At 37.9% G+C, this 72,089-nt stretch overlaps 1 protein-coding gene and 1 pseudogene across 1 annotated transcript; one reads left to right on the top strand and one right to left on the bottom strand.

The window, feature by feature from the left end:
• LOC134375053 (tripartite motif-containing protein 43-like) overlaps positions 1-17,802 on the top strand; it is a 22,484-nt pseudogene extending 4,682 nt beyond the window's left edge.
• Positions 17,803-28,975: 11,173 nt separating this feature from the next.
• LOC134375052 (tripartite motif-containing protein 77-like) lies at positions 28,976-67,976 on the bottom strand. Its single transcript, XM_063093189.1, has 7 exons — positions 67,867-67,976; positions 36,415-36,814; positions 35,800-35,895; positions 32,661-32,891; positions 31,912-31,934; positions 31,154-31,251; positions 28,976-29,469 (listed from the first exon to the last, which is right to left on the bottom strand). Exons 1-7 carry the CDS (start codon positions 67,974-67,976, stop codon positions 28,976-28,978), a joined length of 1,452 nt encoding a protein of 483 aa, XP_062949259.1.
• Between the last annotated feature and the right edge of the window lie 4,113 nt (positions 67,977-72,089).

Genomic DNA, 72,089 nt, shown 5'->3' with positions numbered 1-72,089 from the left:
TGTGAACTTGTGAAAAGAACCGAGCATTAAATCCCGGCTAAAAAGTTTGGACATAAAATTATTTTACAGGGGTCTACCTAAAAACTGAAATTTGGGAAAATAATCCCTTGGTGTTATTCAGGAAGAAATACAAGTGTTGGAAGGGAACAGAAGGGGGGGAAGGTGGGGAATGAATAATTGGAAGACTGGAAAATAAACAAACGAGCATACAAACAAAACTACAGATACCAAGACCAATTGATTTAGGTGTTTGGTATGGAGCAGAAATGGCCAGTAGAACCATAGTAAAGAGATACTTACAAAGTTGTGGTCTCTGAATTTATCAATGCCTTCCCTTGAGCCATGTGCTAATTAACAACCAATATTCCTAAATTGTTTCATCATTAAAATCCAATCTAATTCTAATCCAGGTAGTCACTGAAATAAATTCAATCACCTCTGAATTTTAAATGCATTTGTTGACCAACTAGTGAATGTTCATTATTCTAAACAAGAAAACTATTTGAGAGGGTGATTTGGTTGTATTTATAAACATTTAAGTGAGTAAATGTATATGTGTGTATACATATATATAATTCTGAGATGATTGCATACATATACCCTGTACCCTGTAATATTATTACTACAGAAATTTCTATAAGTGTAAACAATGTTTTCGTGCAAGGATGCATATTGCTGCACTATTTCCAATTGAAAAAGTGTGAAAAATAAATATTTTGGTATATGGGAATAGTTTAACAAACTAGAGTGCATTCTACTAAACACTATCAATACAAACTGCAGTCATATTTGGACAACCAGGGAGTGCATGTGGGACACTGGCTATACCATACATCCTGCGTGCAGAGTAGGTAGGCTATACCATCCAGGTTTGTGTAAGTACACTCTGATATTCCCAAAACAAAATTGACTAAGGACACATTTCTCAGAACTTATCCCTGTCGTTAAGCAGTGCTTAACATCTGTATATATTGATACTGAAGAATTTTCCTTCATACCCTATGCAATAAGAGTTCCTATTTTTTCCCTAGTATTTTTATTATAGACAGATAATGAAACACAAAGAAGCAAAAATAATTCTCCCTACATAGGGATTAATTTAAAAATATTTTAGTCACGCTCACAATGGGTAATCTGTGTGGACTCAATACCAATGTGTTAATTTACAATGATAGATACTGTTAAATTGAGCAATATATTGAATCATGAAATAAATTTCATATGCATTCTTGCTCTAAGCAGAACTATGTGATAAATCAATTAGAACTAGTCACGTTGACTTATTTTATGCTCATAAAATTTAATGGCATGTGATCTAATTTTTTTCATTTCTGGTATAAGGAAATAGTAAATCTAAAGTTCCATTGTATGTGACTACTTTTTTTCTCAGGTAATATTTGTGTGTCCATGCCCAAAATGCCACTCATTCTTTTAGCATTATTATAAAAAGCCACACACAAAAAAGTGTTGCAGTATACAAAAGCCTTTAGTATGTTACAATTTTGTATTGCGAATGATATTTTTCACAGGGGTCTATAATTACTAGAAGCTTTCTGTTATTCATATGCATTAAGAATATGATTTTATGTTACTTAAAATCAAAGCAACTACTCAACTTACATAAAAATATATAAACAAACAGTAATACATTAAAAAATATAATCAAGTTTTACAAGCATCCATAACAAAGAAGATTTTCTAGTTTAGAAAATCTAAACTAGATTTGTAGATTTTCTAGGAGTAGATTGTCTAGTTCAGAGAATAAAGATAAATATGTTAATAATGACAATAAATGGAATAGTTTCATCATACATTTCTTGACTGGAACAAACATTTTTATCAGCACCGCACTCTCCTGAGTGAGCCATGGGCCGGCCCATGGAACAAACATTTTTAAAGAAATATTAAGATTCACCAGTGTGAGATGGACAATATTTTGGTTGTTTATCAATAGCTTATATCTGAATTATTTTTTCACCATAGAAATGTATATTTATGCATTTTTAAGAATATGTGAAGAAAAAGTAATTTGATTTTTTTTTAACTGAGAATATACAATCCATTCTCACTGCTGAGGAACTTATTTTCTGAAATGTGTTTTTATAAATTAATCAGATTGATTTTTTTTCTAAATTTCATATATTTAATTTAATTATTTCAAATTTTGAGAATTTTTTATTATTCCATTTTCTTTTTAAAAGACACATTTTAAAAACTTTAAGCTAACGATGTAAATTTAAAAAAAAATTCTGAGGTCGAAAGATAACTTCTATTCCAGAGGTTCAAAGAGTTGAAGGGCAGGCAAATAGCTTACCCTGGCCCCTCTGTGGGAGGGCCTCGGTATCTAGTTCCCTCTCTTCTGCCAGCTAGAAACTGGGGCTCAGGGATTGAGCCCCTTGACTTTACAGAGCCCCAGGGTATGGAGTCTGCTATTTGGTAAGTTCTTGCCTCTGACTGAGAGAAGAGCCTCCCCTGCCCCAAAGTGAGAGTGATGGATGCTTGGCTTGTCTTTGGGTGAAAGTGAAGTTCATGGCTAACTTTCTAGCAGCACTAGAGCTGCCTCACAACAGCTGCCTGAATTAGTTCTCATCCGGCCTGCTTCATCCTAGGTCAGATCCCTTCCCAGAAACCATGGCCACACTGCATCTGCCAGAGGGACCTTCTTGCTGCCCTAGTCCAGCTCATCTTTTGTCTTTGGTAGAAGTGGGGCAAGTGTGAACAGCATTGTTTTTGTAGTCCTTGTAGAACAGGTGCTGCCCTCCTGTCTCACTCTACCGAACAGAGGAAGCCACAAGGCCATGGAGTCCTCTGGAAGATTTACATAGACCAGAAGGGATCAGAGCAGCTGTTTTTCCCAAATTTCCACCAACCTGCCACCAGCACAGGATACTTGAAGTAAGAATAAGAGGCTCGTGTTTCCACACTGTACAATCCAATTTGAAATATTTTTTTTTAAGTTCTATTTGTTTGCACATCCTAAAATCATCTTGGGCAACTACTGTGCAGCATCATCTCTCATATTCATCTGTTTAAAAGGGAAGTTTCTTAGAAAGGCTACCCAACTGTGAAGGAGCCTGTGCAGGCTGCAGAGAGTACCTTTTTCTCTGCCTCACAGGATGGGGATCAAGGGCTCGGTCTGGTCTACTCTTGAAAGATTGGTGCTGAAGATGGGAGTGCAGGCCCAAATTAGGGCCCTGGGGCTCCTGTGGAAAAGCATCAGCTGGAAGTAAGAAAAATGAAGTTTCTAAACCAGATTATTTGGGTGTTGTTCATTTTTGGCTTCCACGACCCAACCAGCCAGAACTTTTACCAAATCTTGGTTTTCGGCTCTTGAGTTCCCAGATTTACTGGAAAAGTTACCAGATCAAGGTTTGATGAAAACATTCCTGTCAAACAGTCCTACCTCATTTTTTGTTCAGGTTTTTTTGAGATGACTTTTTGTTGTTGTTGTTGTTATGAATATTCATGAGATACAAAGCTGATTGTCACTCTTCGTGCCCAAGATGTGAAGGCCAGATCCATACTGGCAGCATGCCCATTACCACAAATTGCGATTGTACCCCATGTCCCCCACCCAATTATCCCCAACCTCCCTCCCCCTCCTTCCCCCCCCCCCACTCCACTTTGTATCCCAAGGAATGTTCTCTCCTTCTGCAAGTCCAATGCACCACTGTGGTCTTTCTTTCCTTCCTTCTTTCTCTCTTAGCTCCTACTTTTAAGTGAGTACATGTGGTGTTCATCCTTCTGTGCTTTGCTTATTTCACTCACCATAAGTTTCTCCAAGCTCATCCCTGTTGCTGCAAATGGGAGAATTTAATTCTTTTTTATGGCAGAGTAGTATTCCATACCAGTTTCCTTATCCAGTCATCCATCAATGGACATTTAGGTTGGTTCCATATCTTGGCTATTGTAAACAGAGTTGTGATGAACATGGGAGTGCAGGTATCCCTTCAACATGATGATTTTTCAGCAGGATGATGGCAGTAGATACCAGTGAAAAGTTCAAAGAAATGTGACACTCAAAACTGAACCTTTCTGCTTACCTTGATAGCAATTTCTAGAGCCATTCTTGAAGGTTCTTGACTAGATTTTTCTCAGGAAAGGTAGAGGCCCTTATTCCTCTATGTAGGACAGGAATTTAGCACAAAAAGCTCTGAAAACTGAGAATATACCATCCCTTTTTCTCTCAAACAAATGAGACACACAACATCTATAGATTTTTTACTTTCTGATTATACAAGTATCACAGGATATTTATGAACAGTTTGAAAAATACAGAAAAACAAAAGAATAAGAAAATCATTTTAAACTCATTATCCCTAGAGAAAATGTATCAATATTTTGGAAAAAGGATATTACTTTACTAATATAATATAGATTTATATGCTTCACTGAGGAAAAGATGGTGCTAGAAAAATTGGTTAAGAATTGAAAAATAGATATCCTGGTTCATAAGCATCATGATTGTGCTTTCTCACATCATGATGTCAGCACATTACTCATCTGACATGAAAAAAAAAAAAAGGAATTGAAAAATAAAGCCCTTGGGATTGTTTATAAAAATGGTGAGTCTTCATGAGAGAGCAGTTATGCTTTTGGAATTCAAGATCATTTTTAAAAAGCACAACTGTAAAAACTTGCTAGATCATTCACTTAAAATGTATACATAAATATATTTTAAAGACTTAAAGATCAGGCAACAACTCTCACTCTTTCCAAAAACTGCATTCCCAGAGCTGAATCTCTTAGTGTGAAGTGCATCAGGAAAAGCAGGCACAAGATTTAATGATTAAGTTTTGACAGAATGGGAATATGAGTTCTTCCTTTTTATTTTTATTTTTATTGTTTTTTTTATTATTTTTTTTAATTTTATTTTATCGATATACATTGTGGCTGATTATTGCTCCCCATCACCAAAACCTCCCTCCCTCCTCCCTCCTCCCCTCCCCCCCAATAATGTCCTTTCTGTTTGCTTGTTGTATCAACTTCAGGTAGTTGTGGTTGTTATATCTTCTTCCCCACCCCCCGGTTTGTGTGTGTGTGTGTGTGTGTGTGTGTGTGAATTTATATATTAATTTTTAGCTCCCTCCAATAAGTGAGAACATGTGGTATTTCTCTTTCTGTGCCTGACTTGTTTCACTTAATATAATTCTCTCAAGGTCCATCCATGTTGTTGCAAATGGCACAACTTTACAAGAAGAAAACAAGCAACCCAATTAAAAAATGGGCAAAAGAGCTAAGCAGGCATTTCTCTAAGGAAGATATACAAATGGCCAACAGACATATGAAAAAATGCTCAACATCACTCAGCATCCGGGAAATGCAAATCAAAACCACACTGAGATACCATCTAACCCCAGTTAAGATGGCTAAAATCCAAAAGACTCTGAATGATAAATGCTGGCGAGGTTGCGGAGAAAAAGGAACTCTCATACATTGTTGGTGGGACTGCAAAATGGTGCAGCCTCTATGGAAAATGGTATGGAGTTTCCTCAAACAATTGCAGCTAGATCTACCATACGACCCAGCTACCCCACTGTTTGGAATATACCCAGAGGAATGGAAATCATCAAGTCGAAGGTATACCTGTTCCCCAATGTTCATCACAGCACTCTTTACAATAGCCAAGAGTTGGAACCAGCCCAAATGTCCATCATCAGATGAGTGGATACGGAAAATGTGGTACATCTACACAATGGAATACTACTCAGCTATAAAAACGAGTTCTTCCTTTTTAAAATATTCTTTCTCATTTTTTTGATTGTCATTTCTGTTTTGTTATAATGCAAGTTATAACTATTAAGTTGACCCAAGGGGGTCCCTGAGCTGCAGCTTTTTAGCCTTTCTCTCCTGTAAACCTGAGCTGGATTGGACAATGCCAGGCAAAGAATCCTATTTTCTGCCCTTGTTGGGAAGATATAGGAGGCTTGATCTGGAATGTGAGAGGCAAGAGAAATCTTCATTCTAGACTGGGGGTCAAAGGTGTTCTTACATTAAATTCTTATATTAAAATATGAAAATAAAGCCAACCTTATAAAACATTTTCAAATTTTCTAAGACATTTATAAAAATTATAAATTGATTGCATCATTTTTTCTACCATTTCATAAGAAAAAATTAAAGTGCTCCAACAAATTAGATACGAAGTCTTTTGGGGGTGTTCATTTGTTGTAAAATCAGAGGGTCTTGATGAAATCATGTTTACAGAGATTTGCTTATGGAGATTAGCCAAGGTTTTAAGTCAATCTTTTTCTCTACTTTAAATAAACAAAATCTTCCATATTAAAATCTAGCAGAAGTCCCAAGAAATGCAATCACTTTAAAGAAATGGGTGTGGTTTTCAGACTCAATATAAAGATACACAAGGAGCTAAGCTCATTCTTCGGAACAGAGTGCCTTTGGAAGTGGCCTCGGAGACTTCTGAAGGCTACCACTACCACACTGAGAGGCCTGATCGCCGAGCTCACTTTATATCATTACTTCTACGGCAAGCATTAGCGAGGCCACAGATAATCACTTAGGTTAGTACCCAAGTTACAGAAGAGAAATTCCTGCTACTTTCTCAAACCAAAACTAACAAAATTTCCTAATTTTAACTTATCAACAAACTGAGGTGGTTTCTATAAAATGATGTCATTTGCTCATTTAAAAAAATTATCCCATTCCTATTTGCCATCCTGTCTTAGTATGTACTTTGAAAATAAAGTTGTGGTTAATTTCATGTCTATCATTCATTATATTTTAGTTGTTTCCATACAAGGACTTTGGAAGTATTTTTCAGATACCTTGTTTGTACTTACTGTGGATCCTAATTTTTATTGACATTATTTTATTCTACATGTAGTGCACAAATGTACGAGGGGTCTTCAAAACATTTACAGAAGGATTCATATTATCTTTGAATTAAATTTTTCCATGAACTTTTTGAAGTTCTCTCATATTACCTTCTGCTCTAAAAATGTCACATATGTATATAAAAAAGAGAGAGAATATTCCATAACTATATAACGCATTGCATGTTTTAAAGAAAATATTGTTTTAGAGTGTAGTAAATGTCCCCTCAGAAAACATTAGTTTTCTGACTTAAATTTTTTTTTAAAGATTCTCTTTTTATTTATTTATTTATTTATTTATTTTTTATTTTTATTTTTATTTTTTTTTAAATTTTATTTTGTCGATATACATTGTAGCTGATTATTGCTCCCCATCACGAAAACCTCCCTCCCTTCTCCCTCCCCCCTCCCCCCCAACAGTGTCCTTTCTGTTTGCTTGTTGTATCAACTTCAAATAATTGTGGTTGTTATATCTTCTCCCCCCCCCCGGTTTGTGTGTGTGTGTGTGTGTGTGTGTGTGTGTGAATTAATATATTAATTTTTAGCTCCCACCAATAAGTGAGAACATGTGGTATTTCTCTTTCTGTGCCTGACTTGTTTCACTTAATATAATTCTCTCAAGGTCCATCTATGTTGTTGCAAATGGCAGTATTTCATTCGTTTTTATAGCTGAGTAGTATTCCATTGTGTAGATGTACCACATTTTCCGTATCCACTCATCTGATGATGGACATTTGGGCTGGTTCCAACTCTTGGCTATTGTAAAGAGTGCTGCGATGAACATTGGGGAACAGGTATACCTTCGACTTGATGATCTCCATTCCTCTGGGTATATTCCCAACAGTGGGATGGCTGGGTCGTATGGTAGATCTATTTGCAATTGTTTAAGGAACCTCCATACCATTTTCCATAGAGGCTGCATCATTTTGCAGTCCCACCAAAAATGTATGAGAGTTCCTTTTTCTCCGCAGCCTCGCCAGCATTTATCGTTCATAGTCTTTTGGATTTTAGCCATCCTAACTGGGGTTAGATGGTATCTCAATGTGGGTTTGATTTGCACTTCCCGGATGCTGAGTGATGTTGAGCATTTTTTCATATGTCTGTTGGCCATTTGTATATCTTCCTTAGAGAAATGCCTACTTAGCTCTTTTGCCCATTTTTTTAATTGGGTTGCTTGTTTTCTTCTTGTAAAGTTGTTTGAGTTCCTTATATATTCTGGATATTAATCCTTTGTCAGATGTATATTTTGCAAATATTTTCTCCCACTCTGTTGGTTGTCTTTTAACTCTTTTAATTGTTTCTTTTGCTGTGCAGAAGCTTTTTAGTTTGATATAATCCCATTTGTTTATTTTTCCTTTGGTTGCCCGTGCTTTTGGGGTCGTATTCATGAAGTCTGTGCCCAGTCCTATTTCCTGAAGTGTTTCTCCTATGTTTTCTTTAAGAAGTTTTATTGTCTCAGGGTGTATATTTAAATCCTTAATCCATTTTGAGTTGATTTTAGTATACGGTGAGAGGTATGGATCTAGTTTCATTCTCCTGCATATTGATATCCAGTTATCCCAGCACCACTTGCTGAAGAGGCAGTCCCTTCCCCAGTGAATAGGCTTGGTGCCTTTGTCAAAGATCAGAAGGCAGTAAGTGTGTGGGTTGATTTCTGGATTCTCTATTCTATTCCATTGGTCAGTGTGTCTGTTTTTATGCCAGTACCATACTGTTTTGGTTATTATAGCTTTGTAGTATAGCTTAAAGTCGGGTAGTGTTATGCCTCCAGCTTTATTTTTTTTGCTGAGCATTACTTTGGTTATGCGTGGTCTTTTATTGTTCCATATCAATGTCTGAATAGTTTTTTCCATTTCTGAGAAAAATGTCTTTGGAATTTTGATGGGGATTGCGTTGAATTTGTATATCACTTTGGGTAGTATGGACATTTTCACTATGTTGATTCTTCCAATCCAAGAGCATGGAATATCTTTCCATCTTCTTGTATCCTCTCTAATTTCTCTCAGCAGTGGTTTGTAGTTCTCATTATAGAGATTTTTCACATCCTTGGTTAACTCAATTCCTAAGTATTTTATTTTTTTGGTGGCTATTGTAAATGGGCAGGCTTTCTTGATTTCTCCTTCTGCATGTTCACTATTGGAGAAAAGAAATGCTACTGATTTTTGTGTGTTGATTTTGTATCCTGCTACTGTGCTGAAATCATTTATCAATTCCAACAGTTTTTTTGTAGAGGTTTTAGGCTGTTCGATATATAGGATCATGTCATCTGCAAACAGGGACAGTTTGACTTCATCTTTTCCAATCTGGATGCCCTTTATTTCCTTCTCTTCTCTGATTGCTCTGGCTAGTACTTCCAACACTATGTTGAATAGAAGTGGTGAGAGTGGGCATCCTTGTCTAGTGCCTGTTCTTAAAGGAAAAGCTTTCAGCTTTTCCCCATTCAGGATGATATTGGCAGTGGGTTTGGCATATATGGCTTTAATTATGTTGAGATACTTTCCCTCTATACCTAACTTATAGAGGGTCTTTGTCATGAATGAGTGCTGAACTTTATCAAATGCTTTTTCAGCATCTATAGAGATGATCATATGGTCCTTGTGTTTGAGTTTATTAATATGGTGTATCACATTTATTGATTTGCTTATGTTGAACCAACCTTGCATCCCTGGGATGAATCCCACTTGATCGTGATGAATAATTTTACGTATGTGTTGCTGTATTCTGTTTGCTAGTATTTTAGTGAGGATTTTTGCATCTATATTCATCAAGGATATCGGCCTGTAGTTTTCTTTTTTGGTTATATCTTTACCCGGTTTTGGTATCAGGATGATGTTTGCTTCATAGAATGAGTTTGGGAGATTTGCGTCCGTTTCAATCTTTTGGAATAGTTTGTAAAGAATCGGTGTCAATTCCTCTTTGAATGTTTGGTAAAATTCTGCTGTGAATCCATCTGGTCCTCGGCTTTTCTTTGTAGGGAGCCTTCTGATAACAGCTTCAATCTCCTTTATTGTTATTGGTCTGTTCAAATTTTCTACGTCTTCACGGTTCAGTTTTGGGAGCTTGTGTGTGTCCAGAAATTTATCCATTTCCTCCAGATTTTTATATTTGTTGGCATATAGTTGTTTATAGTAGTCTCGAATGATTCCTTGTATTTCAGATGAATCAGTTGTAATATCGCCTTTTTCATTTCTAATTTTTGTTATTTGAGTCTTCTCTCTTCTCTTTTTTGTTAGCCATGCTAATGGTTTGTCAATTTTATTTATCTTTTCAAAAAACCAACTTTTTGATTCATTGATCTTTTGAATTGTTTTTTGGTTTTCAATTTCATTCAGTTCTGCTCTGATCTTAATGATTTCTTTCCGTCTGCTAACTTTAGGTTTGGATTGTTCTTGTTTTTCTAGTTCTTTAAGGTGAAGTGTTAGGTTGTTCACTTGCCATCTTTCTATTCTTCTGAAGTGAGCATTTAATGCAATAAATTTTCCCCTCAATACTGCTTTTGCAGTATCCCACAGGTTTTGGTATGATGTATCATTGTTTTCATTAGTTTCAATAAACTTTTTGATTTCCTGCTTGATTTCTTCTTGGACCCATATGTCATTAAGTAGAATGCTGTTTAATTTCCATGTGTTTGTATAGTTTCCAGAGTTTTGTTTGTTATTAATTTCTAGTTTTAATCCATTGTGGTCTGAGAAGATACATGGGATAATTCCAATTTTTTTGAATTTATTGAGACGATTTGTGATCTAATATGTGATCTATCCTGGAGAATGATCCATGTGCTGATGAGAAGAATGAATATTATGAGGTTGTTGGGTGGAATGTTCTGTAGATATCTGCCAATTCCAATTGGTCTAGAGTCTTGTTTAGATCTTGTGTTTCTCTACTGATTCTTTGCCTAGATGATCTGTCTAATATTGACAGTGGGGTGTTCAGGTCCCCTGCTATTATGGTATTAGTGTCTATTTCCTTCTTTAGGTCTAATAGAGTTTGTTTTATAAATCTGGCTGCTCCAACATTGGGTGCGTACATATTTATGATTGTTATGTCTTCTTGATGGATCAGTCCTTTTATCATTAAGTAGTGTCCCTCATTGTCTCTTTTTATGGTTTTTAGTTTAAAGTCTATTTTGTCAGATAGAAGAATAGCCACTCCAGCTCGTTTTTCTTTTCTGTTTGCATGGTAAATCTTTTTCCATCCTTTCACTCTTAGTCTGTGTGAATCTTTATGGGTGAGGTGGGTCTCTTGTAGGCAGCATATAGTTGGGTCCTGCTTTTTGATCCAGTCAGCCAGTCTGTGTCTTTTAATTGGGGAATTTAAGCCTTTAACATTAAGAGTTGTTATTGAAAGGTGTTGATTTATTCCTAGCATTTTATTGGTTGTTTGGTTGTCTTAGGTGTCTTTTGTTCCTTGCTTTCTGATTTACTGTTTAGTTTCTTTGTTTGTTGGTTCCTTGGGTTGTAGATAGTGTTTTTGTTAGCTTGTTTTCTCTTCATGAATGCCATTTTTATTGTACTAGCGGGTTTAGATTTTTCTTAGGTCTTTATGGCAGTGGTAGTTATTTTTCAGGAACCAAACCCAGTACTCCCTTGAGGATTTCTTGTAAGGGTGGTCGTGTGGTAGTGAACTCCCGCAGTTTCTGTTTGTCTGAGAAATATACTATTTGCCCCTCAATTCAGAAGGATAGCCTTACAGGGTAGAGTATTCTTGGCTGGCAATCTTTGTCTTTTAGTATTTTGAAAATATCATCCCATTCCTTTCTAGCTTTTAGGGTTTGTGATGAAAAGTCTGATGTTAACCTGATTGGGGCTCCCTTATAGGTGATTTGACGTTTCTCTCTTGCAGCTTTTAAGATTCTCTCTTTGTCTTTGAGTTTTGCCAATTTGACTATAACATGTCTTGGAGAAGACCTTTTGGGTTGAATACAGTTGGGGATCTTTGAGCTTCCTGGATCTGAAGATCTGTGATTTTTCCTATACCTGGGAAGTTTTCTGCCACTATTTTGTTGAATATGTTTTCAATGGAATCTCCATTTTCCTCCCCTTCTGGAATACCCATGACTCGGATATTTGAGCGCTTGAGGTTGTCTGATATCTCTCTCAGATTTTCTTCCATGTCCTTGATTCTTTTTTCTTTCTTTTTGTCTGCTTGTGTTATTTCAAACAGCCCATCTTCAAGTTCAGAGGTTCTCTCTTCAACTTCGACAAGCCTGCTGGTTAAACTCTCCGTTGTGTTTTTTATTTCGCTGAATAACTTCTTCAGTTCAGCAAGTTCTGCTACATTTTTTTTCAGGACATTGATTTCCTTGTATATTTCCTCTTTCAGATCCTGTATACTTTTCCTCATTTCATCATGATGTCTAGCTGAGTTTTCTTGTATCTCATTCAGTTTCCTTAGAATTATCCCTCGAAATTCCTTGTCAGTTATTTCAAGGGCTTCTTGTTCTATAGGATCTAGAGTATGAGATTTATTAACTTTTGGTGGTGTACTTTCTTGATTTTTTATATTTCTGGTGTCTTTTTTTTGGTGTTTATTCATTGTTGCAGGGGGTTTCACAGTCCACCAGTTTGAGACTAATGACTAACTAGGATGTTGCTGTGGTTGCCAATTTGGTATGGCTCCCGCCGTGACTGCTCAGTTGGCCTCTAGTGTCTTGTGTGTGTGGTTGCCTCGGGTCTTGGGCTTCTCCGGGGATCCACCTTTCTGGTCAGCTTGGACTCTGCTGGGCTGGTGGATCACATACCACAGGGTGTGTGATCTCTGTTGAGCTTTCACTTCCTGTGCAGGACTTCTCCCCATTCCGTGTGCTCTGGCCCAGGCTGTTAGATCGTGCAGTGGCGACCCCACCGGGTGTGTGGTTTCTGTCGAGTCTCCGCCTCCCTGGCCGCACGTCTCCCCCCTCTGTGCACACTGTGCTGGGCTGGGGTGTGTCTTCTGCACCCCTCGTCTATCAGCTGGGCCTTCAAGACCCTGCTCAGCACCGCCTCGCCCAGGAAGTCTACCAGGTTTCTGCTAGGCACAGACAACCGGTCTCTCTGGGTGCCTTTGTAGCACTGTGTAGATCTTTCTCGGGTCTTGTTCACCTTTGTATCCCCCCGGTATAAACCGAGTCTAGTGCCCGCCTGCAGCCTGCTCTCCGGCAGGTTCAAGCGGACCTGGGAACTCTCCTACCACACTATTCCCAACCAGAAATTCGTTAGGCTTTTTTCCAAACTGGTGGTCGCAGAGATGGTATCTGCCTCCCAGTAACAGGAAGTTTACCGGGGCGGAGTCCAGGGTGTGGTGGAGTGACAGTCGGCCCGCCCGTACTTCCTAGCCCTCCCAACACTGGTCGGGACGCCCCACACCCCCAGCCCCGCCAGAGAACTGCGGAGGGAGTGGGAGAGGAGGCCGGCCCGCAGGCTCCGGAAAGCCCCACGCCAGGCCAAGCAAATGGGCTCAGTGATGGCCGAGCAGGGCGGAGCTGCCCGCACCTGGGAAAATGGAGGCAGCAACGGGGCAGTGAGTGGCCTGGTGGTGCAGGCGGGAGCCGCGTGGGCATCCACCCCCCGAACAGAGCTGTGCCAGGGATCACTCACAGTGCTGTGCCAGGTCGGGCGCTCGCTCTGTCTCTGGTTTGTCGCCTTCCGTGTTCTCGGCGCTGCCGCCTCGGGCTGTTCAGTCGCGGCGCTGCTCGGGCGCTCCCAGGAATCTTCTTTAATGCCGGCCTGAAACCTTGAATCCTGAATAGGGCAGCTGGCCGCCTTCAGTGCGGCCCCAGCCTCCGGGATCCTGGCTGCATCCACAGCAGCCCTGGCACCGTGTTCCCTGTTTCAAGACTCGCTTTTGCAGCTAAGAATCAGTTCTTTTCCTGCTCCACACTTCAAAGCTGTTGCCTGTAAATGAGGCAGTCTCTCCTGCCGGGGGCAAAGTGGCGTTGAGCCCCCACGACCGGCCAGCAGCAGCAGTCCTCCCTTAAGAGATGGCGAGAGGAAGGTCCACAAGTTTCCCGGCTGCCTGAGGCCCAGTGGCCACCTTTTCCACCTCAGCTACTCCGCGCCAGCCGCCGCAGCCACCGCCATCTTGCGCTCTTTTTTCTGACTTAAATTTTAAAGAAACCAGAAAGTGGTTGGGCATGAAGAATAGTGACCCTGCTGACCACGCAGAAATACCAGAAATTAGAGAGGCATCCTTACTTATCCAGTGTAGAAATAAGAACCATTTTTTAAGCAAAATATTTTTTAAAGAATAATTTGTTTTGGGGTGTGTGTATGGCAGTTACATCTTTTCACAATGTGAAGGGGTACAAGGTAAAGGACAACCAACAAGGTTTTCTACAGACCCTGAGAGCTCCTTTTGTGCCTCAGTTTTCTATTTATGTTATATGTAAAAGGAATCCTACTCTTATCTAGACAGAAGTATATTATTGAGACACAACCTGAATCAAATTTTATGCCTTTGTCTCTCCAGTGCAGAATAAATTCTTCCCATTTTTTCCTCAGAAAAGTGAACTAAGACATCCCACAAGTCTTCCAGAAAGAACTTACCTGCCTCACCTGCTTGAACTACCTTATAGACCCAGTCAACATAGGCTGTTGGCACAGCTTTTGTAGACCCTGTCTGTCTCTGCCTTTCCTGGGAGGAAGCTTAAATTTCTGCTCATTGCCCAATGAGCAGGGAATCATCACACAAGATAGCCTTTAAAATCCATATTCTTCTTAAGAATCTGGTAGCCACTGCCAGAAAAGCCAGTCTCTGGTAATTCCTGAGCTCTAAGGAACACATGTGTGGGACCCACAAGGAGACAAGATCTTCTGTGAAGGGGACAAGAACCTGCTCTGTGTGCTGTGCTCTCACTCTCAGGGGCACGAGGCTCACAGACACCGTTCCGTTGAAGGGGCTGCTGAGGAATACCGGGTAAGTGGTGCCTCTGAGGGTACTATGGAAGCTGGAGGATAGTAGACGTAAGTGATTATAAGGAAGAAGATGATCAAGATGATGATTAATCTGTTCTTTACTGAGTGTCACAAATTGTTGTACGTAGCAATGATGAAGTTGTGAAGAAAATTCACATGTAGATCTGCCTATTTGGAACTTCCATTCCCCTGGAAGAATGATTAAGCTAGTGGTCATTATCATAATTTGATTATATGTTATAATTCTCAAGGCACTGTAAAGCACTCATTATCAGAAAGAGCTCCTGGCCACCAAAACTGAAGTTCAAAAGGCTTGTACATTGGATACATATTTACTAACACTGGAACTTAGAAGGATAAAATACGTTGGAATTAGCAGGGGGAAGTATCTGTATATGAAAATTCTGATGCAAGACACCACACTATCTGAAAATCAGCCATATTTATTTGTCAGTCTCCCTAAACAAATGGTTACATTATATTTTGTGGCTCTACAGCCTGAAATATCTTGAAAGTTATAGTTATTCAGGGTCAACAAGGAAACATTATGATCCTTCCACTTTCTGTAAAGTATTTGTATCTAGCAACATCCCTTGATTCTCTCTACCATTGAGTCTAAATCCTAAATTTATGTTTCTCTTAGGTTCATATTAATACCGTATGTCTTTTCACAGCAGAAGCTCTTAAAGCCAATGAGATTTTTTATGGGAAAAGATACAAGAAAACCAGAGAAATCTAAATGAGAGCTGTACGATCAGTGTATTGTAAGTATGACACTGAATTTCCCTCAAAATCAGCCTGAAACAGACATGCTGGAGACTTATCCATGCATCACTTGAGCTGAAACCATCATGGCTCGAATTTTAGGAAGACCTCTTCTAATAGCTTAGAGTACAATGCAACATTGCTGTTAAGTGAAAATGGTCACTGTATGGAGTAGGGAGGTTTGATACTAAAGACTTATTTACTGACATAGAGATCAGAATATCACAGAAGAGTGCTTATGAATCAACCATAAGTTACAATGGTTCATCTGTAGTCTTTCAGAGCAATGAAAGGCTTTTCTCCAGGTGTTTCCAAAACTCATTAGATGAAAGTAGTTTGAAGGAAGAATGGGTTTGGCTCTTCATATACTTAAATAATAGAAATAAATGTAGGAAAGACAGGAATTAACATATGGTTTCTGGAGGACATGAATTTGCGTGTATAGAATATTGGTAGAAGACATGAGTCAGAGAGAAATAGGTAAGGGTTAAGTGGAGGAGAGTAAAGTCAGCCTAGGTATATTAGCTAGGAAACCCATCTTCCTGCAGAGCTATGTGTATGTACAGACAGAAATGACCAGGGCTGAGTTTAGGAAGCTACATCCTATTCTCCAAGAGGAAGAAAAACAACTTTTAAAGAGACTTATAAAGGAAGGCAAAAGGATTTTACAGCAACTCAAGAAAAGCAAAGCTAAAACAGTTGAAAGAAGAAACACCTAAGGGAAATTTATAAAGAGCTGATGAAAAATTGCTATCAACCAGATGTGGAGCTGCTCCAGGTAAGAACTGGGGACATACCTGATATTTTATCTTGTGGAGGGGAACAGCCTGTATGTAGGTTTTTATAGTCATATTTAGTTACGTAGCCCCTATGATAATATGGAAAATACATAAAAGCTTGTATAATGATAAACGCGATTCAACCCTGTCATATATTACTTATATAATGAGGAAGAGGAAACTCCAAAACAGGGCTCTTTGATCATAGAAACATTATTACACACAATGTTGGTTGTGTAGTGAGTCATACTAATGAATATTAAATTAAGGTATTCCAGTTTCAAGTGCAGTTAATTATGGTGACAGACCTATTAATTTTATATTTTAAAGTATTTTCCTTAAATGTTTCTCAGTAATTTGATTTGTAATTTGCACTGTAATTGATATAATCAGAAAATATACCTGACTAAACATAAAATAACTAAATGCAGAACACAGTTTATGAACAACAACAACAAAGCAAGTTGTCAGTTCAGGGAATATATAGAACTCTGTAGCAGACCTAAACCCGGAGGCTTAACTTAGCAGAAAGAGGAAGACAAGGGCTCAGATAGGGAACCAGATGTGAAAGGCAGAAAATTCTTAGTGGGGAATAACTTTTCAGAAGATATATTTAGATTTTCTTCTTAAACATAAATTTCCGTGCTTAACTGAAATATCATAATATCCCTAATAAATTGTTTATTTAGGTCTAAGATGTAATTTATTTATTTATTTATTTTGCCTGAGAAGTAGCAGTGGGGGTGAGTTATATAGTTATGGAGTTGGCACAAAGCATAAGTCCCAGATTTTCAGGTGTCATGAAAAGTAACTCTCCAGAAGTAAGCTTTATAATCTCTTAACTTTTAGGAAGCTTTTTCCATTGTGGTTAAGTATTTGTTTCTTCTGCAGTTTTATTGGTAGCTCTTGAATCTCATATTTTTCTAGCCAAAACTATCCCTCTAATCTTTGTCTGATTTTTTTCCCAGTAAGACTCTATGTAGATCCCCTCATCTCACAGGAATTTAAAAACTGATTTTGACTAGCATATTCTATTTTTTCCACAATGGAGATTGTTTTCAATAATAAAGTAACCAATCACAACATCAGGCTATTTAACAATGTGAGAAATTTGAGTTGTAGACAAGACTGTCAAGATGCATCTTTGAATTCTGTCAGGTATAACTATTTTACTGCACGGGAGCCCAGAGTTTCACCTCTGGAAAACATTAATGGGAGCTGAATGTGAGTGATTCTTGGGACTGGGCTCTAGGAGTCTGTAAGAATTCCAGGATAAGGAAGAATGGCCCAGTGACTGAATCCGATGACATATTTCTTCTGTTATGTGTGAGGGAGGATAATCATTGTGGCCTCCTGATCACTTTCTCAATGCTTTCTCAGTACACTACCTCTGGGCAGGGTTGGTTTGTTCCTTGATTTTGAAAGTGGAAGTGTGAGTTTTGTGAATTTTGCCAAGAGTTCCCTGATGTGGAGGTACCCCACTGGCTCCTTCAAGTTCCCTGTGAGGCTTTCTTTCATACTGGCCACACATGATCAGGGATAAGTCAGGAACCTGATGTGTGCTTGAGAGCTCCATATCTGAGGGAGTCTTTCTCAGCTGAAGCAAATCAATAATACTTGACTGTCTTTTAACTTTTTTCTACTTTAATGTAACCTCATTTTATTGTTGTTAAATATAAAGATAGTGTGAAATATAGAATTTTGTCTATTTCCTTTAAATTAAGATAATGTCTTGTGTAGATTATATATGCTGTGCTTGTTCACCTGCTGTGTGAGCTTGCTGGAGTTCAGAAAATACTTCTGTGTGTGATTCCAGTTTAATGGTCTAATGCAGAAATATAGTTTGCACATCATGGACCGACCTGGTTTTCTACAATGCCTATGTCAGTCTGAGATTTTCTCCTCCTTGTTGATCTAGTAAATCTTACATATTTATTTACCCTTAGAGAGAAAAAAAAATCAGTTTTATAGTCATATCTCCACTGAACCTCTGAATAGGCCTTTCCTTATATAAACTCAGAATAGCTGATTCTTATTTTTTTTAAATAACAGTATAAATTACAATAGATAAAAGAAGTGTCTTAGATTCAGGCTATATTCCCAGCAGGTAACACAATGTCTAGGGCACTTATGTAACGGCACTTAAATTATGTAATGGGCACTTAAATTATGTAATGGGCACTTAAAAATTTGGTGAGTGAATAAATAAACAAGTGAGATAATTACCTCATTTTCAGTAATGTTGGTTTACAGGGTATATTCCATAATATTTGCTGAACTGCATAATTGTATTTCTGAAAGAAAGTTATTTTTGAAACACTATGGTTCCAAAAGTTTCCAACTAGTAATAGGGAATAGCAATAAAATGAAATGCTATTAAACATTAAGAAGACTTCTAATGTAAGTAAACCAATTTCACAAGAAATGCTAAGGACAGTATGGAATAAATAGATGAGTAAAGCTAGTAGTCCTCAAAGTTGTGTTCCAACGCCACAACATCAGTATCACCTGGAACTTGTTAAAAGTGCAAATCTCTGGGTCACACACAAGTCCTGATGAATCAAGGATTATGTGCATGGGGCCTGCAATCTGTGGTTTAACAAATCTTTCAACCGAGTCTGATCAATACTAAAATTTGAGAAGCGCTGAATTAAGGTGATTTACAAATGCAAGGGCTCATTACATTTCCTACACATGAGAACCAAAGTATCACTAGACACTATTTGGTTTAATAGACTTGATTAAGTATTTCTTAATGAAAAAAGTAAATGGGAGAGATTAAGATTTTAAACAGAATGTTGGGGATTCAGAAAATAAATAAAAAATTTTGGATAACAGATTATTTTCATAGAACATACCCACAAAATAAGCAAACAAACAAACAAAAACTACTGCATTTCAGTTGATTAGAATGCGGTGCTATAACACCAAAGTCAAGGGTTCAGATGTCCCTGTCAGCCAGCCGCCAAAAAATAAATAAACAAACTACTGCATAATCATTTAAAAAAAAAAAAAGAACATACCCATGGTCTTTAATTTTTGAGTCATTCACTTATTACCACTGAAGAAAAACCTTCAGTTTCAAAAATACAGGAAACAGGCAATAGCCTAAATGTAATGCAGATGTATGTCAAAAATTAATGTGTTTAACTTACCTTCTTGAATATTAATCAGAAAAGACATTGCAATAAGATATGCAGCTTTGTTATTTTCAGATGGTTTAAATCTCTGGGAGTAGCACTGTATGATGAGAAGATTCCAAGGGGCTTCTATATGCATATAAATATTAGATATGTATGTCAGCAATATTAAGCTGGTGTTCCTTTATGGGTTTAAATATTAAATATGTATTCTGAGATATTGGTGGCAGATGTTATGAACTCAGGATATCGTAAAAATTAAGCCATGGTGTAAGGGCCATTGGAGTGTGCTAACGGTGCAAAGAAAGAGAAAAAAGAGACTCCAGAAACCAAAAAGCAAGACTCAGACTCACCTGATGCATGGATGTTGATTATCACTCAGCAGGCAGGCATTGAAAGGAATGTCAAAAGGACAGAATTCCCATTAAGTATGCCTTGATATTTACCTGATATCATCCAGAGTAATCAATTTCAGATGCATTGAGAGCTCAGTGTAAAACGTAAATTTATTATTTTTTAAAATGTAAATATTAGAATATTCTTTTGGACCTCTGTTAGAAAGTGATTTCTTAATAAAAAAACAAAAAGCACAAATTAAAGAAAATAATGGTATATTTGACTAGGAAAAAAAATAAAGATTTTATTATCAAAAGATAGCATAAAGGAAGATAAATGCTAGGATTAATACTGTAGTACATAAAACTAACAAAGTACAGGTGTCCAGAATATATGAAGATTGTCTGCAAATTATAAGATAAATATATGCAGTCTTCTCTCTCAACTACAGAAGGCCAGAGCAATTAATTCATGGGAAAAAAAGTCTAAAATCATGTAAAAGATGATCAAATTCACTAGTGATCAGGAAAAAAAAAATGATGAAATAAAAAGTCACTACCTTCAGATGAAGATTTAAAAAATGTCAGCTTTGGTGGTGACATGGAGGAAGTCAAAATATCCCATGATGTGGGGTGAAAATCAGTATAACTCTCTCGGAAACCAATCTCCAGTAAAGCTCAAGTTGTACACAATTGGACTCCTGAATGAACAGTTTAGGGAGAACTGCTGTGGATGTCAACTTTAAATTGGTCATAACAACAAAATACACAATCGCACAGTCACCAAAGAAATAACAACAACAATAACCACAAAAACCTGGGATCCATGGAAAATCCATCGATCGTGAATGGATAAATAAAGCACACTGTCATTAAGAAGTACAAGGTGTAGTAACCCTGAAACAATAAAACTTCTTAAAGAAAATACGGGAGAAACACTTCAGGAAGTAGGACTGGACACAGACTTCATGAATACGACCCCAAAAACACAGGCAACCAAAGGAAAAATAAACAAGTGGGATTATATCAAACTAAAAAGCTTCTGCACAGCAAAAGAAACAATTAACAGTGTCAAGAGGCAACCAACAGAGTGGGAGAAAATATTTACAAAATATACATCTGACAAAGGATTAATATCCAGAATATACAAGGAACTCAAAGAACTTTACAACAAAAAAACAAGTAACCCAATTAAAAAATGGGCAAAGGAGCTAAATAGGCATTTCTCAAAGGAAGAGATACAAATGGCCAACAAACACATGAAAAAAATGCTCAGTATCACTCAGCATTCAGGAAATGCAAATCAAAACTACACTGAGATACCATCTCACCCCAGTTAGGATGGCTAAAATCCAAAAGACCCTGAACGATAAATGCTGGCAAGGTTGCGGAGAAAAAGGAACTCTCATACACTGTTGGTGGGACTGCAAAATGGTGCAGCCTCTATGGAAAATAGTACAGAGGTTCCTCAAACAATTGCAGATAGATCGAACATATGACCCAGCTATCCCACGGCTGGAAATATACCCAGAGGAATGGAAATCATCAAGTTGAAGGGATACCTGTAGTCCAGTGTTTATTGCAGCTCTATATACAATAGCCAAGAGCTGGAACCAGCCCAAATGTCCATCATGGGATGAGGGGGTACAGAAAATGTGATTTATCTACACAATGGAATACTACTCTGCTATAAAAAAGAATGAAATACTGGCATTTGCAACGACATGGATGGACCTAGAGAGAATTATATTAAGTGAAACGAGTCAGGCACAGAAAGAGAAATATCACATGTTCTCACTTATTTGTGGGAACTAAAAATAAACAAATAAATACACAAAAAAACCGGGGTGGGGGGGGGGAGACACAACACTTACAATTCCTTGAAGTTGATAGGACAAGCGAACAGAAAGGACATTGTTGGGAGGGAGGGGGGGAGAAAAAGGAGGGGGGGAGGTTTCGGTAATGGGCCACAATAATCAACCACATTGTATATGGACAAAATAAAATTAAATTAAAAAAAAAAAGTATATGGTGTAGTAAAAACTAATAAATTACAGCCACATGCCACAAATTGGATAAATCTGAGAAAACAACGCTTGAGGTAAGGAAAGAAAATCACGGGAGAATATACAAAGTACAATATTTCTATAAATTTCAAAACATACAAAACTGAAAAACTGTACAATAAATTATTGGGGGTTAATCGATAAAGGTAAGAAAATGTGTGACACAAAGGAAACTGGCAGACCGTTGCTGCTCTGAGCAGGACAGTGGAAACAGGAAAGGACACACACTGGACCTGAGAGTTAAGGGCACAGCAGTCAAAACCACACAGTCTACACAATTACTGAAAATCAACGTTGTATCCCACATGTATATATAATAAAAAATTTAAAAATAAAGGGTAAAAATAAATAAATGAAATGAAATGAAGTGAAAAAAAAGAGGGGAGCGGTGAGAACAGGTGCTTCACAGCTCTATTCTTCCTCACCAAAAATTCAAGAAAATGCCATGAGGAGACTGGAAGAAGTGGCTTCCACCTCCCCATTTACAATTACCTATTTTTTAAAAATTTTCTCCTGGGCTGGCCCCATGGCTCACTTGGGAGAGTGCGGCGCTGGGAGCGCCGAGGCCGCGGGTTCGGATCCTATATGGGGATGGCCGGTGCGCTCACTGGCTGAGTATGGTGCGGACCACACTGTTCCAAGGGTTGCAATCCCCTTACTGGTCAGAAAAAAAAAAAAATTTCTCCTGTACTGGCTTCAGCAGCTGTGACTACAGTATCTTCTCCAGGACACACACCTGACCATGGATCAGAACTTTCCTTAGCCCCAGCCACCCACTGTAGCCTAGCATTGTGTTGGGCTCTGGGACAAAGGTTTCTCTGCCCATCAAAAGGGTAAGGAATGCCTGGCAGTGACATCAGAGAGGTAAGTTGGCTGGCACCAGGACAGTTTGAAGGCTGTAGGTTTTATTTGCCTTCAAAGGGACAGTGTCTGGGGGTGTCAGGCTTCAAGCACTTTTGGTGCAGCAGGGAGAAAGCACAGTGATTGCAAGGTCCTTCTGGCATGTGCAGCACTCAGAAATCACCAGGGATGGGCATTGCTCAAAGGAATTGGGAAACCTTTTGTCCAATGCCACTGGACAGTACCTGGCAGTCTTGGTTGGAGGATCCTAAAGCACCTTCAGCAGGGAGAGAAACCCAGTGCCAGGGGTCATCAGCCCCTGATGGAAACAGTGTGATCCTGAGAGTTCCCAGGCATCATGATGGACCATAGCAATTGTAATCCTGGAACTCCCTCCTTTTCTGCCTTGGTTCTGCACTTACTGATGACCACAAGGGCTTCTCTTTCACCTGGTTTTTCCTGTCATGGGGGTGTGATGGAGGCAGGGGGCACTCATCTTACATCTACCCTTTAGTGGGGCCCACTCCTTACAGAACTACAAGGGCCTACAGCCTAGTTTCCAGAACTCTGATAGGAGCCCCAACCCTATCACCACCAAAGCCTGGTTTACATAATTTATTCAGCCAAAAAAGAAAAAATCTAGTAAAGTCCAATGTTGGTAAATTTAGCAGCTGAAATGAAATGGATCAATTCACTGAAAGATACACACTACCAAAGCTCACTGAAGATAAAAGTAGGTAAAATGAATAGGTGATCTATGTTAAGGAAATTGAGTCCATAGTTTAACAGACTCCCCAACGACATGTCTTGAACAAAGACTAACAGGGATAGGATTTGCTCTCTCATCTTGAACATGTAAAAACACTAGAAATATAAAACAGTAATGTTCAGACACTGGACAATAGGCGTCACAGGAGACTAAACACTGAGAGAGAAAAAACAAGTAATGGAAGCCCAGGGATAGCTTCAGTGTACTGCCTGGAGATTTACAGACTTTAGCAAAGAGAGGAGGAAATCAGGTAGGGCCCATAGGTCTTCCTGAGATGAGGAGACAGCATTGGAAGTTTGGGAAGGTCAAGGTGGCTGGAGATCTCAAGACTGAGTACTGGTTGCGGGTAGAGTTGCAGAGAGAGATTTCCACAGCTGGAGTCTGCAGATGAAGTGCAGATCAGTCAATGAATGTGAGAATACCCAAGATCAAGGAAAGAATCACCTCAGAGGAACAGAGAGAATGATACCTGCAGACCACACAGGGCTAGGAATAATTGGTGTTCCCTTCATCCAGAGTGAAAAATCCTCATACTGCAGGAGACATCTGGTAGAGTACTATAAGGGTATTGCCTTAATGGTGGGGAAAATTCAACAAGATTGAAGTCTTCTTTGGTCCCTCTTTATGCAGCTTAAAAGCAAGCCTTGAAAGTCAGGGATTGCTCAGACTTAATCCCCACATCCCAAACTGAGGTGCAGTCAGTGGGACTGTGGCTGCTCTCAGATAAAAGAAACAAGAGAAAAAAAAAAATTCTCACTCATACACTTTGCAAAACAGGGGCATCATTCCTGGTACCTCTGGCCACAAAGGATGCTTCCTAGGGGCAAATTTGCCCAGGCCACTCCTGCCACTTCATTTGTGCCCAGGCCACTCCTGCCATTTTACTCTTGCCATACAGTGCAGCTTCTTGTCTGGGGTTGGTCTTGGGGAAGAGCTGGGGAGGGGAGTGGGAAAAGGGAGGGGTGAGAGGAAAAAAAGAAAAAAAAAAATAGGGATTTGCTACTACACTTTTCCATTTGCAGGGTCTTTTCCCGGTCTGTTGGCTAAAGAGTGGGAATTTCATTTGGAGCTTTTGCTCTGCACTCCTGCTGTACAGTTCAGAAAACTGGGCCTTCATTCAATCTTGTCAATGCCGAGAGAGAAGAGAAAAAAATTGCACAAATCTAATTTCCATTATGGGTAGCTATTTGCCTTAACTTTCTTCTTCACTTCACCTTCTTTTGATAACTTTTCAGAGTACTCATATAGTTATTTTTGGTGGTCTATTCAGATTTTTAATAGTAATGAGTAGGATAGACTGGAGGACTTATTTCATTCTGGTCAATGCCAGAAGTCAGTACAAAAATTTTAAGTATGCAACAATCTTTGGAACACTCCATAAAATGAGGGGGAAATGCAGACTGCTTTAAATAATTCCTAAGCTGCTACAGGCATACCTTGTTTTATTGCACTTTGCTTTACTGTACTTCACAGAGTGATTTTTACAAGTTTAAGGTTTGTGGTGACCCTGCATCAAGCAAGTCTATTGGTGTCATTTTTCTAATAGCATGTGCTTACTTAGTGTCTCTGTGTCACATTTTGGTAATTCTTGCAATATTTCAAACTTTTTCATTATTACCTATTATGGTGATCTGTGATCTTTGATGTTACTATTTTAATTGTTCTGAGGTGTCACAAACCATGCCCAGATAAGACAGTGAACTTAAGTGATAAATACTGTGTGTGTTCTAAGTGCTCCACTGATTGACCATTCCTCCATCTCTCTTCCTCTCTTTGGGCCTCCCCTAAACACAACAATATTGAAATTAGGCCAATTAGTAACCACAATGGCCTCTAAGTGTTCAAGTGAAAGGGAGAGTCTCACATTTATCACTTTAAATCAAAAGCTGGAAATAGTTAAGCTTAGTGAAGAAGACATGTCAAAAGCTGAGATAGGCCATGTGTTAGGCTCCTGCGCCAAATAGGGAGCCAACTTGTGAATGCAAAGGTTCTAGAAGAAAACTAAAAGTGATACTCCACTGAACACATGAATAAAAAAAAAAAAAAAGCTAATCAGCCTTACTGCTGATATACAGAAAGTCTTAGTAGTCTGTACAGATCAAATCAGCCACAACATTCCCTTGAGCCAAAGCTAGTCCAGAGCAAATGCCCTAAATTTTATGAAGGCTGCAGAAGAAAAGTTGGAAGCTAGCAGAGGTTAGTTTAAGGAAAAAAGCCATCTCTAGTAACATAAAACTACAAGGTGAAGCAGCACGTTGCTAATGTAAAAACTGCAGCAAGTTATCCAGAAGACCTAGCTAGGATCGTTGATGAAGGTGGCTAAACTGAACAACAGATTTTCAATGTAAATAAAACAGCATCCTCTTGGAAGATGTCATCAAGGACTTTAACAGCTAGAGAGGAGAAGTCAATGCCTGGCTTCAAAGGACAGGCTGACTCTCTTGCTAGGTGCAAATGCAACTAGTGACTAAGTTAAAACCAATGTTCATTTACTATTCCGAAAATCCTAGGATCCCTAAAAATTAAGCTAAATCTATTCTGCCTGTGCATTATAAATGAAAGAACAAAGCCCGGATTACAGCACTTCTGTTTTCAGAATGGTTTACTGAATGTTTTAAGCCCACTGTTGTGACGTACTACTCAGAAAAAAAAAGATTCCTTTCAAAATACTACTGCTCATTGGCAATGCACCTTGTCACACAAGAGCTCTGATGGAGATGCACAAGATTTTTTTCATGCTTGCTAACACAAGAAATATATTTTGTGAGGCTCTAACTGCCATAGATAGTCACCTGATGGATCTGGGCAAAGTAAATTGAAAACCTTTTGGAAAGGATTCAACATTGCAGTCGCTATTAAGAACATTCCTGATTGATGGGAGGATGTCAAAAGGTCAACATTAACAGGAATTTAGAAGAAGTTGATTTCAACTTTCATGGATAACTTCAAGGTTTTCAGACTTCAGTGGAGGGAAGTAACTACAAATGTGGTGGACATAGCAAGAGAGGTACAAGTGGAGCCTGAAGATGTGACTGAATTACTGCAATCTCATCATAAAACTAATAAATGAGGAGTTGCTTCTTATGGAAGTGCAAAGAAAGTTTCTTGAGATGGAATTTACTCTTAATGAAAATGATATAAATACTGTTAAAATAACACAGGATTTAGAATATTACAGAAACCGAGGTAACAAAACAGCTGCAGGATTTGAGAGAAATGACTTTAATTTTGAAAGAAGTTCTACTGTGGGTAAAATGCTATCAGACAGCATCACATGCCACAGAGAAATCTTTTGTAAAAGGAAAAGCCAATTGATGTGGCAAACATCACTGCTGTCTTATTTTAAGAAATTGCCACAGACACCCCAACCTTCAGTAACCACCACTGTCATCAGTCAGCAGCCATCAACATCAAGGCAAGACCCTCCACCAACAAGAAGAAGACTCTCTGAAGATTCAGATAGCGTTTTTTAGCAATAAAACATTTTTAATTAAGTTATGCACACTTTTGAAACATAATGGTATTACACACCTAATAGAGTACAGTATAGTGTAAACATTTACGTGCACTGGAAAATCAAAAAATTCATGCAACTTGCTTTATTGTGCTATTCACTTTATTGGATTCATTTGGAAACAAACCGATACATGTCTGAGGTGTGCCTGTATCTGAAAATCTAGATCTAGCTTCTTTTCTGTTAAACCTTCACAGAAGTGAATTTAATCACCAGACTATTCCCTACTTAATATTCAGTTTGAGGTAAAGCAAAAAGGAAGGCAGAAGTATGGAAGGAGAAAGAGAAGGTGAAGGAAGATGGAAGGGATGTCGGAGGAGAGAGAGAGACAGACGGAGACAGAAAGAGAAAGGTGGAAGTATTTTAATGTCTGATTACTTTGTAAACTTTTTATATCTGGGTCTAGAACATTTGCAGAAATGAAATTTGACTACTGGCTGTTGGATAATTTTCTGAGTTTAAGAAGTCATGTTTATTGCTCATTCTGGGAAGTGTATTTTCCAGATATCTTGACTACATGTATTTTTTCTTAAAAATAGTGAAGTACATAGTGCTCAGATCTTATCATTTGAACCATTATAACTGATAAAATTTGAATATATCCCTGTAATACTTTGCTCATCACTGAGAAATCCATATAGCAACACTGAGGAACCAAATTGTATACATTCTTTTGTAAGTTATAAAGCATTTCTGAATCCATAAATCTGACAAACATAATTCACTTTTTCTTAAATATTTCTCAGCACTTTCTGTCCCACTCATTGTAGCTACAATCTTGGATCTTTGTGTTGAATTTATAGCTTTTGGTTTTAATAATTTTCTTACACATTTATTTATTTATTTATTCAAATATTTCTTGAATGTCTCTCATATCCTTAGCCTGGCATTTCATTCCTGGAATATGGCTGTGAGCATAACTGACATGGGCCTTCCCTTCTTGTATTTTGCAAAGCAGAAAAGAAAACCCAAATTCTGCTAAGAGTTTTACAAGGAAAGATATAAGCTGTTCTTGAGGTCATCTTACAGTGAGACCTTGTCAGGTTCAGAAAGCTAAGAACTGATGGAGGAATAGGATTTAGCCAGGTAAATAGAGGGAGAAGAGAATTCTAGGCTGACACTGGGTTTTCATGAAGGCTGTCTGGAAGGCAAATCATCTACCCTTTGCATTGACCTATTTAGCTGGGTTTTCACACACATGTACTCTTTTACCTCTAGCTTGTGGAATATACTAAAAAGCATATGTACTTCACAGGGCCTGGTTTTCCAAAGTCTTGCAGTTTCAAATATTGACCTTGCAAGGACAGGAAATTTTCCTCAGGCTATAAGTCTCCAGTGTAAGATAAAGAATTGTGGCACAGCAAGTTGCTGGCTCAAAGACAGACTAGTTACTGATTTTTATGTAAAGATACTGAGAAACTGCTAGAGGGAGAAGGAATGTTTGTTAAGATCAAAGCTTTTGTTGATAGCCTTACTGGAATGTCATCTGGCTTGTTTCACTGAAAGTTACCAGCCTATATTTTTAAACTATAACCCCACCTTTGTTCTCTTCCTGCAACTTCCTGGACTGGAAAATAAATGCAAGAAGAGAACCCCAATTTGGCATTAATTTCCCAAGGAAGGGATGGCTCTCACTTGAGGGATCTGTTGGGAGATTAACCACTTCGGGGCCTCTCACTGCTCAGAAGAGATAGGCTTTGAGTAATCTTTTGCATCTCCATTACCCAGGGGAAGTGGGGCAACAAACCATGGGGGGTGAAGCAACACAAAGCAACACTAGCTAACTCAGATAGTTAAAAGAGCACACATCCTTCACAATGTAATAAAAGATATTGCTTTTATTTAAATAAAATAGAAAAGACGAATGCACATACTTAACATGATCAACACTTTAAAAAATGGTAAAATTATTATATCTCCTGAAGGTAAAATGAAGTTAATGAAGTATAACTGATTTCCCCATTAAAGAAGTCACCAGGATAGGAAAATCCTTCACTATTAGAATTCCCATCACCTTGGTCAGGTGTGTGACCTGACCCTGATCATTTGGGTCCATAACAAATGAAAGGTCTGAGAGGGAAACAGAAGAAACATGAGAGAAAACTACAAATGAGGGAACTTTTGGCAACATTAATAAAGCTTACTGTACCACATTCATAATCCAGAAACACCCCTAAGAAGCCCTGAGGCCTTTGAATATAGTGAGGTAATAATGGGGAAGTAGAGAAGAGATTGAAATGGTCATCCACCTTGACACAAAGAAGTAGAAAGATGCCCTCAGAGTCTAGTCGCATGTCATTCCTCCTTGTCCAGGATTCTCTGCAAAGTCCTACAACCCAATTACAAGAGTTTCCCACATCTACCTCCCAGTAATGTTTGCCAGAGGTGAAGGTCTGAGCTCCCCATGAAGGAGCATACTCTGAACTTGCCGGGTTATGAGGCATGTTTGGATAGTCAGGGCTGCCTTGCAAACGTCTCAGGTCTTCAAAGAGAGGCACGTGATAACTGCCTATCTTGTGATCCAAGGTAATATATACTGCAGTAAAAACAAAACAATGAATTCAGAAAAACAGAATTTAAAAGTTCAGAGGGTGGTCTGGCAAATGTTTGACAAGCAAATCCCTGAAAGCAAACATACAAACAAACAAGCACAACTAGTTTGTTTGTTTGCTGGAAATGTTCCTATCTCACTATGGTGAACTTCAAGCTATCAACCATTTAATAATCATTCACAAAACTCCAAAACATTTAACAATTAGATTTCATGAGTCAGTATTATCTGGCTCCAGCATAGCACTTTATCACAAGTGGGATACAGAGTGTGTCACGGGTAATACTGAGACACTTTAGCAAGGGCTTCTTGTTCACTTGCAGAGTAAACAAATCTCTAATCATACAACCAGATAAAACAAACCTTGAAGAATACATAAAGCAGTAGAAGGTCAAGGTATGACTTTATTTTTACTAGCCCATTGATAATTTGGGAACTTGCTCATAAGATGCCAAGTAAATAGCAAAATGACTTTAATTTACTTAAGCCTTCCCATTAATGAACTGTCACAAAGTAAAATAAATGTGACAAAAATAAACATATTATTTGATTAGTCCTAGGTAGTGACCATTTTTGCCTAAGGTGTGAGAACTTCACAAACTTAAGCAAGCAAAGGTGAAATGAACTGAAAATCTGTATGTGCCATTTTTAGAAGTGGTTTCCCTCTCATCATTTCTGACTTTGGCACCATTAAATCAGAGTTCTCCTGATCCCTTCCCATGGCTGCTTCTCTTCTGTCGAATAGACACACCATTCATTTTCATCTGTCTTATGGAGCCCTAATCTGCTTTGTGGTTGTACCTTTTGTTTACAAACATATTTTAATGCTTTTGTCAATCTTGTTTTTCAAATACATTCCTTGAAAATTCAATCTTAGGTAAACATTTAAATAACATTAAGATGTTTCTGAGAAAAGAAACATCTCAATATAACCTTAGTTGAAATGACCTGAATAAATATGCAGTTTACATGCTACATTGAAAAATTAATATGTATCATAACATCCTTCCATGTCTTTTCCTAAGTGAGGTATATATATATAATTACTCACTGTAAGTAATCACATAACAAACAACCTGCCACATTTTGTTTGTTTGTTTATTTTTACCAGGCTTCAGTTAGCTTTCTCTGACAGTAAAGTGGCAGTTGTACAGTTAGTTATAAAGGTTTACATATTCACCTGCTTCCCTGTTCTCTTAAAAGACTAATAGAGGAAATTGACCCTAACATGAAATTTCAGCAAGACTTTGTGTATATATAAAAAAATTCAATGTCATTTTTAATGTACTTTGCCTTTTTCTAATTCTCACTGTAGGTTAAAAAAGAAATACAATAAAATCAAAAAAAGGAAAGAAAAATAAAAATTACATAATCTTTCATATCAAAATAATAATTAGTCAAATAGAATGCACAATTTCAATTTGTTGAACTGGCTTGTAAATTTAATGGTTTTTTTGAAAACCATTTCAAGCCATGAATACATAAAAACGTATATGATATCTTTTCTACTCTTGTGTTCCATAATGATTGTGCAATTTAGGATTAATTAAATTGAACCACTCAAAAACTAAAAAATAAAAAAAGAATAGAAAAATGATGAGAGGCCACCCTAGTGCATCTACTCATGTAGAATATACTACAACTGCCACACCAGAACACTGCCTCTTACCTCTGAAGAAGTTAAGCCTTTCTGACATCCCTGTGATGGACCATGCACTGAGCTGTGGGTTCACAGGCTGAGGCATGTACAGCTGCACTAACTCACTCCTGCAAAGAAGAAGACCCACTTACCACCAGGCCCACAGGTATCATTAGCAACCCGTCGACATGCTCCATCAGAATCCTCACAACTAGGTTTAAAGGATGTGAACTAACTCAATTTGAGAAATACTGCAATTATCACCGTATTTTACAAGCTGCTTCTCTGCTCTTAACACTCAATCTGAGTAGAATGTCATCTTAGTCATAATCGTATCAGTTTCCACTCTTCCAGTTTCCCTAGTGAGCCATGCAGCAATTTTCACTAAATTCCAAAAATTCAATAGATGCCAGATTTTTAGAACATGTCACCTGCTGCATTTGAAGCCTCAGCTCTATAGCATGTTCCTTCATGGTGATTCTCCCGTTCTTCTAATCTCACCATTCTTCTACGTGCTGCCTCTGTGAGATTTTTGCCTTTTCCAATTAGGATTTGGAAGGAAAAAGTTGTCTTACTGCTACTTTTATATTAAGCCTTGCAAATGAAACTGCTCCCCATCCTTCACTTTTATCTGAGGTGAGTCAGTATAAAGCCTAGATGACTTTTAGAGAAGGAAGGAATAAATAAGACAGAAATAAGTTTCTCACTAAAATGTGTGGGTCTGTCTCAGCAGGAACAGCCTGATCACTGTTGTAATTACCATGATTTGGATAGAGGGGCAAACTTACCTTTTTATTATGTCTCCCAAATCCTATAGAGAGAGAGAGAGAGAGGGGAAGGCTTAGTTTAAAGCAGAAGATGGCTCTCCTGTCCACAGTAGTCTGAGGATATCACTCTGGACTGAAAAACTCAATATTTCTGCTTTCCTTCTTTAGGTAAAGTCATTTGTCATTTTCTTAATCCTTATAACAATGAAACTCAGTCTCACATCTGTATAGAGTTGATAAAATGTAAAGTCCGAAGTTGTTCTTAGGTTAAAAAAATGGAAGGGTAAAGAAGATGCTCTACTATGTGGTAGTCTCCAGCAAGATTGACAGAAGTCTCTCCAAAGTCCTTGTAAAGGTATGTGGGCCCCAAAACTAGAACTTGAAAACTGAAAGAGTACATAAATTATATAAATCCCACATTTTCACATATTGACAAGTCCAGGTCCAAAATTATGTATTCACAATCTGCTGCATTGCAGTTGATAAGAAACTGTAAATATAGCAGGAAAAGTTTAGAAAGGATTTTCTGGGATCTGCTACTGGAATCTTTCCACATATTTTTCCTTCTACAGTATAAGGCAAGAGTGAGACTGGGTCTACAGGTTACACTGGAGGAGTAAAACCTGCTATTACAAAGTCAGGAGAGGCAGAATCTGGACTGTAGAACCAGAAAAATAACAGAGATCAAATAGGATGCAGACTCCAGCAGATATAAATGACTCTTATGCAGGCTGGTGTTCAGTACCCTGACTTCTTTCCTCAGTCCTTACCTGGAGCAGGGCCACATCAGCTTTATGGCACATTTTCTTCAGCTCCTCATACATTTCTTTCAGGAGTATCCCCCTCTCAGCCATTCTTGCTTCACTTCTCTTGAGGTGCTGAAAAATTATCTTGCCTTCCTTTGCCAGGGTCTCTAAATGTTTTTGCTTTTCTTCATGGAGGTATTGATACACCTTAGGATATTCAGCCCTGATCATGACCATCCGCAGATTTACAAAACCCTGCAGTGACATTGGGTTAATTAGATCATGTGTCCAGATGGTTTCATTCTTTCCTTATCACCTGTTCTTTGTCTCCTGTTTTGTACTGTTTTATCAAATGTAGTGTTTTGTTTTTGTTTTTTCTTTTAAACATAACTGATTGTACATATCTATAGGGTACAGAGTTGAATATCCATACTGGTGTGCAATATGTGAGGCTCAAATCAGGATAATTAGTATATTTAACATTATACAATGTAATCATTTTTCATAGACCTTTGCAATAAACTAGCAGGAAAAGAAATCAAGAAAGCAAGCCTATTTACAAAAGCCATCATACCTAGGAATCAATTTAACCAAGGAGGTGAAAGATCTCCAAAAAGAACAACTACAAATTGTTGCTGAAAGAAATTAAAGAGGACACAAAAAGATGGAAAGACATTCCATGTCTTGGATTGGAAGAACTAACATTGTGAAAATGTCCATACTACCCAAATCAACCTACAGATTCAATGCAATCCCCATCAAAATACAGTGACATTCTGCACAGAAATAGAAAAAATAATTCTAACATTCATATGGAACAACAAAAGACCCTGAATAGCCAAAGCAATCCTGAGAAAAATAATAAAACTGGAGGCATAATGCTACCTGACTTCAAATTATATTACAAAGCTATAGTAACCAAAGAAACATGGTACTGGTGTAAAAGTAGACAACGGAACAAAACAGAGAACCCAGAAATCAACCCACATACTTACAGCCAACTGATCTTTGACAAAGGCATCCAGAACATATATTGGGGAAAAGACTGCCTCTTCAATAAACGGCGCTGGGAAAACTGGACATCCATATGTAGAAGAATGAAACCAGAACTGTACCTCTTGCCATATACCAAAATCAACTTGAAATGCATTAAAGATTTAAATATGAGACCTGAAACTATAAAAGTCCTAAATATAGTTTTATGCCTTTGCACTTCTGAAAAATCACAAATTTAGTTTCTTCCCTTCTTTTTCTCCCTCCTCTCCTTCCTTCCTCCATTTATTTCCCTGCATTGTTGTTTTCACCTACTTTCCCTCAAACCTCCACATTTTATATATATAGAAAGGAATTTATGATCAGCCTTTATGTTGTGTTATATATTATAATATCTTCATTACTAAATCTAAATAATAATTCTCATCAACAATCCTACTCAAATTAAATGTACACTTTCAGGAGAAAGCAACAATTTACTTCCTCAGGAAAACAGAAGACACCATACATGATCTTTCTAAGTCACCTCCATTTCCAAACCATTGTTTTTGCCAGTGCTTGACTCAGCCTGCTTCTTACTCAAGACTCCTCATACCTCCCTTTCTCTAGATTGCCGTCCCACAATATCTATTCTCTCCTGCTGCCTCTGTGTCCCACTGTCTCTGTCTCTCTTGCTTGTTTTGTCTTTCTGTTTCCCTCTTTCTGTGGTGTCTCTCTCTCCTCCTTCCTCTCCCTCTCCTTCTTACTTAATTACTTTTTCACACTATCTTTTCCCTTTTCACACAGCCGTTAAACATGCTAAAACTTTTATCGCAAGCAAAGCCAGGCTTAGTGATCAAATGTAATCAAACTTGCTATGCTCGTGTGTGCAATGACCCCTCCCCTACAACTCACCGAGAACTTCCTCTTTCTAAACTCAGATAATAAGCTTTATTGCTAAGGAAAACTCCTACTTCACTTTCCTTCCCGATTCAACACTATTTTCTACTCTTTTATTTTACTTATTATACCTTGTGTTTCCTGCCCCAGAAAGATATGGTCCCAGAAAGCCACTAGTTCATTCCCTTAGCCCCTTCTTATCTCTGCCCAGAAGTAACCTCACAATGGATCCTCCCTGACCAGTGCACGTTCCCCAAACCTGTATTCTTTATACCAATTTTCTGCTTTATTCTTATCCCAAGCACTTCACACACATGACATATTATAAAGTTAACATTTTTATTTGTGGATTGAATACCCTCAGTAGATTATATGCTCTGGGGTCAGTGATTTGTTTCTACTTTTGTCCACTTCTGTGTCTCTTTGTTGGGCTAGAACACTGAGCAACACATGACAGACTCTCATAAGAATGCAAGATTCATTAGCAAATCCATCCTAAATGATGAACATAATTTTATTGATCCCCTTTGGAATTCTTGCAGCACCGTATACAGATTCCTGCTTACTAAGCTATTATTCTCTATTAGTGCCTGTTAATATGTCTCTTTCAGGAGTGCTTGAGTTTTTTGAAAATAAAAAATGTAGTTTAGTTTACTTCTTCAGTTTCAATTGTACTTTCAGGTGCTCAATTGTAAATTAATGAAGATACAATCCAAAATCCGTAGCTAGGCATCCACATTCTAGACCTGGCTATCATTGCATTTCTAGCCATACCTCTCATCACTGCCTAATTTCTTACTTCACATACTAATCAATAGGAGCTATGTACAGGTCCAAATAATTTTATGGCTTCTTTCATTTTTAGCTTTCTTGCTCTTCAAACCACTCTGTCACCAATGCCCATGAATTTTCAAATTCTACTAACACATTAGCATCAGATAGATTTTCAATTGTTTGAGAAGCTTTTGTAACATTCAATGTCAGTTAAGCTCCTGTAGAATCACATTTTTACTTTTACCTTAGCAATCTTACATTCCATTTTTAGCACATTTTCCTTTCTAATGTATTATTGGTAGATACTGCTTTATCCAGAAAATCAGGAAAAATCATTTAGTTACATATTGGATCCAACATGAAATCCCACATGGAAGTTTATGATAGCCTGTAGCAAAACATACACAGCTCATTTTTCTGGTCATCCCTCCCAGGGGACATTATGAGTTCCTTCCCTGTGTGTTATCACAGTGTCTGTCTCAAGCTGGTTCTGAGGAAAAAGGTTCCTACTGCTTACCTCCCATGCTCTGATTATGTTGGTCTCTCTGTTTAGATTTCTCTTATTTTTCTGTTTATTTTTCCAAATAGACTTCATTTGCATCAGGAGAAACTCCTGCAAAAGAACTATAAATTTGAGCACTCGAAAAGCAAATATAGTACATTTTAGATGCTTCAAAAAGAGAGGGGGACAGACATGAGACAAATAAAAAGTATAGAGAGCAGAGATGTCAGGGCTTGGAAACACTATGGTCAAATCTGAGAGGCCAATCAAACCAAAGGTAGAGTTTCTGAACTTCAAAAATGTGATCCATTTTTCTGAAGAATCTGCTTCATATTTAATCTGAAAACATCAGTCCTCAGTTTTTCTATGAAACTGTTAATACATATTGGCCAGTGTTTCTAATCTGCTATTATTAGAACAGGTTCATTGTAATTGCGGTTGTGTTAGTAAACTTCAAGTAAGCAGCAATGTTTGGTTTCTTCAGTGCTTTATTCCTAGTGTTTAGAGCAGTACCTACTACATGGTGTTTAGTAATTCTATTTGTTTGTTGCACAAAAGAATGTCTTCACTTATTACCTGTCAGATCACGGGTCCTTCACATTTCAAAGTGCATTCAGAGGCATTACTTACCCTGTAATACTCAGCAGCCTCCTTTACTGGACAGTGTCTGTGAGTGGCATGCCCTGGGGATTGAGAGCACAGCAAACACAGTAGGCTCTTGTCAGTTTCACAGATGAAATTCTTGAGTTGCTGGTGACTCCTACAGACCTGCATCGCAGAGGTTTGTAACTGGTAGACAACTGGTTTTGGTTTATTAGGAAAAATAGTGCTTTTGAAGTCCATTTTCTGTGATACTGTCCTACACGTAGGGCAGCAAGCAGATGGTTGGGCATCTTCCCATAAGAGGCAGAGACAGGGACTACAAAATCTGTGCCCACAGCTTATGGTGACAGGGTCTGTAAAACAGTCCGTGCAGATGAAACAGGTGGATTCACTGGGGGAACGCTGCATGATAGCACAATCTGTGTTTCTGAGAAAATAAAAGGAAAGGGACATTCTTTACCCCTGGGCATGTGAGGTGAACTTACGATTTCTCTCATCAATATATGTATGCACTGTGGCAGGACAGGCTATGTTCTGAATATGACTGAAATAGGAAGGCGAGGCACAGAGAGTGCCAAAGGTTGATAACATGCATTATTCCTTGCCAACCTTGGCCTGAAACACTACTTTTCAGCTTCCTATTAGAAATCCAGTATTTTCACATATGTTGTCTCTTCTACAAAGACACAGAAATCACAGGTCCTGGGCTGATCCCTAGCCACAGCAGGTAGGACATAATTTTTCCAAAGATATCAAGGTTTCTCTCTCTCTCTCTCTGATTGGTTAGTGTAAAGCATGTACTCGAATTCTGGCCAATGAAACAAGAAAGTAATGCTTAGAATTCTGTAAAAGGTGTTCTTGCTCCAGAAGAAATGCATGGAAGGAAAAACTGCTTTTTCTGCCTTTGGACATTATTTGGATGGAATACCCGTTTGTATAGCTATTTTGTAGTCTCAATGGAAACTAGCTTAAGTACAAAAGCCAATACTCTAAGGATATCAAAGGTGTGGAAAGAACCTGAGTCCTTAATAATGCATGAACACTGATTACCTAATTCTGCAGAGGCTAATTAATAAAGTAGAAGGAATGGTGGAAAATCACCATTTTACAGACATAATATCAATTATTAAATTAGTCAAGAATTATTAATGGGACTCCCTCCGCGGTTCTCTGGCGGGGCTGGTGGCGTGGGGAGTCCCCGGCCAGTCTCGGGAGGGCAAGGAAGTACGGGCGGGCCGACTGTCACTCCACCACACCCTGGACTCCGGCCCCAGGTAAACTCCCTGTTACTGGGAGGCAGATACCATCTCTGCGGCCACCAGTTTGGAAAAAAGCCTAACGAATTTCTGGTGGGGAATAGTGTGGTAGGAGAGTTCCCAGGTCCGCTTGAACCTGCCAGAGAGCTGGCTGCAGGTGGGCACTAGACTCGGTTTATACTGGGGGGATACAAAGGTGAACAAGACCCGAGAAAGATCTACATAGTGCTACAAAGGCACCCAGAGCGACCGGTCGTCTGTGCCTAGCAGAAACCTGGTAGACTTCCTGGGCGAGGCGGTGCCGAGTAGGGTCTTGAAGGCCCAGCTGATAGACGAGGGGCACAGAAGACACGCCCCAGCCCAGCACAGTGTGCACAGAGTGGGGAGACGTGCGGCCAGGGAGGTGGAGACTCGACAGAAACCACACACCTGGTGGGGTCGCCACTGCACGATCTAACAGCCTGGGCCAGAGCACACGGAACAGGGAGAAGTCCTGCACAGGAAGTGAAAGCTCAACAGAGATCACACACCCTGTGGTACGTGATCCACCAGCCCAGCAGAGTCCAAGCTGACCAGAAAGGTGGCTCCCCGGAGAAGCCCAAGACCCGAGGCAACCACACACACAAGGCACTAGAGGCCAACTGAGCAGTCACGGAGGGAGCCATACGAAATTGGCAACCACAGCAACATCCTAGTTAGTCATTAGTCTCAAACCGGTGGACTGTGAAACCCCCTGCAACAATGAATAAACACCAAAAAAAAGATACCAGAAATACAAAAAATCAAGAAAGTACACCACCAAAAGTTAATAAATCTCAAACTCTAGATCCTATAGAACAAGAAGCCCTTGAAATAACTGACAAGGAATTTCGAGTGATAATTCTAAGGAAACTGAATGAGATACAAGAAAACTCAGCTAGACATCATGATGAAATGAGGAAAAGTATACAGGATCTGAAAGACGAAATGTACAAGGAAATCAATGTCCTGAAAAAAAATGTAGCAGAACTTGCTGAACTGAAGAAGTTATTCAACGAAATAAAAAACACAACGGAGAGTTTAACCAGCAGGCTTGTCGAAGTTGAAGAGAGAACCTCTGAACTTGAAGATGGGCTGTTTGAAATAACACAAGCAGACAAAAAGAAAGAAAAAAGAATCAAGGACATTGAAGAAAATCTGAGAGAGATATCAGACAACCATAAGCAATCAAATATCTGAGTCATAGGTATTCCAGAAGGGGAGGAAAATGGAGATTCCATTGAAAACATATTCAACAAAATAGTGGCAGAAAACTTCCCAGGTATAGGAAAAATCACAGATCTTCAGATCCAGGAAGCTCAACGATCTCCAAATGTATTCAACCCAAAAAGACCTTCTCCAAGACACGTCATAGTCAAATTGGCAAAACTCAGAGACAAAGAGAGAATCTTAAAAGCTGCAAGAGAGAAGCGTCAAATCACCTATAAGGGAGCCCCAATCAGGTTAACATCAGACTTTTCATCACAAACCCTAAAAGCTAGAAAGGAATGGGATGATATTTTCAAAATACTAAAAGACAAAGATTGCCAGCCAAGAATACTCTACCCTGCAAGGCTATCCTTCCGAAATGAGGGGCAAATAGTATATTTCTCAGACAAACATAAAACTGTGGGAGTTCACTACCACACGACCACCCTTACAAGAAATCCTCAAGGGAGTACTGGGTTTGGTTCCTGAAAAATAACTACCACTGCCATAAAAACCCAAGAAAAATCTAAACCCGCTAGTATAATTAAAATGGCATTCATGAAGCGAAAACAAGCTAACAAAAGCACTATCTACAACCTAAGGAACCAACAAACACAGAAAACAAACAGTAAATCAGAAAGCAAGGAACAAAAGACACCTAAGACAACCAAACAACCAATAAAATGCTAGGAATAAATCAACACCTTTCAATAACAACTCTTAATGTAAAAGGCTTAAATTCCCCAATCAAAAGACACAGACTGGCTGACTGGATCAAAAAACAGGACCCAACTATATGCTGCCTGCAAGAGACCCTCCTCACCCATAAAGATTCACACAGACTAAGAGTGAAAGGATGGAAAAAGATTTACCATGCAAACAGAAAAGAAAAACGAGCTGGAGTAGCTATTCTTATATCTGACAAAATAAACTTTAAACTAAAAACCATAAAAAGAGACAATGAGGGACACTACTTAATGATAAAAGGACTGATCCATCAAGAAGACATAACAATCATAAATATGTATGCACCCAATGTTGGAGCAGCCAGATTTATAAAACAAACTCTATTAGACCTAAAGAAGGAAATAGACACTAATACCATAATAGCAGGGGACCTGAACACCCCACTGTCAATATTAGACAGATCATCTAGGCAAAGAATCAGTAGAGAAACACAAGATCTAAACAAGACTCTAGACCAATTGGAATTGGCAGATATCTACAGAACATTCCACCCAACAACCTCATAATATTCATTCTTCTCATCAGGACATGGATCATTCTCCAGGAGAGATCACATGTTAGGTCACAAATCAAGTCTCGACAAATTCAAAAAAATCGGAATTATCCCATGTATCTTCTCAGACCACAATGGATTAAAACTAGAAATTAATAACAAATGAAACTCTGGAAACTATACAAACACATGGAAATTAAACAGCATTCTACTTAATGACATATGGGTCCAAGAAGTAATCAAGCAGGAAATCAAAAAATTTCTTGAAACTAATGAAAACAATGATACATCATACCAAAACCTGTGGGATACTGCAAAAGCAGTATTGAGGGGAAAATTTATTGCATTAAATGCTCACTTCAGAAGAATAGAAAGATGGCAAGTGAACAACCTAACACTTCACCTTAAAGAACTAGAAAAACAAGAACAATCCAAACCTAAAGTTAGCAGACGGAAAGAAATCATTAAGATCAGAGCAGAACTGAATGAAATTGAAAACCAAAAAACAATTCAAAAGATCAATGAATCAAAAAGTTGGTTTTTTGAAAAGATAAATAAAATTGACAAACCATTAGCATGGCTAACAAAAAAGAGAAGAGAGAAGACTCAAATAACAAAAATTAGAAATGAAAAAGGCGATATTACAACTGATTCATCTGAAATACAAGGAATCATTCGAGACTACTATAAACAACTATACGCCAACAAATTTGAAAATCTGGAGGAAATGGATAAATTTCTGGACACACACAAGCTCCCAAAACTGAACCGTGAAGACGTAGAAAATTTGAACAGACCAATAACAATAAAGGAGATTGAAGCTGTTATCAGAAGGCTCCCAACAAAGAAAAGCCCAGGACCAGATGGATTCACAGCAGAATTTTACCAAACATTCAAAGAGGAATTGGGCCGAGCCCGTGGCTCACTTGGTAGAGTGCTGCGCTGGGAGCGCGGCAACGCTCCCGCCGCGGGTTCGGATCCTATATAGGACTGACCGGTGCACTCACTGGCTGAGTGCCGGTCACGAAAAAACGACAAAAAAAAAAACAAAAAAAACAAAACAAAGAGGAATTGACACCGATTCTTTACAAACTATTCCAAAAGATTGAAACGGACGCAAATCTCCCAAACTCATTCTATGAAGCAAACATCATCCTGATACCCAAACCAGGTAAAGATATAACCAAAAAAGAAAACTACAGGCCAATATCCTTGATGAGTATAGATGCAAAAATCCTCACTAAAATACTAGCAAACAGAATACAGCAACACATACGTAAAATTATTCATCACGATCAAGTGGGATTCATCCCAGGGATGCAAGGTTGGTTCAACATACGCAAATCATTAAATGTGATACACCATATTAATAAACTCAACACAAGGACCATATGATCATATCTATAGATGCTGAAAAAGCATTTGATAAAGTTCAGCACTCATTCATGACAAAGACCCTCTATAAGTTAGGTATAGAGGGAAAGTATCTGAACATAATTAAAGCCATATATGCCAAACCCACTGCCAATATCATCCTGAATGGGGAAAAGCTGAAAGCTTTTCCTTTAAGAACAGGCACTAGACAAGGATGCCCACTCTCACCACTCCTATTCAACATAGTGTTGGAAGTACTAGCCAGAGCAATCAGAGAAGAGAAGGAAATAAAGGGCATCCAGATTGGAAAAGATGAAGTCAAACTGTCCCTGTTTGCAGATGACATGATCCTATATATCGAACAGCCTAAAACCTCTACAAAAAAACTGTTGGAATTGATAAATGATTTCAGCACAGTAGCAGGATACAAAATCAACACACAAAAATCAGTAGCATTTCTTTTCTCCAATAGTGAACATGCAGAAGGAGAAATCAAGAAAGCCTGCCCATTTACAATAGCCACCAAAAAAATAAAATACTTAGGAATTGAGTTAACCAAGGAGGTGAAAAATCTCTATAATGAGAACTACAAACCACTGCTGAGAGAAATTAGAGAGGATACAAGAAGATGGAAAGATATCCCATGCGCTTGGATTGGAAGAATCAACATAGTGAAAATGTCCATACTACCCAAAGTGATATACAAATTCAATGCAATCCCCATCAAAATTCCAAAGACATTTTTCTCAGAAATGGAAAAAACTATCCAGACATTTATATGGAACAATAAAAGACCACGCATAGCCAAAGCAATGCTGAGCAAAAAAAATAAAGCTGGAGGCATAACACTACCCGACTTTAAGCTATACTACAAAGCTATAATAACCAAAACAGTATGGTACTGGCATAAAAACAGACACACTGACCAATGGAATAGAATAGAGAATCCAGAAATCAACACACACACTTACTGTCAGCTGATCTTTGACAAAGGCACCAAGCCTATTCACTGGGGAAGGGACTGCCTCTTCAGCAAATGGTGCTGGGATAACTGGATATCCATATGCAGGAGAATGAAACTAGATCCATACCTCTCGCCGTATACTAAAATCAACTCAAAATGGATTAAGGATTTAAATATACATCCTGAAACAATAAAACTTCTTAAAGAAAACATAGGAGAAACACTTCAGGAAATAGGACTGGGCACAGACTTCATGAATACGACGCCAAAAGCACGGGCAACCAAAGGAAAAATAAACAAATGGGATTATATCAAACTAAAAAGCTTCTGCACAGCAAAAGAAACAATTAACAGAGTTAAAAGACAACCAACAGAGTGGGAGAAAATATTTGCAAAATATACATCTGACAAAGGATTAATATCCAGAATATATAAGGAACTCAAACAACTGTACAAGAAGAAAACAAGCAACCCAATTAAAAAATGGGCAAAAGAGCTAAATAGGCATTTCTCTAAGGAAGATATACAAATGGCTAACAGACATATGAAAAAATGCTCAACATCACTCAGCATCCGGGAAATGCAAATCAAAACCACATTGAGATACCATCTAACTCCAGTTAGGATGGCTAAAATCCAAAAGACTGTGAACGATAAATGCTGGCGAGGCTGCAGAGAAAAAGGAACTCTCATACATTTTTGGTGGGACTGCAAAATGGTGCCGCCTCTATGGAAAATGGTATGGAGGTTCCTCAAACAATTGCAGATAGATCTACCAGACGACCCAGCTATCCCACTGTTGGGAATATACCCAGAGGAATGGAAATCATCAAGTCGAAGGTATACCTGTTCCCCAATGTTTATCGCAGCACTCTTTACAATAGCCAAGAGTTGGAACCAGCCCAAATGCCCATCATCAGATGAGTGGATACGGAAAATGTGGTACATCTACACAATGGAATACTACTCAGCTATAAAAACGAATGAAATACTGCCATTTGCAACAACATGGATGGACCTTGAGAGAATTGTATTAAGTGAAACATGTCAGGCACAGAAAGAGAAATACCACATGTTCTCACTTATTGGTGGGAGCTAAAAATTAATATATAAATTCACACACACACACACACACACACACACACACACACACACACACACACACAAACCGGGGGGGGGAAGAAGATATAACAACCACAATTATTTGAATTTGATACAACAAGCGAACAGAAAGGACATTGTTGGGGGGGAGGGGGGAAGGGAGAAGGGAGGGAGGTTTTGGTGATGGGGAGCAATAATCAGCCACAATGTATATCAACAAAATAAAATTTAAAAAAAAAAAAGAATTATTAATGGATGATAAAATAACTAAGTCAAAGATTTTGGGGAAGACACTATTCATGTATCATCAAAGTTCTACCCATGTATTAGGTTTTTTTTTTTATCTTCAGTGTTACTAAGGTATAATTGCCAAAATTGTATAATTTAGGGTGCACAGAGGTAGAACATTAAGGACAGCAGCACCATCTCTGTAGTATTATTGTCAAAAAAGTTTTACCTGAAACTAACCATGAGAGAAAATTAGACAAACACCTTTCAGAGACACTATGCAAAACCATAAGCCTGGCTTATTCAAATAATTTTAATTTCTAAGGGGAAAATGTTTAGAAATAGTTATATAGCAAATGTTACTAAAAGAAACATGAAAATTACATATGTGATATCATTAATTTGTTCCTGGGTTGAAAAAAATAATAGTCAATAAGGACGTTATTGCGTATTCATGAACATCATAAAAGATAACAGGGTGTTCCTGTTTCAGCTTATAAATGGGGAAGGTTGGAAATACTATTGCTGCCTTCCTACAAGAACGAAAAGGCTAGACGTACTAAAAATGAGTTTTCTTGAAATCCTTAGAGAACTGAGGTAGCAAGAAAGACAACTAAATCAGATTCAATAGAGACAAAACAGAAGCACAGAGAAAAACAGAATTTGTGCATATGTTTGTCTTGAGCAGATTCTACTAATGGCCATGAAAACATATAATAAACAAGGTAGCTTTAATTAAGTGCTAAAGACCAAAGTGTGGTAGAGTGAGTGTACAAGACCTTTAGGGTTATGGACATAGAGGGGTTGTCACCACAGGGAAGGTCTTTCAACAGGAACCCCAAGAGGCTCCCACAGGGAAAATAAGGAAGAATCAAGAAAAGTCTTTCTCTCCTATGATCCTGGCTGGGAGAGGAAAATGGCATCCACTGCCAAAACCACCCATCCTTTTTCACTTAAGTAACCAAATGTTTGATCTTCAGTAGGGAGACCATTAAGATCTATATAGAGCTCTGATGGAATCCCATTGCAGCTGGGAGAGGAGAATTGATGCTGTCAACCTTCACCAAGGCCTATCTCCTCAATTTTCTCTAAGTAAAAAAAAGTCTTAAATCATCGGGGGAGGCATTAAAACCGTAGCTTGAGGTCATTGGCAGATGGATACTCAGTGCAGCTGGAAGGAAGAGAATATAGGGCTTTACTCCTGAAGGAAAGAAAGAAAATCTAGTAAAGGCCACACATCTAAGACACAGGTTCTTGGTGCTTCCCAAGGCTGGGACTTAAACACAACATAAGAGAACACCCCATAGTACTACCTACCACCACCACACTAACAAACGCCTAGTAAAAATTGAGAGGAATATAGCTGGAAAGATGCAAGAGATAAAGCCTCTCTGATAAGCAGCACAAAATGTGAGAGCCCAAAACCAAAACAGGAAGCCAAAGCAAATATCTCTACTGATTCTCACTTATGGGTTAGCCCTCCTGCCCCAATCAGGGGACATTTGACAATGTCTGTGGACGTTTTGATTGTCACAACTGGAAGGATACTGTTGGCATCTAATAGGTAAAAGATAGAGATTCTTCTAACTATCCTACAACGCACAGCATACCCCCTTTACAACATGGAGTTGTTACTAACTGTGCTGAAGTTGAGAAAACCTGTACTAGAGGTATTGAAGACACTGCTGCCCATAGCACCAACATGCTTAAACTTCATAAACTTTATCAATAACCAACTTTAAACCCAGGCCAAATTCTGACTAAACTAACACAAATTTCCATATAAAGCCCTAGTAGAAGGAAGTATGTGCACGTCACCAAACGTATAAAGATCTTACCTCAGTGTCTACCATCACATATATGTCAGATGTTCAACAAAATTTGAGGCATAGCAAGAGTCAAGAAAAAATTCAGTCTGAACAGACGAAACAATCATGAGAACCAGGCTTAGATACAACACAGATGTTGCAACATTCAGACAAGGAATTTAAAATAGCTATGATTAATATGCTTTGATAGAAAATGTAGAAAACATGTAAGATCAGATAGGTAATTTTAGAAGAGAGATAAAAACTATAAGGCATAATCAGATAGGGTAGAAATAAAAGATGCAAAGTTAAAGAACGTCTTTGCTGGGCTCAGCAGCAGATGCAATACAACCAAGGAAAGTATCAGTGGCGATGGACATAGGTCAATAGTTTGCTCAATAGTTATTTACTCAAATTAAACACCAAGTGAAAAAATAGTGAAAAATAAAAACAGAACAAAGTATGGAAGAGCAGTAAGACAATATGAAATGATGTAATATGTATAATTGGAATCCCACAAGGAAAATAGAGAATAGGGCAAAAAACACACACACATTTAATAAAATGATTTTTGAGAATTTTCCAAAATTAGTGACAGACACCAAACCAGAGATTCGAGATGTTCAGAAAATTTCAGGCAGTACGAATAAAAAAACCCATACCTACACTGAAGCAAGTCAAACTGATTGAAAACCAATGGCAAAGAGAAACTCTTGAAAGCAGTCACAGTAGTAGGAAAAAAAAAAGTTAACCTACAGAGGAATGAGGATAATAATTACAGCAAAAATCTTTTCAGAAACCATGAAAGTCAAGACATTTATTAAGTGTTGAAAGAAAACAACTGTCAACCCACAATTCTCTACCCAGATAAAATATTCTTTAAAATTGAAAGTGATATTAGAATTTCTAGCCAAAAAAACAAAACAAACAAACAAAAAAAACACACACACTAACTAAAAAACTGACGTAATTTAATGCCAGAAGACCTAATCTACAAGAAATATACAAAGTTATTTAGACAAAAGCATATGATGCTAGGAAGAAAGTTGGACATACACAAAGAAATGAAGAAAACTGGAAATGGAATAAATACGGATAGAATATAGCTTTTGAAAATCACATTTTAATTTCTCTGAAAGATAACTTACTATTTAACACAATAATTGTAACATTGTGCTATGTGTATATATATATATATATGTAAACGTAAAACGTATGACAACAATGGCACAAGAGATGGAAAGGAAGAATTGGAAATATACTGTTATAAAGTTTTGACATTACATGTAAAGTGGCATAGTGTTACTGAAGGCAGATAGAGATTATATTAAAAGTATATATATATATGATTTTTATTTTATTTTTTAGAGTTGAGTGAAGCAGTGGGAGTGGAGAAGGAACAAAGAAATCTGTAACTGGTTGTGATCAATTAGTTGTAAACACCAATACACTCAGGCCCACCTAAAATGTATATTTTAAATTCTAAGGCAAACATGAAAAAGAATTTTGAAAGAGGTACAAATAATGAATAAATTAAATAAAATGCAACCTTAAAATTCCCACTTAATCTCAAGAAGACAAAGAGTGGAACAAAATTTCAAACATAGAAAACAGCTAAGAATATGGTAGATTTTATTTAACTGTGTCAACAATCACTTTAAGTGTGAAAGTTCTAAGCACACAGATTAAAAAACATAGGTTGTTAGAGTGCATGAAACATCAGATGAAACCATATGCTGCTTGCAAAACTCCCACTTTATATGTAAATAATTAGATTGAAACTAAAAGGATAGAGAAAGATACATCACACAAACCCTAACCTAAAGAGTTCTGCAGTAGCTTCAATAATTTCAGATAAAGTAGACTTAGGGACAAGGAAGATCATTAAGAATTAAGAAAATATTACAGAATCATAACAGGTCAACTATCTGATGGTACATAAATATCCTGTGTGTGTACATGAAACAAAAAGGTTTTGTAATACATGAGGCAAACACTGATATATCTGAAAAGAGAAAAAGACAAATCCACAAACATTTTTGAAGATATTAACACTTCCTTTTCAGCAATTAATAAAATAAACAGGGATAAAATCTATAATGATATCCTGAAGAGCACCATTAACTCACTTGATTTAATTGACATCTATAGAATACTGTATCCAAAACAACAGAGTACACAAGTACACATGGAAGATTAATCAAGATAAGTCATATACTAGGCCATAAAACAAACCTTAATAAGTCTAAAAGAATAGTAATAATACAATATTTTTCTTGGACCATATTAGAAATTAGGTAAAAATTATCAGGAAAATCCCCAATTACTGGGGGGAGGGGGCAGGAGCAAAAAACCACACACACACACACACACACACACACACACACACACACACACACACACACAAATGAACAAACACACACTTCTAAATAATCCATGGGTCAAAAAATAAATCTCAAGGGAAATTTTAAAAATACGTTAAACTCAATGAAAATGGTGATAAAAACATAGAATTTGGGGATGTGGCTAACCAGTATTTAGAGGAAAAATTATAACATTAACTGTATATGTTAAGAAGGAAGATAAATCTAAAACTGATAATGTAAGATTCCACCATAATAAACTACAGAGAGAAAAACAAATTAAACCTAAAGCAAGCAAAAGGAAGCAAAAGTTACAGCAGAAAAACAGTGATGGTGTAAACAGAAAACAATAGAGAAAATAATTGAATTCATAATCAGACAAAAGAAAAAGAAAACTACAATCCTATATACCTCATGAACATAGGGACAAAATCTTCAACAAAATATTAGTAAAATGAATCTAATAATATATAAAAAGGGTAATAGATCATGACAAATTTGATTATTCCAGGAATGTGAGGCTGCGTCAACATTTCAAATATAATCAGTATAAATTACTACACTAATTTACAAAAGAAGAAAAAACAAGTTGTATCAAGAGATGTAGAAAAAGCATTCGACAGAATTTAACAGCCATTCATGAGTAAAACTCTCAGCAACCTAGGAATAAAAGGTAACCTTAGTCCAATAGAGGGTTCCTATGGAAAATCTACAATTAACATCATACTTACCAGTGAGAGACTAAAATCTTTTTCTCTAATATCAGGAATAAGGCAAGATGATGGGATCGCTACCCTCAGTACGGTGTCGTCTGCACCACGCTCAGCCAGTGAGCACACCAGTCATCCCTATATAGGATCCGAACCCGCGGCCTCCGCGCTACCAGCGCCGCACTTTCCCGAGTGAGCCACGCCCCCTCCATTTTTTAAAAATATTATTATATTTTGTCAATATACAGTGTGATTGATTATTGTGGCCCATTACCGAAACCTCCCTTCCTCCTCTTTCTCCCCTCTCCCTCCCAACAATGTCCTGTTTGCTTGTCGTATCAACCTCAAGGAATTGTAATTGTTGTGTCTTCTCTCTGCCCCCCCCCCCAGTTTATTTGTGTATTTATTTATTTATTTTTAGCTCTCACACCACTTCTACTCGACTTTGTACCGGAAGTCTTAGTACAATAAAGAAAAAAAAAAAAAAGAAAGGAAAAAAGAGGAAGAAATACACGTCAAAGTAAAGCTCAGGACCTCATACCATCACTGATGAATTCTACCACACATTTAAAGAAAAAGTAATATCAATTCTTCCCAAACTATTCCCAATAATTGAAGAGGAGAGAATACTTCCAAACTCACTGTATAAGGCCAGTGTTACCCTGACGCCAAAACCAGACAAGGACACAACCACCACAAAAATAACTACAGGTCAACATCCCTGATGAACATTGCAAACCAAATTCAACAACACATTAAAAAGATCATTTACCATGATGGAGTAAGATTAATCCCAGGGATGCAAGGATGTTTCAACATATCAAAATCAATAACTGTGGGGCCGACCCCGTGGCGCACTCGGGAGAGTGCGGGGCTGGGAGTGCAGCAGCGCTCCCGACGCAGGTTCGGATCCTATATAGGGATGGCCGGTGCGCTCACTGGCTGAGCGCGGTGCGGCCAGTCACAAAAAGACAAAAAAACAAAACAAACAAAAAAAAAACTGTGAGTCATCACATTAAGAGAAGGAAGAACAAAACTATATGATCACTTTAATAGATGAAAAAAAAGCATCTGACAAAATTCAACACCCCTTCATCATAAAAATACTCAACAAATTAGGCATAGAATGTATGTGTCTCAATACAGTGAGAACCATATATGATAAATCAATAGCTAATATCAAACTGAATGGGGAAAAGTTGAAAGATTTTCCTCTAAGATCTGTTAGAATGGTTATTTTCAAAAAGAAAATAAATTTGGCAAAGATATACAGAAAAGGGAACTCTTACATACTGCTGGTGGGAATGTAAATTAGTACATCCATAATGGAAAACAGTATGGAGATTTCTCAAAAAAATTTAAAATTATTTAAAAATTTAAATAATTACCATATGGCCCAGCAATCGTACTATAGAGTATAGGGGTATATATCCAAAGGAAATAAAATCAGTATGTCAAAGAGATATCAACATTCCTGTGTTATTGCAGCGCTATTCACAATAGCCAAGATACAGAATCAAACTAAATGTTCATCAGCGGATGAATGGATAAAGAAAATTTGGTACACGTCATAATGGAATACTTATTTGGCCATAAAAAAAGAGTGAATCTTGTCATTTATGTTAACATGTATGAACGTGGAAGATATTATATTAAGTGAAATAAGCCAGGCACAGGAAGGTAAATACCACATGATGTCATTCATATGTGGAATTGAAAAAGTTCTTCTCATAGAAATAGAGAAGAACAGTAGTTACCACAGAACGGAAAGGGGGGATGTGGGAATGATTAGGGATGAGCCAAGGGTACAAAGCTACAGATAGCTAGGGAGAATAAGATCTGGTGTTCTATTGCAGAGTACGATGACTAGAGTTAACAATATTGTGTTGTACATTTCAAAATAGCTAGAAGAGAGGTTTTTGAATATTCTCATTACAACAAAACAAAAGTTTAAAGTGATGGATATGCTAATTACCCAGATTTTTCATTTTGATGAGCCAGGCAAAAGGAAGATAAATACGCCTGATCTCACTTATATGTGGAGTATAAAAAATTTTGAACTAATAGAAACAGAGAGTAAAGTGTTGGTTACCAGAGGTTCAGGGGTGGGGATGTTGGGAAAATGCTGCTTAAAGGACACAAAATGTTAGCTAAGTAGGAGGAATAAGTTCAAGAGATCTGTTGTATATCATGATGACTAGAGTTAATAACAATATACTGCATATTTAAAAATTGCTGAGAGGTTTTAAGTGTTCTCACTAAAAAAAGTGTGGAAAGTAATACATTCGTTAAATAGTTTGATTTAGCCATTCAACAATGTATACATATATTAAAACATCATGTTGTACTCATGAATGTACACAATTTTTACCAGTCAATTAAAAAATAATTTTAATAAAAATTTTTATATGAAAATGTGATTAGAAATCCTTGTGATACTGGGCTATGCAAAATTTTTTTTTAGTTACAACACCAAATGCATGATCCATAAAAAAAAATACAGTTGTGCCTTGGTATCTGCATGGCACTGTTTTCAGGAGCTTTCAGATACCAAAATACTCAAGTTGTGAATATAAAGTTGTATAGCATTTGCATACAACCTATGCACATCCTTCTATATACTTTACTTTTATTTTTTTTATTCAGAGTATTTTAATATCTACTTGTACATATTTGAGGGGTACAATATGTTGTTTCAATACGTGCATATACTACACAATGATGCACTTAGGGTAGAGAACATAGTTTTGTAACCATTAGCCAAACATTTCTCCTCCTCCTCCTCTCTCCCCCTACCCCAGCCTCCGATGACCATTATTCATTATTCTACTTTCTACTTCTATGAGAACTACTTTTTTTTTTAGATTCCACATATGAGTAATATCCTGTGGTATTTATCTTTCTGTGCCTGACTGGAAATCATCATGTTAAGCCAAACTTCTTAGTTAGTGCCATAACATATACTTTAAATATTTGTGTATTCATGTTCTTGTTTCATAAAATATCCACTTCTGTCACGTCTTTTCTTAAGTAATTTTTATTATTTCTTATAAGCATATTCATTATTACAAATCATGATGCCCTTTACCCAAACTATCCCTCCACAAACTCCCACCCTGCCTCCCCACCACCACTAATATCCTTAGGTTTGTTCTCTCCTTCTGAAAGTTCAACATATTGTTTTGTTTTGTTCTCTCTCTTTCTTTCTTTCTGTCTTTTTGTCTTTCTGTCTTTCCTTCTTTCTTAGCACCCAGAGATGACTGAGAACATGCAGTATTTCTCTTTCTTTGTCTGGCTTATTTCACTTAAAATAATTTTTTTCCAGACTCATCTATGTTGCTGCAAATGGAAGAATTTCATTCTTTTTTGTGGCATAGTATTCCATTGTGTATATATACCACGTTTTCTTTATCCAGTCATCTGTTGATGGCCATTATCAAAAAGACCAAGAACAACAAATGCTGGCGGGGATGCGGAGAAAGGGGAACACTTCTACACTGTTGGTGGGACTGTAAATTAGCATAGCCATTATGGAAAACAATATGGAGGTTCCTCAAACATCTTCAGATAGAACTGCCATATGATCCAGCAATCCCACTACTGGGCCTATATACAAAGGAATAGAAATTATCATGTCGAAGAGATACCTGCAATCCCATGCTCACTACAGCTCCATTTACAATAGCCAAAATATGGAACCATCTTTCCATATACTTTAAGTCATCTCTAGATTACTTATAATATCTAATGAAATGTAAGTGTTATGTAAATAGTTATTATATTGAATTGTTTAGGAAATAATGACAAGGAAAACAGTCTGTACATGTTCAGTACAGACATGATCATTGTAGGCCTAACTGCATAGTACATATCAGCAACAAAATAATATTTTCAATCCACATTTGGCTGAATTTACAAATGTGGAATCTGTTATATGCAGGGCTGGCTGTACTAATAAATTGAACACATCATCAAAATTTTTTTAAATCTGCTCTTTAAAGATACCATAAAAATATGAAAAGACAAACTATCAGACTAAGAGAAGATATTTGTAAATAATATATCTTATGAAGTATTTGTATCCGAAATCTATGAAAAATCTGAAACTTGGAAAAGAAAATTAACCAATTAGAATGTAGGCAAAAAATTTAAAAAGACATTTCACCAAAGAAGATATGTAAGTGGGAAATAAGAATAGGAAAAATAGTCAACATAATTTGTCATTGAGGAAATGCAAATCTCAACACACCCAGGAGAATGGCTAAGATTTAAAAAAAAAAAAAAGAACAAAAATGCCCCATAGCAAGTATTGTATGAAAATATTCATAACTCATTATTTGTAATAGCTCTAAACTGGAAAAAAAAACTCCAGTGTTTACCAGCAGGCCAACTGATAAATGGTGGTATACATAGAATGGAATATTACTCAGCAATAAAAAAGGAATAATCTATTGATATGAGGGGTCTTTAAAAAGTTTATGAAAAACTATCCATGGATTGCAAATCATTTTGCACCAAAACAAATGCATACTAACTTGTTATAAAATGTATGAATAAAGGCTAGTTTGAGGCACTAACAAGGATAAGACATCAGTTTGAATAGAGTCCCTATCACAGCGTCATGAATTCTGCTAAAACTGAAGCAAGAACAAACATTAAATTGATGGTGAAGCATGGGTAGAAAAATGGTGGAATCATTGATGCTTTACAAAAGGTTTATAGGGACAATGCCCCCCCAAAATCAGCAGTTTATAGATGAATAACTCATTTTAAAAAGGGATGACACAAGATGCTGTTGCAGGTGAAGCATGCAGCAGCAGACCATCCATATCAATTTGCGAGAAAAAAATTAATCTTCTTCATGCCTTAATTGAAGAGGACCAACAGTTAACAGTAGAAACAATAGCCAACACCATAGACATTTCAATTTGTTCAGTTTACACAATTCTAACTGAAAAATTACAGTAGAGCAAACTTTCTGCTTGGTGGGTGCCAAAACTGTTGCACCCAGATCAGCTACTGACAAGAGCAGAACTTTCTATGAAAACTTTAAACAGCTGGGGTCAAGACCCTGAAGTATTTCTTCAAAGAACTGTAACAGGAGATGAAACATGGCTTTACCAGTACAATCCTGAAGACAAGGCACAATCAAAGTAATGGCTGCTAAAATGTAGAAGAGGTCAAGTAAAAGAAAAATTGGACTGGTCAAGAGCAAAGGTCGTGGCAACAGTTTCGGGGAATGTTTAAGGCATTTTTGCTTGTTGACTTTCAGAAGGGTCAAAGAAAAACAACATCACTTATTATGAGATTATTTTGAAGAAGTTAGCCATAGTGTTAGCTGAAAAATGCCCAGGAAAGCTTCACCAGAGAGTCCTTCCGCACCACAACAATGCTGCTCATTCCTCTCATCAAACAAGGGCAATTTCATCAGAGCTTCTATGGAAAAATCACTAGGCATCCACCTTACAGTCCTGATTTGAATTATTCTGATGTCTTGTTTCCTAATCTTAAAAATTCTTTAAAGGACACCCATTTTACTTCAGTTAATAATGTAAAAAAGACTACATTGACATGGTTAAATTCCCTGGACACTTGGTTTTTTCGGTATGGACTAAATGGCTGGTATCACTGCTTACAATAATGTCTTGAACTTGATGAAGCTCATGTTGAGGAATAAAGTTTATATGTTTTGTTTTTATCTTTTAATTTCATTTTTTCACAAACTTTTAAAAATTCCATATATATGATATATTACAGATGAATATCAAGATAAGTATATTGTATAAAAGAAACTAGACCAAAGTGAGTACATACTGTATGGCTCCATTTATATTCATATCTAGAAAATGCAGACTAATTTATAGTTACAGGAAGCTAATTAATGGTTGCTGGAGAACAGGGTAAGACAAGAGGAGTGAGAGGGAGGAATTATAAAAGAGGATAAGAAAACTTCTGGAATGATAGATGTATCCAGTATCTTGATTTTGGTGATAGTTTCACAGGTTTATACATATGTCAAACTTATCAAATTGTATACTTTAAATATGTAATAGGGTATTATCCATGCACTAGGAGAGCAAAAAAAAATCTATAAATCAAATTTACAATTTAATAGTTTCAAACATCAAAGATGATCAAATATTCAGGAAAAGCAAGTCATTTATTGAAAAACCTGAGAGCCTAATGATCTTGACATCTGGATGGATGCCCCTAAGAAGTTTGGCTTCCAAGATTTCTCTGGATGCACAATTACTACAGAGGTTGCCACCCTTTTTATTAAACTTAGAACTGCTTTGGAGCGAGTTTGCAGAGGTTTCTAAGAGTCACTAGGGAACCTACTCAGGATCTGTCCTCACCTTTTATTCTGGCTTGTTTAAGTCTCAGCAAAACTCAGACAGAAAAACATGTGGCCTAAATGGGAGTAAAATACTATACCCCAAAGTATCTGAAGAAATTATTCAGCATGTAATTTCAGAAGCTGGGGGAGTCCCTTTATGACTAGATTTTGAGGATACTTGATCAAGGAGGACAACATATGGGATAAGACAGAGTTTATTGGGTTGGGAGCATTTTCTGAGGATATAGAATATAGTAACCTAGAAATGACATCAGGGAATGGGGCACACTTGATAATTGGTGGCTCCCATAGGCCTGAAAAAGAATCAGTGGTCCATGGTAAGCAGCACTGAAGTGGTGAAATTACTGTAATAGATGGCAAAGGACAGAATTAAAAGGCAGAGGGGCATTTGCATGTTGGAGCATGCATATTATTATGCCAGACAATCAACTACAGAATTATGTTTCTTAGGATTTCCAAGAGGATACATCATTCACCAAGGTTATCAGGAATATGCTGCTGAGAAGAAACTAGCATCAGTAAGAAGTTCAGTGATAGCTACACTCTCCAAGCCTAAGCTGATGTTAGAAGTATTTACAGAGCTTGGTTGTTGATAGCAATCAGGTGATGAGGTATTTAACCTCCAGATGCCAGCAGATTGCAATTTTTGTAATTACTAAGAAGGGCTAAGCAGTAACCAAGAGGGCTTGACTCACATAGAATTGTGAAGATGGTTAACAAACAGTATCCCCAGGGGAAAAATAGATTGACTACCAAGGGTACTGCTTTAAGATGTAATTAAAAAGAAAGGAAGAACAAATAAGCAAGAGGCCAAGGATAATTTCCACTGATGAAATTAGTGAGCCCTTTCTCAGTTCCTAAGTCTAAAACAATTTTCAGGCCCAGAGCTCTTTGATTGATGTGACAAGCACATCCCTAGGAGTAAGTCACTATGACAAATATATTCTGTAATGATTTCCCATTTTTAACCCATAGAAACCTATGGCTTTTTACTTGAGTGAATGTTCATTGGGGAAAAGGAAATATGCATACATTCGAATTCACACAGGTTGTGAGTTTTCACTGATACCTGGAGACTGAAAGTATAATTATCTTATGTTAGAGTGGGAACATGTGAGCATTAGGTAAGAAAGTAAAGTCTGATGAAAATTCAGAAGACTGTGAGTCAGTTGGATCTATAGACTCACCTAGTGGTCATTTTCCTGATCACTAACTATATAACAGAAAAATGAATAGTTCACTTACAAGTCTGGAAAATGGTGCTGGATGCTGGCTGGTGTACCTTAGCTGGAGCTCTTGCCTAGCATATCTTGATTTGGCCACTCCATGTAGCTGCTTGGGCTTCCTCGCAGGATGGGAGTTAGTCTCTTAGAAGGAGCATCCCAATAGAGCCAGGTGGAAGCTATATTACATTTATACTACAAAAAATATCTCATTTACTGTAGTTACAGCCCTACACAGATTCAAGGGGATGGAACACTTTCAGTGGGAGCAGTACTTAAGTTAAATTGTAGCAAAAGAATGTGGAATGGGATGTATTGTTGCAGCTATTCAGTGGGCGTGGGGTGGTGGAGGTCATGGGGTAGAAGAGAAGAAATGCAACCTTCTACATCTAATCTTCCTAATAGGCAGATATCAGAGTCCTAGATCCAGAGTGAGCCTCTTATAGATCTATCATTCAAACTCCAGATTCCTATCAAAGGTCCCTCTGATTCTCTGGATTATGGACATGGTAAATATTCCTTTGGAGAGGTGGGTGCCCTGCAAGGATTTGAGGTCAAATGGACAATCATTCTCTACACAACATTGTTAAAGTGTTGACACAAATATACACAATAGTGAAGTAGGGGGATGGGAGAGTTGTTGTCTACCTCCTTGTCAGGACCAGGAGCAAACTTGGTAATTCTAGGATAGTGAGGTGGAAAAGGTCAATACCTATCCTCATAAAAAGCCCCTTTGATGGCTCTATATTTTTGTTTTGGTTTTGGTTTTTTTTTATTTGTTCATTTTTGGTGCCTAGCCAGTATGGAGATCTGAACCTCTGAACTTGCTGGTACCAACACTGCACTCGAATCAACTGAACTAACCAGCCAGCCCATGATGTCTCTATATTTGACTGAAAAGTCTCACTTAAGCAGACCTTCTGGATGTTCTTTACTTCCCATGACTTCTTGATTACAATGACCATATTCTGGGCTTCTGTCCACGTGAGTGTTTCTTAGTGAAGAATGAGGAAGTCATTCCCTTAATAGAGGTTCAGAAACCCACAGCTGAGTCATCCGCTGGACTTGACCAGTAAGAGTGGCCTGAAAACAGAGAAACTTTGGTCCTGTCCTTGGGCAAAATCTGTTTCATTCTCACTGTTCTGTACCTCACTGTTCTGTACCTCCCATATTCAGAAGGGAAAATCAAGCTAGTTCCTGTGACTTCCCACTCTTCAGAGCTGTGGAAGTTTTTGATGCCGGCTCAGAGATATGTCATCTGTTTGCTAAAATATAATGTCTTATTAACATTCTGTGGTGAAAGATCGGCCCTGTCCTTGCCACGGGCCCTGACCCTTTTCCCATAAGCACCTTTACTCTGGCCCTAAGTGACTCTGAAATCCTTCTCCGTCTTCAGTTCTCTGTCTGGCTCAGGTCTCAGTATGCATGTCTGTTCCTACCCACGTTCCAAGGCTCTTCCCTAGCTCTTCACTTTCATAACATAAGAAGAACTGATCATCTAACTATCCCAGAATGAGAAATAGGGGTTTCCTTTTGTTGCCTAAACCATAAGAATGCAGGATCCTGAGGGAGAAGAAGGAGGCGAAAGGAGAGGCTCCCCAAAATGTTCAGTCACATCCTTGTGATGGGATTTCAAGTAGCTGGAAAGAAGGTTTTCCTGTCCTGATGGATGCAAGAAACATGAAAGGAGGTCATGCCTAGTAGGACAAGGGGTATTGGGGATTATGTAATAGGAAGAGAGGAAGAGGAAAGTCAAGTCCAGGTAAAGGAATGGAGATGACAGTGGGACTAGAGAGCCAATAGAAGTAGAGGGGAATTTGGAGAAAATACTGGAAAAGGCAATATAAAGAAATTGGCAAAAAATTTTTAAAAATGTTATACAAAGTAAACTTTCCTTACTTTAACTGAATGCACCAATGAATACAAGATACATATAGCCCTTGGGGAATAGCACAACATTGTATAAAATATTGGATCCTGATAAGGAAGAAAACAGGCCAAACTTCTTGTGCATTTTTAAATGAATCTTGAGTGCTTACATTTTGAGGAACTGGCATGAAGTTTCTGCTGTTCATCAATCCTCAAAGTGAGAAAGACAGTGGAAAGCAAAGTGGCATCATGGTTAAGAGCACAGGCTTGAAGCTAAACTGCTCATGTTTGATTCCTAGACCCACTGCTTACTAGCCCTGTCACACGTGGTATCTCAGCTTCCTAACTTGAAAAGAAAAATACCTATTTCAAGGTGTATGTGTGTGTGTGTGTGTGTGTGTATTACATATTAAATATATATTTATATAGAGTAATAGGATATATAGTAATATATATAGCTTACATGTACTGTGTATAGTAATTGGATCAGTGCCTTGTTAATTGTTACTGTTAAGTACGTGAACAAAATGACCAAAAAGAGAGAGGGTCAAGAGTGAGCACACCCATGAGAAAGGCACACAGATGGGAATGAGAGAAAAAGGAGAGCAACTTAGGAGGAGGCAATGAAAATAGAGCAGGAGATTAATTGAGAGAGAACCCAAATTTGAGACAGCAGTAGGTGAAATATCCAGGAAAAGTTTCTTAAAAGCACCTAACAACTTTCAAAATTTGTCATAGAAGAATGATTTTTAAAAAGGACACATTTGGATACAATTCTGGATAGAGATTTCATCTGTTTCTCACACTCATCTACGACCCCTATGGTCATGACCCACAACAATAACAGGTCAAGGATCACTACCTAGACCTCCCCAATGTAGATCAAAAGACTCAGCCAAAGGTGTCTGACAAGAAACTCACAATCTAGGAGTTGGGCTTTAGCAGATGGGACCTTCTTTCATGTGGTCCTCAATTTGTAGGGTTGGGGGAAAATGCTACTTTTGGGCTTCCAGCAAACCCCAAGATGAATCCATACACTGTTCCCCCAGGCTCCTGGACCTTGCTATGGATTTCAGTAAAAGCCTCTCAGAACCACAGCTGGTCTCAGCTACCCTTAGAGTTAAGTGAGACCAGACTCCTCTCAGGTCCCCAGTAGAGCCACAAAAGGATGGGAGACTTTATGAGGCTGTGTGAAGACCATAGGCACGTGAAGTAAGGAGAAGTCACTGCATGTGTCTTGGCCACCTCTTTTTGGTTAATCACCCGGCTGGACACACGACTCAGTTTTCCCTTTGTTCAGTTATGCCATAGCATGCTGAATGTCTCCAAATATAGCTCTCATAGATTAGGGTCTGGATCTTAGTTTCCATTCTGAGAGGAAGCACCCCAGTATCATGCACAGCAGAGCTTCTTATAACCTTTCCCCCTTCCCTGGGAGACGTGACCACTGTATCACGAGTATATAGGTGGGGTACTAATCATGTACCCGAGTTCCAACATAGTTTTCTTGAAAACAGGCATTTAATCACCCTCCTGGAGTCAGGGTTTCCAGGTAGGACTCTTCTGCCCTCTGTTCCTCAGAAACAAATAATAGTATTTCAGAAAGAGAGAAGGAATAACCATAAGAAAGAAATGAGTTGAATTACCTCCTTTATACAAACTGATTTTTACAATTCCACTCAATGAACACTAACAAAAGAACCATCTGTACAGTTCTGCTACAAGACATTAAGTGAAGCCTTTCTCCAGTATCCATCTCTACGTTGCCTATCCCTTACCTCAATAAGCTTCTCACTACAAACGCAGGAAAAAAAGAAATAATTAAAAAAAAAATCCCAAATCTCATTCATCCTTGAAAAACATGGCTTCTATTTCCTTTCTCATCTCAGAGACTACAAAGTTTTGGGGAGGACTGGGAATATCTGACGTTCTTCTCTCCTCTTTCCATGTGCTCATAAGTGCTCACACACACATGCACGCAAGTTATTGTAAAGATTTAAAAAGATCGTTGTGATTAGTGATTAAGAAAATAAAATTGAAAACATCATTTAAGGCTGGCTGGTTAGCTCAGTTGGTTAGAGTGCAGTGTTACAAAACCAAGGCCAAAGGTTTAGATCCATCCACCGGCCAGCCACCGAAACAAAACAAAAACATAATTTGATTCCTAGAAGTTTTGCTCATTATGCATTTTTCCCAAGTAGTATATCAAAAGTGCAACCGATTTCATGCTGTATCTTCTCTCTTTACCTGTCTTTCTCTCTCAATACATATAAAGAGCAACATTTCCACTCAATCCCACTCAATTTTTTGTTTAATTTTCTTAACTTTTCCCCCAATGGAATGCAAAATGTAGAATAACTTACACCAAAAATATTTTTAAAATATTAACAAAGACTAATTATGTATAATGGGTTAAAATAATTTAATGTAATTTATTTTTATATTCTTTTGAATTTTACAAGTTGGAGAATAGAGGTAGACAGCTCTCTCTGTGAGATCCATACACCCTCGAATGAACAATTTCAAAACTCTTTCATTGATAGAAATAAAGCCCATAACCTGCCAAGGAGCTCTGGAGGGTAGTCTCCATGTGTGGAGGGCAGTTCTCACTCCAGTTCTACTTCTTTGAAGGCTTTCTGAATAATCACTGCCACCATCTAGGTGACCAGAGGTGGAGCTTTTCCACATTAATATGCTTACTGAACTTTTATCTCATTTTTTGTTTTCAAACATAGGGCAGAGATGAAGCTGAAATTGTGATTAAAGTGTTTATTAAAGGCTCCATGTAAACTACAGGGAAAGAAAAACAAACAGTGTCTGGGAGGCAGGTAATCTGGTTTATACAGCTCACTTTTCTCACCTTCTAGTTGGTGCTTCTCCTTGAGGAACCTTGGCTGTCTGATCCTGTCTGCATCCACCACCTGGAACTGAAACTCTGCATCTCTACCCAGACTGTCCGCATCCAGGAAGGGGCGGGGATGGGAGAAGGTAAAGAAGCTTTCCTTCCAGCTGTGCTGTGTTTCCTTTCTGAGAAGGGATCCTTCTCAGATTAACATCAAGGTTGATGACTTAGCCTTCTAGGTGCATCAGAATCACCTGCAAAGCTTGTTAGACCATAAATTGCTGGTCCTCAACCACAGATGTTCTTGATGCACTAGATCTGGGCTAGGGCCAGAAAGTTTGGATTTCAAATGATTTATAAGGTGCTGTTGGTGGTTCTGGTCCCTGGACCATACTTTGAGAATCTCTGATGTAGCCCAAAAAAGATGGTATTTTTACGTTGTATGAGTAGGGACAATTTAAAGAAAAATCTTATTGGAAAGCACAAAGTCCAGCTGTGGACTTGCCAGTGGTTTGCGGTGGGGAGAGCAGAGTGGTGGGAGGTGCAGCCCCTTCTGCCCACACAGCCACAGCTCTTTTGGGGAGGGGGCGATGGTTACCATGTAGCACACTTTGTTTTCGTGGTCTAGGAGGTAAAGCAACAAGATGCATGACTGGTTTTTACAGGCCCAGACAGCCCCACCTTTGAACTATTCCCTTCCCCACTCCAACACCACAACCAGTAGATGACCAAAAAATGAACCCTAACTACAGGGGTTCTCAGAGTGTGGTTCTGAAAACCTTGGGGCTCTTAAAGTCAAAATTATTTTAATAACAATATTTAGACATTATTTTCCCCTTGAACTTTTATTTTTCTACCAGAGTACAGGAGAATTTTGCAGGGACTACATGACATGTAATATCAGAAAACACTGAGTGGAAAACAGATATGAAAATCCAGATGTCATCTACAAAGCCAGACATTAGAAGAGATTTGCAAAAAAGTGTAAAACAATGTGACTCTAATTATTTTTATAATTTTGGAAAATAGAACTATTTTTCCCAAAATATTGTTACATATTATAATTTTATAACTGTTATTAAAAATTATTAATAAATACATATTTAATGATTTCCAGTTTTAATTTCTAATATGGCATATCTTGACATTAAAAACCCACATAAATAAAAGCTTTGGGGGACCCACAGTGATTTTTATCAGCTTAATTTAGGTGTAACTTATAGACCATAAAATTCACCCACTTAATAGATAGGTACAGTTTGATGATTTTAATAAATTTTTTTTAAATTTATTTCATGCCACCATCACCAGATCCTCTTTTAGAACACTTCTATCCTTCCCAAAAGATCTCTCCTGTTCTTTAACAATCAGTTTCTCGTAGCATCCCTGGCCTCAGGCAAACACTAATCTTTCTGTGTATAGAGTTTTGCCTTTTTAGAAATATCACATATGTAATTATACAGTATATAATCCTTGTGTCTGGCTTCTTTCACTTAACATAATGTTTTTGAGAGTCACCATGATTTTGTGCAAATGTGGGTTGCATATTCCATAGTATAAATATACTAAATTTTATTTATCTATTCATCGGGTGATGGACATTTGCATTGTTTCCAATTTTTGGCTACCATGAGTAATGTTGCTGTGAAATTCACTAGCAAGTTTTTCATTTATCATGGGTAGTTGCTTAGGAATGAAAGTAGGGAATTATTTGCTGTGTATGTTTAATTTTTTAAGAACATGCCAAACTGCTTTTCAAAGTGGCTGTACAATTTTACACTGCCACCAGCAATCTATAAGCTTATAGTTTCTCCACATCTTCATCGACACTCAGTATTTTCAGTCTTTATTATGTAAGCCATTTCCTTTCCTAGTGTGTAGTGGTATCTCATTGTGGTTTTAATTTGCATGTATCTTACTAATGACTTATGATGTTGAGCATCTCTTTATATCCTTACATGCCATCCAAATATCTTCTTTAGTGAAACATCTACTCATGTATTTCAGGTTGTACAAGAGTTTCATTGGATATTTTCTCAATTATTGAGTTGTAGGAGTTCTATTTGATATAAATGCTTTATCAGATATATGTTTTGTAAATATTTTCTCTCAGTATTTGGTTTATCTTTTCATTGTATTATCTCTGTTGGTGAACAAAAATTTTAATTTTGATAAATCCATTTGTGTTTTTTAATGTTTCTTTTTCTGATACCATATGCAAGAAATATTTGTTAAACACAGGTCACTGATTTTTTTCTTTGATTACTACCAGAAGTTTTATATTAGGCTTACACTTAGGCCAATAATATATTTTGAGTTAAATTTCGTGTATGGTGGGATTTGGGTTTGAGGTTCATTTTTGCACATGAATTTCAAATGTTTAAGCACTATTTGTGGGAAAGGTTATCCTTTACTCCTTCAAATGATCTTGTCAATCAACCGTATATATATATATATATATATATATATATATATATGGACTCACACAATACATATATGTCTTTTTTACTTGGTATAATGTTTCTGAAATTTACTTATATTGTAGCATGTATCAATATGTCATTATTTATTTATATATAATTATATTTTTCTGATAATATCTCAATGTATGGATATATTATATTTTGTTTAGCCATCCAACATTGCTGGAGATTTGTATTGCTGTCACTCTTTACTATTATAAATAATGCTATCATGTACATTTGAGGTCAAGTCTCTGTATAGACATATGTTTTCATTTCTCTTGGGTAGATACCAAGAAATATAATTTCTGAATTTTCTCATAACATTATGTATAATATTTTAAGAAAATGAAAAATTGTTTTTCAAAGTGGCTGAACCATTTTACATTTCTACCAGTAATTCAAGAAGGCTTCCATTTCTCCGTATGCTTAGCAACAAACGTCATTGTCTGTCTTTCACATTATAGCTGTTCTGTTGGGTCTATAGTGGCATATAATTGTGGTTTTAATTTAAATTTTCCTAGTGAGATATTGAGCCTCTTTTTGTGTACTTATTAGTTATCTCACAGAGTTGCAACACGCATACCATTCATAAGAATAAATGTGAAATAAATAAATGCAAGAGGTCTTAACTTACCTATTAGAAGAATAAAGTATTTTATGTAAGCTCAAAATATAAATCCCAATATGTTCTGTATACAAGAAGCACACCTAAGGCAAATAACTCAGAAAGGCTACAAGTGAAGAAAAGGGCAAAGTTATGTCAGAAAGGTGGAAACATTAAGAAAGCAGCATCTGTGGTCCTGATAACAAACTAAGTAGAATTCAAACCAACAACATTCAGTGTGACAAAGAAAAACATTTTGATGCTGTCAAAATTTACAATTAAAAAATTTAAAATTATGAATATCTGTGTATCAAATGTATAGCAACCAAAGTAATAAAGCAAAAAGTTAAAAGAGATGCTCAGAAACCTAGCTAGAACACACTAAAATTAGGAGATATTTATATAGCATTTTTAATGCAAGACAGATGAAGAGGCTAAAACAATATAAATAAGCATATGAAAGACCTTAAGATTATGATTAGTATCATAGACCTGTTTATTTCTACACTGTGGAATTTACTGATATTTTCATTGTGATGTAATTTATGGGTTTTTTTGTTTGTTGGTTTCAGGGAATATTTTATATTCTTTTGAGAAAAATGTGCATTCTCTATAATCAAGACAAATAATTACACACACACACGCCTGCACAAACACACAGTAGTTATGATTAAGCCTCAGATACAGGAAGGCAGCGTGTTCCTAGGGCTTGTGGGTGGGAATCCTGCACTGTTCCCAGCTCTGGGCTTTAATCCACCACATATCTGCTCCTTTCTTCTCTTTTACTTGTATTTCCTTTTCCCTGCTCTGAGCTGAAATAAGTTTTCACCAGTGTCCTAGAAGCAATAGTATTTCTTAATCTTCCTACAGTGATTTATGCTTTTCTTGCATTGGAGAGATATGTCTTTCTCATCATGATCTTCATACTTTTCTCTTTGCTGACAAAATACTTAGTATACATTAACTCAATGACAGTTAAATCTTCCAAATCTTCCAAAAGAAGAAGCATTTGCCAACTATGTGTGGGTTTTGCTTGTAATAGTGAGAATAGCTTAGGATGTCATAGAAAGATATGCAGAGTAACTATGAAATACAAGGCCCTACAAGAGAGACAAAAACAGCTATTGTGTGTGCAATGTCCCAGACACCTGGAAGAACCAGCATGTGTTTACCACAGAAAGTAAGAGGGAAGTCATTTCCACAAAAAGAGCAAATGTCTAGAAAGTGTATGAGGCATGAAGAATGACAAGCTTCTACTGTATGGCAATGGTAATAAGCAAGACCCCAGCAGGAGCTTAACTTCACCAGTGGATATGCGGTGGTTTGTCCTTCTAGGGCTTCCTCTGTGAAGAAAAGAAAGAAAGACAAAAGTAAGAGGGGACTCAGAAATGAGGGAGATTGGCATTTTTGTAGATATCTGCCTCTACTGAAGGAATAGGGACACTGAATAAGGAAATGACATTTCATCAATGCAAAGCACTTTTTATGTCCCTTTAGTTACCCTTGTTCTCAAAAGGCCTTATTCCTGTCAGACTCATTTATTTTTTACTGGATTTCTCACCATATACATCACTACATTTGCATACAAATTACCTCTTTAAAAATATATGTAGTACATATATTTTCCCATGTATCAAAGATTTCTGTTTTTATATGAAAATTCAAAATGAGAAATAAAATTTGGGAAGCTTCTATCCAAATATTTTTGGGGACAGAAATTGTCGGCTAATGGATCACAAGATTTTGGCCAAAGCTATCCCAACACTGAAGATAAGTCTGTCAGGCTTGTATCATCTGGGTTCAACTGGAGAAGTGGAGACAGTAAGAGGGAGAGAAGGAGGGAGGGAGGAAGAACAAGGGAATTGACTTAAATGACTATGCGGACTGGCTCAGCAAGTCAGAGATCAGTGGACAATCATTTAGAAAGAAAAAAGAATAGAAAAAGAAAAGAAAAAGAATTAGCAGGCTGGAATCTAACTAGCACAGCCAAAGATGATGCTGTCCACAGGCAGTCAGGAGCATTTGGAGCAATGTGGACCCATTTGCTGTTTGGAGTTTTATTCAGGGAATACCTGAACTTTCTTTAATGGCATCTCATTGATTAAGCCAAGTTCACATGGATAATTTCCCTAGTTCACAGTCAAGATTACAGACTTTAACTGCATCTGCAAAATCCCTCCACAGCAGTCCCTAGATTAGTATTTGCTTGAATAACTGGGAAAGCTGTGTGTGCTACAAAACGGCTGCCTCCCTCTCTTACATCCTTGCAGTTTAGCCAGGTTAACACATCAAAAACCATTACAAAGCTATATGCCACTGGATTTAAAAGGTATAAAAAATATAGTTTGTTTCATACCACGTTTAATTTGCAGGATACCCTAAGGAGAGAATGCCCTAATTATGCAGTCCATAACTAAATAGGTACTATTTTAGTTAACATTTTTACTGTAATGTTAATAATATTATAATGCAATTAACTAATGATAATAAGGTGAAAGTCTGTTTTTTTAGATCATCCACTGTGAGCTTGACTAATTTCAGTGCATTTCTAATTTTATATTCTTCAGTAGTATGAATTTTTTGGTGGTAGTTGTTGCCATGTGGATGCATTGGATTTAAAATATTAATAATTCTGTTAAAAACACACACACAATCCTTTATGTGCTAAATCAGTATTTATGAACATCTTCATTTATATAATGTGTTGAATATTATACAGTATTTTTTACTGACTTATTCTCCATATCGTAACGCATTCAGTTTATACTCTATTGTATCAGCTCATTTTCTGTTGCTTTTAATGGAATACCTGAAACTGGGTAATTTATTAAAAGACAAAATTTACCCCTCACAGCTTTGGAAACTGGGAAGTCCAAAGTCCAGGGGCACGTCTGGTGAGGGCATTCTTCTCAGTGGGAACTCCCTCCAGAGTTCTGTGGCGACACAGGGTACCACATAGACAGGGCTGAGCAAGAGCGTTTTAACGTGCTGACTTGCTCTCCTTATAAAGCCACCAGTCTACTCCCTGATAACCCATTAAATCTTTAACCCATTAATCCCATTACTGAATGGATTAATATATTCATGGGGACACAGTCCTCATGATCCAATCACCTCTTAAAGCCCCCACCTTTCAAATACCATCGTCAGATTTTCCACCTTCTTAACACTGTTATAATGGAGACCAAGCTCCAACATGAGCTTGGAGGGACATTCAAACCACAGCAAATATTTCTTTTTTTAACTACTGAAAATAATGCTACTAAAACATATCCTTTTATATATCTCCTTCTTTGTGAGAAATTCTGTTTTAACGATTCTAGAGATGATATTTCATGTTTAAAAGGGTTTGTGGATATGATTTTGACAGGTACCTTGGAACTGTGCTGATACAGAGTGGGATGGTCCTATAGAGTGGTGACTCTTCTGAACTTGTGTCCTAAACCATCCACTGAATGAGAAGGAGTACAGTGAGTGGACCCAACTCAGATCCAGGTGAATTGAGTGGTCCCTGCAGCCCCCAGCACCAGGAATGAAATGGAACCACCTGCCTGGGATCTGCTGCTTTATGCTCTAGGAAATTTTTGAGAACAAAGTCTTCAATGAACAGGAGCCTGCAGAATGGGGGTATAATGACCAGGGGCCCAGCAGGCATGTGCAGTGCAGCTCCACCAGCAGTGAGGGAGGGATTAGGAATCTCTCCCTAGAGGGAGGCACATTTAGAAAAGGAACCAGAGCCCTTGATGCAGCAGGTATAGAGTGGGGCAATTCCAAATTGTCTTCTTGAGAGTGCATGTCCCCCTCAACTACTCCCAACCCCCCCCCCACACACACACATAACACCTACACACAACAGTGCTCCTGTTGCTGGGATTCTGGGTTTTCCTCCGGATTGCTGCAGGAGTGAGGCGCCAGGGGGGAGCCACCATACACCTCAGCCCACTGCCCATGGGTCATGTCGGCGCCTTGGCTTCTAGCTCCAAAACAACTACAGCAGATTCTCAGGGAACCGACCTGGTTTGTGCCCCTGACTTTTCAGTATTGTCACCTGCTACTGGTTGGTAGTTGGGTGTCCTGCCACTCTAACCTGCGGATGAACAGTGCACATAGTGGTTACCAAAAACCTGTTTGGTGACTAGTATGTCTATGACTGGGGAGGGTTTTGATGGATGGCTGTGGGTAGTTTTTGCGGATATGTAAATTATCGTTCAGTTAAATCATGATGTTGTTCTGTATTGCTCTGTTGTTATTATTATTTAGTTCTTGTAGAATAAAGTCAACTATTTATTCTAGAAATCTAATTATACTGACAATGCTTCAGGCTGCTTTTCTTTGGCATAAAAACTTGACATCCTAAAAAGTGGATTAGAATTTACTAATGAGAAAGTTGACATTTGGTTGCTTAAAAATAGTTTGTTTCTGCATTACAATACCTATTTTTTAAAGGAGAAAGAGAATAATAGAAATATCTTTCTTCTTTTAACTAACTAAATGTATAAATTGAGCTATGGAAAAGTATTGAGAATATAAGGGTAGAGTTGGTCCTGAGATCTAGCAAAAGCTATGTGAGTGAATGTTCACAGCTGAAATTTAGCTCAGGGGTCTTTGCCAGGTGGCTTCAGGACAGAGGGAGGTGAAGTTCAAGAGGGAGATTTAGTTTTGCCCTTGGTTCCAGCACCCAGCTCCCCTGGAGGGAGCCAAACAAACCCAGCTCAAGAGCTAGATGGGTAACTGGGACCTTCTGCCCTTCTGAAATAAGTCCCATCTCACCCAAGAAATTTCTATTTCACTGGGCTGCTGCTGCAGTGCAGTTTTTATGTAGATGGGGCCCAGGGACAGAGAACCCAACTGTCCAAGTGGCAATGTGTCAGGCAATGGCTCCCAGGAACTTAGGGTGCAGTGCAGGCTCCTCTCTTCCAAGAACTTGATCTCAGGAGAGTGTGAGGAAAAACCTCAGGCTCCATCCATCCTCAAAACTTTCCAGGAGTAGCCACAGCTTATGGAATGGAAGGGACTTCACCAGCGTTAAATGAGAAGTACTCTAGGTAGTTTAAAAAAGGTCCTCATGTCCAGAAGTGCCTAGTAGCTCCTTAAGATACTGGACACAAGAGAGATGTGGTCAGAGTGTCCTTACAGAGGTGACATCCAACCCTGGACTCAAGAGTCATGGTCCTGCAGGGCCCATCTGTCAGAGCAAGGACCTTGCAGACCATCTCAGCTGAGATCTGCAGGTGCTCCAGCATTGATAGTCCTGAGCGTCTGTTCTCTGGAACCTGCTCCTGCTCATCAGTGAGGTCCTAGGCAGGCTCCTTTACTCAGCACATTCTCAGTAAACATTAGGAGTGAGGTCTTCCTGGTCCAGACACCCCTGGTGGAGTGAAGTCTGCAGGGGGTGGTGGGGTGGCCTCAGAGCCACTCTTCTGCCCTTTTGGTTCTCAAAGTCTGCACCCCTCTCCTCCAGTGCCTGCCATTCAAGGAAATCAGGTTGGGATGCCTGTCGAGCAGAGCAAAGCTGCTAAGTGGGGATGGTGCCCTGAAGAGCTCAGACTCACTGCACTTGTATGAAAGAGCAAGGAAAGGGGAAAGCGACAATCCTGTTGGTGGAAACTGTAGCATCCCTATTTTTTCTGGGATTCACCCAGTGCTGTTCCTTCCCATCACGAAGAGACCAAAAGTTCAGGCTGGGAAGGTCCAGAAAACCCAGACCGAATTAAATGGAGCATCTGAGCCTTCTAGCCAGAAAGCCAGAAACGCCTCTGTGCCTGAGTTACCACTGGGTTCCGGATTTCAATTGTTTCCAGGGTAAAAAAGAAAAACAGTGTGGTGAGAGCCTTCCCACCCTTCTCGGATGAGTTCTTTCAATCAAGGTATATTTTTAGGTTCAGCACAAATTATCTCTCTTCCACTATGGCAGCTTCAAGGAACAAATAATGTACTGGAGAAAGAAGTTTTTAACCAAAGACTGGGAAGTAATTTGTGCTGAAAAGCGCAGAGGGAAGTTTACAAAGAGCCTATGCTGGGGGTGTCCTAGAAAAATTTACTTGAATTCATGAACTCTAAAAGTAAGTTTTAAGTAAGAATTTAAGAAAACAGTTATTGCAGGAAGAGTCTCCTATTACTGCCAACATCCAGAGACTATGTCAGTACAAGTACCCCAGAGGGAGAGGAGCCTGGACCCAGAGTTGGCTGTCCTAAAGGTTGAAGAGAGAATGCCGCACCGCTTCCATCTTTCACTGTTCTGTGATATGAGGAAACACAATCTAAAACCAGCCAAGCTTTGGAAAGGAACTTTGTGAGAAGGAGAGGCTAAGAAGCCTGAGGTAGAAAGAAAAGGGAAGGAAGACTTTGAAGGTGGAGAGAAGAGGGAAGAAAAATAGTATGTTGCCAATCTTCTTCTGGATTCCATAACTTCTCTATACGTGATCCTAGTTCCTATCCTGCTGATTTGTAATAGATCATGTATTTGTTATATGCTGTTTGGCCTTAGCACATATTATTCTTTGTACAGCCTCCACCAACACATTGGTCCCTCCACCAACACATTGGTCCCACACAATGTGTTTAAGAAAGAATCATTCCAATCAACAATAAGAGACACTAAGCATAGAGGATGGGTAAACACTGGCTGGGCACAAACAGAACAGGTGGTCCAGGAGGGCCAATAAATGGGGAAAAATATATTTGATATTCCAGGTTTGAAATCAGAAAGGTGTATGTTGGAATCTAAATTCTACATTTTACTGGAGGAGAGACTCTGATAGTGTTACTCTTTCCCTTCCACCTTATATATATAAAAGAAAACTAGGACAGTAAAAGATTTCCTGCAGGTTGAAGTGGGAATTCTATGAAGCGTGTGCTAAGAAAAGCAGTGTTTGGCACGATGTCATCTTCCCTAATGAGATCATTCTCTTCATCTCTTCATGACCTTTCCTGTTTAGCACAAAGTTCATTATTTTGTAGAGAGAAATTGGAGGAGGAAATGGTGTGGACTAGTTCAAAATTATAAAATGAAAAAATAAAGTGAGAAGAAAGAGACTACCAGAGGGAGCCTGAGACATGCAGAGGGAGCCTGAGGCCAGGAGGCAAAAGAGAAGTTGTCACAGAAAAATGTTCTTTAGCAAAGAAGAGAACTTCTACAGATGTTTCTCCATTGTGAGAAATTCAACACCTAACAATTACCTATCAAATATTTTGTGAGGGACTATATACATTGGTTTTACAAAGTTGTTAACCATAGGTCAGTTTCATGATAGTATATTCCCATACTGTGAAACTAATTAAGAACCAATATTTACACTATTTTCCTGGAAACAAGTATTTCATACTTAACCAATTCACCATTCCCATTCCTACCATTGCATAGGAGGCTAGAGATGATCATTTATCACAGATCTTTCCAGTGTTTTCCAAAGATGACTTACTACAGAGAAGGATGTGTGTGTGTTTTAATCAAAAATTAAAGATTTAAAGTCTGTATGGGTAGAATCTAATTCTTTCTGACTCCTGGCTGCAGAAACCTGTTTTTATGATGGGGAAGAGAGGCAAGTTGGGAAGCACAGTGGCCCCTCACGCTCCAGGACTGTAGCATCCCTGGGAGCTTGTGAGGCTTCATGTTTCCCTGCAGGCTTAGGAATCTGAAGGAAGTCATCAATGGCTAGGGCAATGTGACCTTCCTGAAATCCACGTGTGGCCCTCTGCTCAACTCCTTCCCCTGCTTCTCTCTCCAAATCCATGTGATCTGAGTTTTCTCTTTTTCTGTGCTCAAGATCGGATGCACAGTATTTACCCAGCTACCTGCTGCAGCCAGTGCTGCCCTGACCTGAGTCAGGCAGAAATTTTATAAAATAAAGATGGTACAAATTATGATAAAATAATTTCTCAGTCCATCATACAGAAAGCACCATGGTGTATTCTTTCTTTTTCTTTTCTTTTCTTCTTCTTCTTTTTTTTAAATTGTACTTCAATTATGAAAGAATGGTGCTTGGAAAATTAGCTTACTAATTAAAAAAGTATGTGTGAAGATTGCTTTGATTTTTTTTTTAAAGTGCAACCTTCATGTGAGAATAAGTG

Source organism: Cynocephalus volans, chromosome 4 (genome assembly GCF_027409185.1).
Source record: "Cynocephalus volans isolate mCynVol1 chromosome 4, mCynVol1.pri, whole genome shotgun sequence".
Lineage (NCBI taxonomy): Eukaryota > Metazoa > Chordata > Mammalia > Dermoptera > Cynocephalidae > Cynocephalus > Cynocephalus volans.
Note: the sequence above shows the minus strand (reverse complement) of the source record. Positions and strands in the feature narration are given on the sequence as shown.

Bases quoted from the DNA above. Each gene is read 5' to 3' on its own strand.
- LOC134375052 (XM_063093189.1), bottom strand. From the start codon at position 67,976: ATGACCCATGGGCAGTGGGCTGAGGTGTATGGTGGCTCCCCCCTGGCG. The intron at 35,896-36,414 runs GTAAGTAATGCC...GTTCTTTTGCAG, and splicing joins AGGCTGCTGAGTATTACAGG to GAGTTTCTCCTGATGCAAAT. The intron at 31,252-31,911 runs GTAAGTTTGCCC...TCTTCTTTGCAG, and splicing joins TTGGGAGACATAATAAAAAG to GAGTGAGTTAGTGCAGCTGT.